The 72,089-nt window shown below is 39.7% G+C and overlaps 1 protein-coding gene across 1 annotated transcript; it reads right to left on the bottom strand.

Moving 5' to 3' along the window:
- Positions 1 to 28,534: 28,534 nt before the first annotated feature.
- On the bottom strand, positions 28,535 to 60,157 carry LOC140516910 (annexin A8). The gene is made up of 13 exons (XM_072627758.1): positions 60,026 to 60,157; positions 59,836 to 59,881; positions 54,024 to 54,114; positions 50,694 to 50,788; positions 48,056 to 48,169; positions 47,500 to 47,590; positions 45,484 to 45,563; positions 45,141 to 45,200; positions 42,626 to 42,719; positions 39,541 to 39,636; positions 37,530 to 37,588; positions 35,668 to 35,790; positions 28,535 to 29,521 (listed from the first exon to the last, which is right to left on the bottom strand). Exons 2-13 carry the CDS (start codon positions 59,854 to 59,856, stop codon positions 29,462 to 29,464), a joined length of 984 nt encoding a protein of 327 aa, XP_072483859.1. The 5' UTR covers positions 59,857 to 59,881; positions 60,026 to 60,157; the 3' UTR covers positions 28,535 to 29,461.
- Positions 60,158 to 72,089: the final 11,932 nt, after the last annotated feature.

The raw sequence follows: 72,089 nt of genomic DNA, 5'->3' as shown, positions 1-72,089 counted from the left end.
AACCCTATTATTCAGTTTCCTCTTTGGTAAAATGAGCTGGAGAAGGAAATGGCAAACCCCAGTATCTTTGCCAAGAGAACCCCAAATGGGGTCACAAAGAGATGACTGAACAACAACAAATTGCAAACCTTAAAGCTCTATATTAATGCTATCATCATTATTATTTGCACCATCTGGGTGATCCCAAACCTGTGGGACCTTTAAAAACTATCCCAGATGTGAGGTACTTTGTGGGTCAGATTACGCTCAAAATCATAACTCAATGATGTGTTTCCTTTTCTAAACTGGCCAGAGAATACATTAGTTCGAAGCAAAACACATTTAATCTAATAGCATAGCAAATAAATGACCAGCAAGATACTTCTCCCAGTCATGTTCAGTGGTGTGCACAGGGATACACTCATAGGTTATCTCAACATTAGTCAAATAACAAAAAGATGGTGATTAGATGGGGGAAAGGGTTGCGGATGTCAGGAACGAGATGGAAATAATTCCTTGTCTTTCAGGAACTAAGTAAACAGGATCTTTATTTTTCCCATACTTCCTTAGTCAGATGCAATACAAACTTGTATAAATACTACTTATCTCTTGACAAAAGAGCAAAAGCCAGATCAATCAAGCATGATTCTGAAAATAGCTACAAGAAGCTGGCAGATCCAAGGTCAAGGTTCGCTAGCCACTCAGAGAGATTCTAAAAGGAAATAGCAATCATGGTGACTGACTTTTGATAAGACTGACATTTAGTAAATTAAAAACTCCCATACCCTTCTCATTTATAATGAAGGTGGTTTGCCCCACAGATAAGTATGACAAACTCCTACATCAAAAGGTGGGTCCCATACGTTCATCATTGAAAGGATAAGGAGACTATCATAAGTAAATATACAATTTAGACTATTTAAGTTGTTACCCAGACTCGAGTTACCGAGGCTCCCACCCTCCCTGAAATACAATTTCAATTTTCTTTAGGCCTGGTTAAGTGTTAAGAAGTACGTTTATTCTCACAAAAGGCTATGGTGTTCCTGCTATCTCTTGAAATAGATGAACTCTTTTGGTTGTTTGGCTATGATTCTTCCTATCTCCTGAGTCAGGAATATTTGAACTGGGTTGAACAGTCCATTATTTTTGGTGTGAAGTCAAGTGTGCCATGGGCTTATTCTGTTCCAGTGCCATCATCAGTCATAGTGGAGAAGAAGGTCTCTAGGCACACATCTTGCCACAAGCCTGGGGAGAGCTTTGAGAGACTCCATTTCAGGGGAAACCCTTAGTTCATTTGCTCAGCATTGGTAGAGAATGCCTAACTGTCTTTCAACCCCAGGCTCAAATGGCTGTCAAGACTCTTGGGGCCGATGGGGGATTTGTTAAAACCATTAAGATTATGACTTCTACATTTAACTTTGTGGATTTGCCTCTTGCAGGAGTATTGCTGTGTACTCATGGAGCGAGCCTCACCTCACCAGTGAGTGCATATGCTTTTCCAACATCACCTTAGGGAAAGGCAAACCGAAAAGTCCCAGTTATCAGAGGACAAGAAATTAGAACCTGGTGGCTAATTCAGGGCTCTGACTACTGGATCAGTTGGTTTCATTCTTCATCTTTGCTAGTTTTCTCTTTTGGATGCTTGTTAAGGCCAAAGACAGTGCGTTTTGGGAGCCTAAACTCATAGGCTCTACGTTTTTGGAGTTGGGGGTGATTGGATGGGGAGAGAAAGGAGGGGGTAGAGAGGGAGAGGGAGAGGGAGGGAGAGAGGGAAGGAGAAAGAGAGCAGTGATGGAAACCCGAATAGAGAAAACATCACTGGAGTCTTTAGAAAATCTTATAGTTCCTTTATGATCAGAGGCAGAGGTGATGGTATGTTTAAAAATTTGTAATAAAAGAAAAAATGGAATAGATAATAATGGAGAATTTTCACTGAGATTGGGACTTTGTCCCAGGTATGAATTAAGGGAACTTCTCTATGGTGGTCCAAAGGTTGTTGTCCTAACACCAAGGAAATGAGGTTGAGAGCTGGTAGAGGGCAGTAGTGGGGTAGTCTTTCTGTACTCCTGGTTTGATTGGATTGAGTCTTAGTGTGTGGCTTCTGACTGTCCTATTTTGTCCCAACAGTTTCCCACCATTCTATTTTGTCCCTGTAAAAGGATTTCTAGTTATATGAATTAATAAAGTAACAGTTATTAAGTTCCTACAATGTGCCAGACACTGTCTGGACAAACATGAGAGGGAAAGTTAGTGAGGCATTGTGGCTTAATGAGAAAAAGTATTGAATTTGGACTCAAATGATAGGGCCCCATATCCCAGAGGTTAAAATATGCAATGTATTCTCTGTTTGACCTTGGACAAGACACAACCCCCATGAGCCTCAGTTTTCTCATCTATGCAATGAGGGGCTTGGACTAGATGACTTTTGAGCTCCCTTCAAGCTTTAAATCTATGATCTGTTATGATCTACGTTGAGTAAATTGGGAAAATATCATTACATGCCTTCATGATCCTGTAGCTCTATGACCTAAGCTCCATATGTTTCAATTTTCTTCTGCCCTCTTTGGTAAGAAAAGGTTTTCTGATCTCTAGCTTGGCTCAAGTAATTAGATCAGGGTTGGGGGAAGATTCAGATGTTGCCCAAGATACTGGGGAAATTCTGAATGACTCATTGGGGGCTAGCACTTTACTGGTGGTAGTGACCATGAGCTCTAGAGTCTAGGGTTCAGAACTTCATAGGATTATGATTATTCCATAGAGAGACCAGTCTTTGGAACTCAGATGCTGGTGCTGTTGACTCTTTGCTGCACTTGGGGGATTAATTCTCCCACCCCATTCTACTAGTAAGACAATTAGGTTCACAAAGACTCTCTTGAAATTAAATTATATCTTGGAGGAAACTCCAGGCAGATCTCCATCACAGCCATTTGTTTTCAGAAGCAATGTCATCTTAGGTCTTTCCTTCCAGTTTTAGGAATGGATCTCATGCTATACTTTGCTCTGCTAAGCCCTCTGAGCCTAGGATTTTCTTTTAAAGTCCATATTTCTTTCTTCTGATATCTGATTTATTCAGCTCTATTTCTTCACTTGCTATAGGCAAATTTTTAGACTATCTCTCATGCACTAAATCCTTTTGTGCATGACAAGGTGGTCATCCAGTTGTGTGGGACCTCCTGTCCACTGTTGTCCTGTTTTAGCCCTCATCTTGAGAACAGAAATGGCAACCCTTCCTTTTAATGGTGCTAATCACTAGATCAACTATTTTTGCAAGAATTGCTTTGTAGGACCCTAGATTTAGAGCAGACCTCAGAGACCATTCAGTCCAACCCCCTCCTTTTACAGATTAAGAAGGTGAGGCTCAGGCTAGGTGACTTGCTGAAGGTCATACAGGTAGCAAGTATCGGAGATGGGATTTGAACCTTTGTCTCCAGAGCCGACGTCTTTCCACTGTCCTTTACTTTCTCTTTGTACTGCTCTGCTCAGTGCCGGCATCACGGATAACAAGATAGATTTTTTTTTTTTATAAGAAGTTTTTGCGTTATTACAAAAATCCAAGTCTACTAGAAAAAACTCTCGCACACTGTGGTCGTTGCTGTGCACAAAGTTCTCCTGGTTCTGCTCCTTTCACTCAGCATCAGGTCATATAAGTCCTTCCAGGCCTCTCTGAAGTCTTCTTGTTCATCATTTCTTATGGCACAATAGTACTCCATTACATTCATATACCATAATTTATTCAGCCATTCCCCAATTGATGGACATCCCCTTGACTTCCAGTTTTTGGCAACTACATAGAGTGCTGCTATAAATATTTTTGTACATGTGGGACCCTTTCCCATTTTTATGATCTCTTGGGGATATAGTCCTAGTAGTGATATTGCTGGGTCAAAGGGTATGCACATTTTTGTAGCCCTTTGGGCATAGTTCCAAATTGCTCTCCAGAATGGTTGGATGCACTTGCAGCTCCACCAACAATGAATTAGTGTTCCAACTCTCTCACATCCTCTCCAGCATTTATCATTTTCTTGTTCTGTCATGTTTGCCAATCTTATAGGTGTGATGTGGTACCTCAGAGTTGTTTTGATTTGCATCTCTCTAATCAATAGTGATTTAGAGCATTTTTTCATATGATTATAGATATCTTTAATTTCTTCCTCTGAAAATTGCCTGTTCATATCCTTTGACCATTTATCAATTGGGGTAACAAGATAGATTTAGAGAGAGAAGAGATCTGAAACTGATGTGATTTTATCAGTGGAAAGGACAGTGAAGGAAAGGACTTGCCGTCTGTTTTGCTGCTGCACTCTATAGACTGTGGGACCATTCCATCTGGCTTGCAGCTGAAACCTTCCCTGTGTGTCATCATGAGCCCATTGAAACTGGGAATGTTGTACTTTGTGCATCCTCATCACTTAGTACAGTTAGGGGCAGCTAGGTAGCACCATGGATAGATTGCTGGATAGAGTTCCTTCTAACTGTAATTAGGAGGAAATGAGTTCAAATCAAGTCTCAGGCACTTACTAGCTGTGTGACTCTAGGTAAGTTACTGAACCCTGTTTGCCTCAGTTTCCCCATCTGTAAAACATGCTGGAGAAGAAAATGTCAAACCACTGTAGTATCTCTGCCAAGAAAATCCCAAATGGGATCACAAAAAATTGGACATGACTGAATAGCCACAAAATCACACAGAATAAACACTTTAATAAATTCTTTTTCATTCATCTAAAATATCATCTGGTTCAATCTCATTTTATGAAGCAAAGGTAATAAATAGTAGAATTAGGATTAGATCCCAAATCTAAGGTTCTTTCAGGTATACCACATTTCTTCTGAGGAACTGCTTATTGAATTTCTATCTTGTAGGGTCATAGCACTGTGTCACAATGGATAAAGAGCTGATTTCAGAACCAGGGAGACCCAGGTTCAAATCCTGCCTTGGAATACTGGCTGGATGACCTTGGACAAAGAACCTCTCAGGGCTCTAGGTAAATCTCTAAGACTTTAAGTTCCAGAGAAGGACCTAAGCTGCTCTGGGAGAGGGGACTTTCCTCATCCAGGAGCTCTCTATAGCAGTGAGATCACAGGCTCAGTTTCGCCCCAGCCCCTTTGCCTATCTCGTGGAGTACAGAAGGCGCTCTTCACACAACTGGTGCCAAAACTGATTTCTAGTCTTTTGTGCATTCGCAGGATTCTCCTTTGAGAGTTTGGGGAATGTTTTCTCTCGCTTCTTTGTCTTTTTGTGTCTGGGAAAAGAGAAGGTGTCAGTTTAAACTAACTGTCAGTTCTTTCCAGCATTTCCAGGAACTGAAACTATGTCAATACTTACTACAGGGAACAGATCTGGCAATGTGTGTGGCCCCATGGGCTTGGGCAATTGAGCTGTTGTTCCCTTGTTTTACAGACAGGACTCCACAAGTTGCTTCTCCCCCTGAGCTCAGCAAGGTGCCCAGAGCTCAGGCTGCTTGAGTTCTTCCCACAAAACTTGTCTCCCTTACTTTTCAAGGAGCTCAATGTCTGGTTCATAGACTTCCTCTCCACTCTCAGTCTTGCTTTTGTTCCACCTTGGGGACTTTGATATACATGTTCATGTCCCCTCAGACATTCTAGCCTCCAAGTTTATCAAGTTCTTCAACTCCCATGACCTGGATACCTTCACTCATCCTCAGTTACACACAGAGATTGTCCATCTTTTTCTTCCTTCCTTCCTTCTTTCCTTTCTTCCTTCCTTTCTTTTTTCTTTTCCTTTCTTCCTTTCTCTATTCCCTTCCCCCTTCCCTCTCTCCCTCCCTTCCTCCTCCTTCCTTCCTTCCTTCTTTCCTTCCTTCCTTCCTTCCTTCCTTCCTTCCTTCCTTCCTTCCTTCCTTCCTTCCTTCCTTCTCTTTCTTTCTTTCTTTCTTTCTTTCTTTCTTTCTTTCTTTCTTTCTTTCTTTCACAGCTGGAGGGTATGAGAAAGGCCTCCTGAAGAAGGTGGTATTTGAACCAGATATTAAAAAAATAATATTTTATTTTTCCCCCAATTACATGTTGAAGCAATTTTTTTTACATTTAATAAAAATGTTTTGAGTTCCAAATTCTGTCCCTCATTCCCTCCCCTCCCTCCTCCCTGGAATGGTAAGCAATCTGAAATAGGTTATACATATTCAATAATGTAAAACATTTCCATATTAGTCATTTTGTACAAGAAGATTTGAACAAAAAAGAAATAAAGTGAAAAATAGCATACTTTAATCGGTATTCAGACTATCAGTTCTTTCTCTGGAGGTGGATAGCATGTTTCGTTATCAGTACTTTGGGACTGTCTTGGATCATTGTATTGCTGAGAATTAACTAAGTTATTCACAATTCTTCATCATGAAATATTGCTGTTACTGTGTACAATATTATCCTGGTTCTGCTCGGTTCACTTCGCATCACTTCATGGAAGTCTTTCTATAATCATCATGCTTGTCATTTCTTATAGCACAACAATATTCTATCACAATCATATATCATAGCTTCTCCAGTCATTCCCCAACTGATAGGCATCCCCTTGATTTCCAATTCTTTTTCCAATTCTTAGCCACCACAAAAAGAGCTGCTATAACTATTTTTGTACAAATAGATCCTTTTTTAAAAAAAATGTCTTTGGGATACAGACCTAGCAGTGGTACTGTTGGATCAATGGGTATGCATATTTTTTTAGCCCTTTGGGCATAGTTTCAAATTGCTTTCCAGAAGGGTTGGATCAGTTTACAACTTCACTGACAGTGCAGTAGAGTCCCAATTTTCCCTCCAACATTTATCATTTTCCTTTTTTGTTATATTAGCCAATCTGATTGTTGTAGTTGTGTTTGTCCTTCATCATCAGAGAAATGATGACATGATTTGCACCTGACTTTGTTTTGAGTGAGGGCAAGGTCACCAGCCTCACTTTCTCCTCCTGAGCCATCTGGGTCCAGTGAGCAGGATTCACCAGGATGATTGGAGATGGCCCAGGATGCAATGGGAGACCCTGACCTTTTTAGGCTAGGCCTTCTATCATACTCACTTGGAGGGAGGTAATGCCCATTGAGTGAATAGGCCTCTTTAAGAAGTACTCAGGGAATGACCCTTTTAATGAGCAAAAGGAAAAAAAGTAACTAAATCCAACTGGGAGGGAAAGAGAAACTTGTTACTATTGATAATCACTCTAAGCCAGTCATCAAGTGGAACCTGGGCAGGGACCCATTGTTGTCCAATCTATGGGCTTCAGAGTGTATTGGGTTTAAGGTTTTGGGAACGAGAAGGAAGGAAGGAAGAAAGGGAGGGAGGGAAGGAAGGAAGGAAAAAAAAGAAGGAAGCAAAGGACATCTAGGCAGTAAAGCCCAAAGGAAGGTGAGAGGGAGACAAAAGGGAGAGGATGAGCTGGGTTACTCAGTTAGCTAGGTCTCCACTTAGGCAGCTCAGTCTGCTCACAGGTTGTGTTCATCCTTCATTTTGAAGAAGACCATGGCATCAGAGAAATGATGACATGACTTGCACTTGACTTTGTTTTGAGTGAATGAGGGCCAATCTAATAAGTATGAGGTGGTACCCCAGAGTTGTTTTAATTTGCATTTGTCTAATCAATACTGATTCAGAACACTTTTTCATGACTATAAATAGCTTTGGTTTCAGTCTAAAAATTGCCACTTCCCTATCCTGTGACCAATTTATCAATTTATCCATTGAGGAATGACTGCTATTCTCATAAATTTGACTCAGTTCTCATAAATTTGACTCAATTCTCAATTCTCAAACTGAATATTTATCAGAGCTACTTCTTGCAATCCCTCTAGTTTTCTGATTTCTTTCTAATTTTTATTGCATTGCTTTTGTTTGTGCAAAACCTTTTTAATTTTATGTAAACAGCATTATCTTTATTACATTTTGTAATGCTCTCTAGATCTTGTGTAGCCCAAATTCTCTCCTTATCCATAGATCTGACAGGTTATCTGTTCCATGCTCTCCTGATTTGCTTATAGTATCACCCTTTATGTGTAAATCATGTACTCATTTTGACCTTATACAGTGAGTGATGTTGGTCTATACATAGTTTCTGCCATACTGTTTCCTAGTATTCCCAGCAGTTTTTAACAAATAATGAGTTTTTGTCTCAAAAGCTTGGATCTTTGGGTTTTTCATATACTAACTAGATTACTATGGTCATTTACTATTGTAATGTGTACCTAATCTATTCCACTGATTCAACACTCTTTTTCTTAGCCAATACCAGATCACTTTGGTAAGTATTGTTTTATAATACAGTTTGAGATTTGGTATGACTAGACCACCTTCCTTCACATTTTTTTCATTACTTCCCTTGATGTTCTTGACCTTTTGTTTTTCCAGATGAACTTTATTATTTTTTATAGTTCAATAAAATAGTTTTCTGGTGGTTTGATTGGTATGAGACTGAATAAATAGATTAATTTAGGTAGAATGATCATTTTTATTATATTGACTCAGTCTACCTATGAGCAGATCTGCATTTATTTGCATGAAATGTATTTTGTAATTGTGTTGAACTGAATTTTGAAGGAAGTCAGAGATTCTAAGTGGATGAAGTGAGGGGAGATGGCCCTCCAGGACTGGAAGACAGTCAGTGTAAAGGCTTGGAGGTGGGAGATGTGGTGTGCTGTGTGAGGAACAGCAAGTGGTATAGCTGGATCATAGAGTGAGAGGTTGTTGTTCAGTCATTTCAATTTATCCAGCTCTTAGTGACCCCATATGTGTTTTGTTTTTGGCAAAGATCTTGGAGTGATATACCATTTCTTTCTCCAGCTCCTTTTACAGCTGAGGAAACTGAGGCAAACAGGGTTAAGTGACTTGCCCAATGTCCCTCAGCTAGTAAGTATCTGAGGCTGGATTTGAACTCAGATCTTCCTGACTCTAAGTCTGGCACTTTATCCACTGCTCTACCTAGCTGCCCCATCAACGAAGAGAATGTTGTGCAATAGAGTCATGGAGTTACACATATACCATGATTCTTTAACGATCTCCTTGTAAACCTGCTTTTCATCCTTAGTGTCTGTTCTGTTGTCTTTGTCCCTTTCTGATCTTCCCATTCATCTTTGTGTTTCCATGTTCCTGTATACTACCCTTCACTTCCAGCTAGGCATTCTAAACTCGCACCCTAAGACTGTCATACCATAATATAAATTTTGAAGGAACTAAACACATTTAACTTGAAAAAGAAAAGGCTTGAGGCTGAGCTATTTTCAAATATCTGAAGGGATGTCTTCTAGAAAGTGATTAGATTTGTTCATTTCATTATTTTGATTATTTATTTTAGTCTTCAACATTCATTTCCACAAGATTTTGAGTTCCAAATTTTCTCCCCATCTCTCCCCTTCCCCCCCATCCTAAGATGGCATGCATTTTGATTATCCCTTCCCCCAGTCTTCCTTCCCCTCCCTCTCCCCTTCATTTTCTTGTAGGTCAACACAGATTTCTATACCTCATTGCCTGTACATCTTATTTCCTATTTCCATGTAAAAACAATTTTTAATATTTGTTTTTAAAACTTTGAGTTCCAAATTCTCTGCATATTTGTTCATTTTAACTTCCAAGAACAGAACTACAAACATTTATTGGGGAAGTTACAGGGATTTAAATTTTGGCTCAATATATGAGAGAATTTAGCATACAGAGCTGTCCAACAACGCTTCGGGCTGCACGGGTATTAGTGGATTCCTTGTCTTTGGAGTTAAGTAGAGGTTGAATAATTACTTGGGAATATTTTCAAGAGGATTTCTGTTTCAGAGAGAAGATTAGATTTGATGACTTCTAGGGGTCCTTCCCACTCTAAGACTGTGTGGTTGGATGGTTTTATGCCTCTGGGTATTAGTGTGAAGAAATGAGAAATGTGAAATAAAAACTTCCAATGTCATCTTAGACTGCCACATTGAGGTTACTGCTTTTGACCCCATCTAGGAAAAGATATGTAGTTCATGAAGCAATTAAAAAAATTTGCCAAAAAAAGCCTCCAAGAACATTAAATTTCTCTGAGGTCCTTCCTTTCTTCCTTCTTTTATTTATTCATTCATCAAACATTGATTAAGCATCCACTATCTTTATAGCACTGTGCTGGGCATTGAAACACTGTGTTCAATTTCTACCATGGTTTTGTTCTATAGGAAGCAACCATTCACCATTCATGAACTTAATTTTCTAATGAAAATGATCATCCTTTGACATTGGGTTTCCCAGTCTGAGGAGGCTTTATAATATCGTTATTATAGGTTGTGGAGTCTAGGCTGATACATAGTGATGAACAAGTGATCATACTTTGGTTCTTTCTGGTCTTCTTCACTTTAACTTCACCTTAACTAGTTGGACCTGTGCTCAGCCACAAAGTACCAAATGACCCCGAGGCATCAAAATACTTAACTCCTCAAGGTTAATTCCATTCACTGAAGGGGATGATGGACAGATTGAAGAGAAATCCTTGATATTGTTGCCATGGATGAAGAAATCTCACAAATTCCTCTGTGACTGGGCTGTTAGAATTTGTGGTAATCAACAGTCTCTTATAGGACCATTTTCTAAGCATGTACCTAAATCCTTAATTGGGCAACCCATCTAAAGTGTCCTTGTTAGGTGTAGACAATGAATCGATCAACTAACAAACATTTATTAAGCACCTGTTATTAGCCTAGTACTGTGCAGAAGGAAGGACAGATCCCATGTGGCCCCAAATATCCAGAGTTGTACCTTTGTGATAGATAGCAAAGATCTGAAAACAATGTGTAGATGCCTATTGATTGCAGGTTTGCCAAATAAATTGTGGTATATAAATGTATTGGAAAATTACCATGACATGATAAACAGTGAATGTGAAGAACTTAGAGAAGCTTGTCAATATTTATATGACCTGATGCAGAATGAAACGAACAGAATTAGGAAAACCACACACAATGACTACAATCACACACACACACACACACACACACACACACACACACACATTCCGGGGTCTCTTAAAAGGAGAGTCAGTATCAAATGATGTTTCTTTCCTAAAATATGGGTATAAATGGTACCCAAGCAGCAACTGAACCTACTCTTTTCAGGCATGTGGGAGGAGGGGCTTTCTGAAAAAGAAAAAAATGAAACCGATTACTGTGTAATTATAATGTGCAAGATTGTAAAGGAACAAGGAAATTGCTATATTTTCAGAGGTGAAGAATTTGGCTGTGGAACATTGGGTATGCTGTCCAACTCAATTGATGTGTTATCTAGTTTTATTGAATCACTTTTTTCTTCTCTCCCCCTTTATTTAAAAAAAATGTTTCAAGAGATGGATAAGGGGGGGGAAGAGCTATATTTAGAAATAAAAGTGATCTAAATAAAAAGATATCAATAAAATTTAAAAAATTTTAAAAGCTTTTTGGATTGAATAGTGAGGCAAGATGTATTAATGAGCAGTGTCCTTGATGAGTCATAGGTTCATGATCATAGCAGAAAACAAGAGGTCATGGTGAAGTCAATTTCATGTCAAATTAATTATCACTCAGTAGCCTCTTAATGCGAAGGGGCAGCCAGTCCTGTTGTCCGAGGATGTATTATGAGAGGTCTAACTGAATAACCCAATTGACTTGAAAAAGCTGAAAGTATAAATTTTACATATATCTTTCTGATAAGCACTATGTATTTCAATAGCTGGAAATGCAATTATGATGATGCATTTGTATAGATTATTTCACCTCAATATATCCCAGAGTGTTTTTTAAAGTAAATTAGTAATTGCAAACAGTTGATGTGTGAACATTGCCCTTTACAACCAGCCCTGAAATGCAGTCTCTTTAGGGATAGAATGTAGCCAGAATTTTCTAATACAAATAACAGAACATGACTGGGTTAGAGTAAGAAGGAAGAACTTTTGGTTCATTTTACCCAGTAAAATAAAGTTCATTTGAAAGAATTGAAGTAATGTGGCATACTGTATTTAAAAGAGCTTGGGCCCAGGAGTCACAAACCCTTGGATTTACTATTGTCACAAACTAACTATTTGACCTTTCTAAGATAAACTTGCTTCTATGAATCCATCGCAAACGGTTTGACCTTCTTAAGAGAATTTTGTTTCTAGGAATATCAGTTTCTCCATTTGTAAAATGAAATGGTTAGACTAGACAATTTTTATGATTTTTTTCAGCTCTAACATTGTATGAATTATTAACTAACCATGTTTAAGGCACAGTAACTGACAACCCTTTTCAAATGAAAAAGACCTTCCTGGAGACTGATTTGGTTTCACATAAACAATGAGATTTTCCGTGATACGGGACAAAAGACAACCTCCACAAAGCTGTCAGTTTGAGCTGCCGTGGTACCTGACCACAAGGCAGGGTTTCCAAGGCAGCTAATCCTTGATATTTCCTCTCCTCATCTCTATAGGCACAAGTGCCCACTAGTCCTCCAGACCAGTAGGATGGCCTCCTGACAGATGGCCAGTTACCCTCTAATACTAGAAAACCCTGCCTTCCTACTGACACATCAGTACAAGAGGAAGGTGCGGTTATGTAGGTCAATGAGGAGAATCTAGAATGAAGAGGGGAGGGAAAAGGAATAGGCATTTATACAGCACCTACTATATGCCAGGTGCTGTGCTAAGCACTTCACAATTATTTGATTCTTGTTTGATCTCATTTGACCCTCGAAACCACCCTGGAGGTAGGTGCTATTATTACCCTAATTCTACAGAACAGGAAACTGAGGCAGACAGAAGTTAAATGACTTGCCCAGGGTCATCCAACTAGTAAGTATCTGAGGTCAAATTTGAACTCAGACCCTCCTAACTACACATTCAGTGTTCTATCCACTGTGGCATCCAGCTACCTCTTTTCCAAGAGATGCCCTACTTCTACTAAATATGTGGTTTCTCCACCCACTTTGGGCCATTTCCTAGTAGGGCCTCTGTTGAGTAGATAGGATATATGTTAATGTGAAGTAAGTCAGCATGTCATATAAGAAGTCATGTTGCCTTTGTAGTTAGAGGACCTATGTTCAAATCTCCCCTCTGCAGCTTATTACAAGTATGACTTTAGACAAGCTGCTTCAACATTCATGACCTCAGTTTCCTCGTCTGTAAAAAAAAGGCATTAGATCAGGTGGCCTCTAAGCCACCTTCTCTGATGCTGTTACAAGAAACAGAAGCTAAGAAGGAATTCCTTGTGTTCATGCTGTCCCCTGTAGAACTGAATGAACTCCTAGTCCCATTTGGGTTATGTCCAGGAACATGGCTGGGTCCAGAATGAGAGAAGGGATGGCTCCACTGTACTTTGTGATCAACGGGAATCTAAGGGGCACAGTGGAGTCAGGAAGATCTGAATTCAAATCTAGTCTGACACTTACTAACTGTGTGACCCTGGACAAGTCACTTAGCCCTGTTTGTCTCAGCTTCCTCATCTGTAAAATGACCTGGAGAAGGAAATGGCAAACCACTCCAAGAGTCTCTCAGTCTCTTGCCAAGAGAACCTACAAAGGAGTCACAAAATGACTGGACAATAGCAACAAAATGGACTTGCTGACCTAAGGAAGTATCACTAGAAGTATTCCAGTCCCATGTGGATTGTAGAAAGGATTCATACATCAGGTAAGATTGTGGAACAGAGTACCTCTAGGGGTCTTTCCTCTCAAAGGTTCTATGACTCTAAGATGCTTGTTTATATTCCTAGAGTGCATCAATCTCCTTTTCATACTTCAGTATTGACCAGCATACCCTTTAGATACTTCCCCCCCCAGCTTCCTGTTGGCTAATTATCTCTGCTAGTGGAGATTTAATTAATGCCCTTAACATGGAGTGTGGTTCCATGCATCACCGGGCTTGGCCTCAAATGAATAAAATAATTGGATTGCTCCAGATGAATGTGACACAAAATTAAAAGATGCCAAAAGACATTGCAATAAATTGAATGATTTTGCTCCAATTTATTATATTTCAAATTAAATTCGGTCAAGCCTCCCCAAATATTAATCCAGATGCTGGCTACAGAGACATAAACTTAAAAGTTTATTATTGTTTAATTCCAGGCTTTTCTGTTTAGATTAGACTCTAACATGAGAATCAGCTGGAAAAATAGACAGGGAAGGTCAACCAAGTTCAAAAGCAGCAGGACATTCCTCTAACCAGCCTACATCCTGCCTAAAGGGAGAGTTTTTACAACATAGAATTTGGTTTAAGCTACCTGAAAATTATTTTCAAATACATTTCAAAAACATTTATTTTTCTGAGCATCTATTGTGTGGTGGGCCTTGGAGAAACAAAAGCAAAAATGAAAGAGTCCCTGTCCTCAAGGAGCTTATATTCTTCTCGAGGGCTATAACATATACACCTGTAAGTAGATTAAAAGGAGAATTGAGGAGGGAGGGAACATTAACAACGGGGGCAGGGCATGTCATGGAGGACGCCACAGAGAAGGGGGCACCTGAATTGAGCCTTAAGGGGACACAAGCATTAGAAAAGGTGGAGACAAGGAGAAAGTGTACTCCAGATCCTGAAAACAGAGGCAGTGGAGTTGGAGTGCCCAGTCCAGGGAGTAGCTAGTACGAGTTCAGGTTTTATGGAATGTAGAATCCAAGAAGGGGTAGTACCATGAAAAAAAAGGCAGGAAAAGAAGGAAAAGGCAGGAAACTTTGAAAAGTTTTACATCCCAGGCTAAAGAGTTCATATTTTATCCTACAGGCTATAGTAGGGAGCCACTGAATGTTTTAGAGCAGGGGAGTGATTGGTCAGTTGCATGCCTCAGGAAGATCATTTTGGCAGCTTTGCGGAGGATAGAGTGAAGGGAGAGACTGGAAGTAGGAAGACTGCTTGTTTGTCAGTCTCTCCCTGCTACGGATGGGATCTCTGGCCTGGCTCTGCCAACCTTCCTGCTGGCCAGCTGAATTCTTAGGTCTCTCTTTTTCTCCACTCTCCATCTCCATCTGCTCACCTGACCTGTTTGCCCCATTGCTATCTAAGGCCTGGCAGTGCCAAACATGGTTCTGGGTCTAGCTGGCTTACACTTTGGTCCCTTCTCTCCAGTGAAAATAAGTAGCTGAAGCCCTGCTTGTTTCTAGACAATTGGCCCCTTTGGGTTTTGATACTAAAAGAAAGTGTGTCACCATGCAATAATCCTATATGTCTACGCAGTGCGTGCACCTTTTCATTTAATCCCAATGCCATCCCTGGGAGGAACAAAGGGCAAGCCCTATCATCCCCATTTTGAAGATTAGGAAAGTTTTGAGTTAAATAATAATGATGATAAATATTTATATTGTGTTTTTAAAATGTTTTATATACATGATCTAATTTAATCCTTCACACAACTGTAAGAAGGTACAGGTACTGTAGGTGTTATGACGCCTGTTTTACAGATGAGAAAACTAATTGACTTACCCGGTCACATAACCAATCACTGTTAAAACCATCAGCTGAATGTGGGGTTCTTCTGAGCTCCAGTTCGGCATTGCATTCCTTCTAACATGGCTAACGTTGATTCTAAAGATCTCTACCTCTTGGTAACAATAGTTGGCACATTTTCCCCAAGCTGAGTCTGCTAGGTGAATATATAGAGAATGCTGGATTTGGAGTCAGAAGACCCAAATGGGAATCCTGCCTCAGACACTTTCTAGCTGTGTGACTCTGAGCAAGTAATTTAGCTTTACTCAGCCTCAGTTTTCTCAGCTGCAAAATGGGCAAAGCAGATACTATGTCAGGTGCCTTGTAAGTCTTAAAGTTTTATGCAGATGCTAGATATCGTTATTATTAATGTGACTTGCCCAGTTGGCAAGGGGCAGATCTGAGACTCAAATCTAGGATTCTTAATTAGAGTGCAGTTAATGTCCCATTATGTCATCCTTTCCTACTTGGGAAATAAGAGAGCAGAGATGCATCCCAGGGAATCAGTCCCCAAGCAGTTGTTGAGTTCCTCCTCTGTGCCAAGTACTGTGCTAGATACTGCAAAGGATATAGAAAGCCTTTAGGTTATAGGCCCTTTTATAATCTTAAATTCCTGAAATGAGAGGGAAGCAATTTAGGCTACAGGACTGACTTTGACCACTAGAGGAGAGTGGGGAAGGTGGAGTCAGCAAAACCTGAGTTTCATTTCTGCCTCAGATGCTTACCAGCTGTGAGATGTTGGGCAAGTCACTTCATTATTCTCAGGTGCTTTAAAGAGCCCAATGAGGAGGAACCCGCAAACTTTGGAGTGAGAAACACCCAACTTTGAATTCTGCTTCAAACGTTAGCTGTGTGGTTCCAAGCAAAATCACCGAACCCCTCTCAGTCTCCTCATCTGTAAAATGAGGATAATATTAGCACTTATCTCTCAGGATCAAATGAGGTAGGAAATGCAAAGTGCTTTACAAATCTCAAAGTGCTGTATAAGGGCTAGTTATTATCACATTATTATTGATCATCTCTGAAAGTAATTTATTCCTCTTATGGATAGCTCTGATTTTTAGGAAGTTTTGCTTGACACCAAACCTGAATTAATCTCTTTGCAATTACCACCCACTGCTCCTGATTTTCCTGGGTGGATTTTTCCCCTCATATGTGAACCATTGCCCTCATCCAGAAAATTGAGAAACTTCACTATATGATACCACCCAACGTTGTCACCAATATGCCTTTCAAGCACATATTTCACAAAGCTAAAAAAATTTGCAGAGCTTTTTTCAGAGTTCATGGAAAATATTCTGTCTCCCTTTGCCTCTGTGCTTCTCTCTGTCTCTGTCTCCCTAATTCTAAAGATCTTTTTAAGTACATCTTTTTAATGTAAGGATTTAAATGTATTTAAATATATTTAAATGTAAGGAAGTGATTTGTTGTCTGGGAATGCAAAAAGGATGCAGGGTAACCTGGACACAACTACTAGGGGGAAAATCCCTTTTGTGGCTGAAAGGGAAGGAGGAGTAGTAGAGGTGCAAATATTGGGGAGAATGGAAGGGAACTGCTCAGGGCAGGAAAGAGAAAGAAGAGGGATTTCGTCCAGGGAAATAGACTTGGAGATATCATAGAGGTAGGATATTAATGGTATGATAGCAAAGGTATAATAGAAAACTGAAAATCTCTTTCTCTTTCTCTTCCTTTGTCTTTGTCTCTCCATCTCTCTGTTCCCTTCCCTCTTCACTCTATCTCTCTGTCTCTCTCAATCTCTCTCACTTAATTTCTCTCTCTGTCTGGTTCTCTCTCTCACCACCCACGCACGCGCGCGCGCGCGTGTGCGCGCGCGCGCGCGTACACACACACACACACACACACACACACACACACACACACACACACACACACACACACACACACACACACACACACACACACACACACACACACACACAGACAGAGGATCCCTTGCCCCAAACATCTGGACAATCCCCTTTTAGTCACTCATAGGCAAGTATTAAGTTGGTCTTCCAGGTGGCATTTCCCCTCTCATTCCTCAGCACATGGTACCTACTGCAACTTTACAAAGCTCTCAGAAGTTACTTCCCCCTTCTGGAGGTAAGCCCCAATTTTGTCATAGAGTTATCTCAGTATCACAGAAGTACCTCAGAGTTCACTCTCATGGCAGTGATCCTGGACCAGACTAGAAAGGAATTTCCTCTGTATTCTGGTTGCTATAGACCCCTGACCTCTTGAAAGATTTTGCTTGGCAGTCAGAAGTCCACCATACCCTTTTTCATCCTTCATTCACTCTTCCTTGCTGACTCCAGATTATTTCCAAGTAAAGTCACAGCCTGATGTCCTCTCTCCTCTAGCTTCTAAATAGCATAGGGTTGGCCTATATCAGCATTCTCCGTGAATCAAGAAGCTAAAAAAAATAAAAAAACCCTCCCCTGGTCCCTCAGTAACTAACTGGATGAGAATGTTCAAATTATTCAGGACTGTTTCCTATGCCATCAAGAGCAGGGGGTGCATGGTAGGGAAGCCAAGAACTCCCTGGCACTGCCATACGTTGAGGAGAAAAGAATGGCCATCACTCTTATCAAAGTTTTGCAGCAGCCACCCCACAGAATTGAGAAAAGGACTCTGGAAATCTTTAAACTCTTACAGAGAAAGGAGTTATTACCCAACACCTAAGGAGAAGCACTAAAGATTTTATTCTTTTTTCTAAACAGCCCCCTCCCTTCTTGTCCTTGCCCCAGGCATGTTCCCTTCCATTTACCGTGTTCATTGCACCTCCGCTACTCTCTTCTCATCTGTGAAAGTGACTTCCCCCCCAACAGGCTGCGTCCAGGTTACCCTGAGCCCTTTCTACATTCCCAGACAACAGATCACTTCCTTACATTTAAATAGCAACTATGTATTTAAAGAGACCTTTAGGTTTACAGAACCATTTGATACACATGACCACAATGGATACACATGAGAAAAGTAAGAGGGAGGCAGGGGGAGGGATTATTATCTTCCTTGAATAAATAGGGAGTGGGAGGAGAGGTTACCTAGATCGGAGATAGATCATTAAAACTTCCTCACTTGAGGTAGATCAGCCCTTGTCTGTGATTTAGGCCTGGAGGACTGAAAGGGTGAGTGATCAGCCCATAGCCACAAAGCCAGTATAGGTCAGAGGCAGGTCTTGTCTTGCCTTCTATCATAATATCATGATAATAACTAGTACTGATTGAGTGCTTTAAGTCGGCAAAGCACTTTGTATAGGCTATCTCTCTAGTTTGATCCTCACAACAACCCTGAGAGATAGGTGCTATTATTATCCTCATTTTACAGATGAGGAAACTGAGATGGAGAGAGGGTCAGTGACCTGCTTGGGGCCACACAGGGTTTTAGGCAGAATTCAAGTACGGCATTTCTCACTTCGACACTAACCCCTGTGAGTTCCTCCTCATTGGGGGGTGGTGGTCTTTAAATAAGGTCTGGATAGCCAATTTTCAGGGATATTATAGTGGGTTTTTTTCCTTTCAGTTATGGGATTGACTATATAGCCACTGAGGTCCCTTCTTCTCGAAAATTCTATGATTCTGTGCTACCATCAGCCTCAGAGAACTAGCAAAGCAGGCATAAAATAGGATTTTAGTCCAGGGGAATGGGGACTTGGAAATGTCATAGAAGTATGACATTTATGGTATAATAGCAAAGATATGATTAAAAAAATACCTTAGAAACCAGGAAAATTGGATTTGAGTCCAGTCACTGTCACCAAATAGCTGTGTGACCTTGAACACGTCACTTAATTTTTCTGGATCTCGGTTTCTTCATTTATAGATGAGAAGGCAGAAGGATATGGTCTCTAAAGTGCTTTCCACAGTTCTAACATTCTCCAACTCTATGACTTTCTCAGAGTGGCCCCGAGGGGCAGTGAGTGAACCATCCCAAGGATGAATCAGTCATTCATTGCCAAAGGCAGAACCTTAAACTGAAACACCAGCATTCAGGATATTGCAAGTCTCTAGTCTCACAGGAAGATTTGCATCATGAATTTCTGAGGGAGCATTTTATCTTTTCTTCTGTCTTGTGGAAGCAATAATCTCTGCAATGTCAGTTCTTCAGGAAAACAATTTCCAGATTCTTCTCTAGGCAATCATTCTTTCCCCTTATCCTACTTGGAGTTGTCCTCCAAGTTTTCTGGGCACGGATAGGAGGGGGAGTAGGCTGCTACAGATGCAGTGCAATCTGGGAAACTGGCCACCATCTTTTCTTAACAGCTCTCTACAGCCACTTGTAGGATTCAATTCATTCCAATGAAATTGTCTCCAGAAGTTTCCTATGAAGGTATATATGTGTTATATGAGAGAGGAACCACAATAATGCTCAAACCTGGTTTAGTTGATTAGATAGCAGCTATATCCAATATTGTGGGGTGTTAGGGCTGGAAGAGGACATAGAATGCACTGGGTTTGGAGTTGGAAAGCCTGAATTCAAATTCTCACTCTTTTACACTTTAACTATATGACCTTGGGCAAGTCACTTAATCTCTGTGGAAATCACTTTTCTCATTTATTTAACTAAGAATTTGAGTTAGAAGATTTCTCTCAGCTCTAAATCCTGTGATTTTATATACACATGTTTACATATAATACATATATATATGTATATATACACCCAGACACATATATACCCATATACATATATATACATATATAATATATATATACATACACATTTATATGTTTGTATATGTATATATATATAAAAGGAAAGATAAAGTGACGATCCCATTCTCACCCAGCTAGTGAAGATCTGACCTTTGTTCTGGTATCTTTTCCCTGCATCACATGGAAGAAGTGAGTTGTAGAATCACATAACTTCAGGGTTGGAAGGAACTCAGAGGTAGACCAGTCCAACCCATGCCTCACCAAGTATCTCTTCTACATAATCCTCAACAGTTGATTATCCAGCCTTTGCTTGAAGATCCCTTAGTGAGGGGTTACCTATTACCTCCTCTGTGAGGGTTGATCCAGGCAGTTTCCGGATGAATTTGATGAGTTTGAAGGATGGTGGGGCTTCATTTGGGTCTTTGATTTAACTTCTTATGGAGATATGCAGCTTATAGGATCATGGATTTAGGTTCGAAGAGACCTTAAAGGCCATGTAGCCCAACATCTTCATTTTACAGATGGGTAAACCGAGGCATGGAGAGGTGAAAAGACTAGTCCAAAGTCACACAAGTGATAGAGGTAGGCTTTGAACTCACATTGTCTGACTCCAAATCCAGGGATCTGTACCATGTTACCCTTTAGTGTTGCTTGGAGGATAGTTTTCAGTGATTGTGGATGAGTTGGTTGACTCAGATTCTTGCAGGATGGACACTTTAATATTAGGCCTAAAAATATTCTAGCCTTTTTGATTTTTTCTCCCTTTCTTTTTTTTTCTTGTGCATCTTTTTCTTTTCTTAATTTATTTTTAACACAGTTTATAACAGATAAAGCAATTCAAACTTTTGGTCAGGTGATACATTTTTTTAAAGCATTTACAATATGGACCACAAAAGAATTTTTTTTTCAAACATTAACCAGCTGAGACACAGATAATATTTATGTTGCTTACTTCACAAGCTCTTGACCTAATCGTCTCCACAGTATTACTAAGAATTAAAGGACCCTAACTTAATGTTGTTGGTCTAAGGTCCTATGCCTAATAGCTTAATTTTAGACAATCTTAGATGTTCCCCTACCCATAATCTATAATTGAATAGATCTGGTATTAAGTTTACAAACCTTTTGACTATAGGAAATTGCCACCAAGAGTAAGGACATTGCAGGGATACAATATCTCCCCAACTGCATGTCAACCCCAGGTAGGATTAGATTATCTGCTTGCATTAAGTCAGGTTTGAAGTCTGCCAGGTATCAGTGGGGAAATTGAGTCAGGAGAATACCACCTCAGCCCATGCTGAACAGCCACTCTCCCCACCCTTCCCTTAAGATCACCTGTGCAGTTCATACCAGCATCTCATCAGCTTACTGGCATCATGTATTGGAGGCTCAGACTGCCTTTCTTGCTTCCCATACCTGGAGTTAGACTCAGAAGAACAGTCACTTAATAGTCCCATAGCATCTAAAAATGGCAAGTTCCAATAACCAGGTTTCAAATCTGATTATAGTTTCACTTTGTCTAAGGAATATCTTTTGAGGCAAGTCTTAAGTGGCTTACATGTCTTTCTATACATGTTCTAGTTCCTGATTAAATGGCAATCATAAAACCTAATTTACCATTAAAACCTTGACTTTTCCATCAATGCCAAATTTTACCCGAGGTTACCTTCCTCTTGGAAAGTTAGACTGAAATTCTTTTCTCCAAACTAAAGATGTCATTGATTTATTCTCAGTAATTAATTCAGTCTATTGTTTTAATACCAATTGCTTTTACCTCACTTTGTAACATGTCCAATTTTTCTCCCCATCACTCCCTTCCCCCCACTTCCTAATACCTTGCATTCTGATTACTCCTTCCCTCAATGTACCCTCCCCTCCATCACACTCCACCCCTCTCCTATCCCATCTTCTCTCTTTTCTTGCAGGGCAAGATGAGTTTCCATACCCCTATCCTTGTAGTTCTTATTTCCCGATTATATGCAATAAAAATTCTCAACATTCATTTCTAATGCTTTGAATTCCAACTTCTCTCCCTCCCCCCTCCCTCCCCAGCCCCACTGAGAAGGGAAGCAATTCAATACAGACTAAATATGTGTTGTTTTGCAAAAGACTTCCACAATAATCATGTTGTATAATACTAATTATATTGCCCTCTGACCCACCCTATCCCCCTTTATTTCCCCCCCCTACAATTGACCTTGTCCCTTCTCGAAAGTGTTTATTTCTAGTGACTCTCTTCTCTCATTTTCCCTCCCTTCTAACATTTCCCTTGCTCCATTTGTCACCTCCTCTCCTGCTTTCCTGTGGTGTATATAAATTTTCATATCAAATTTAGTGAGCATGTTATTCCCTCCTTCAGCCACATGTGGGGAGAGTAGCTTTATTTTCCCCCCTCTTCTCCCTTATCTCCTCCATTGAATAAGATTTTCTTATCTCTTTTAGGAGTTATAGCCTGCCCCATTCCATTATTCCCTTTCTCTTCCTGGAATTTTCCTCCTTAACTCCTTGACTTTTATTTTATTTTATTTTATTTGTGTGTATATGGATATCATCTCTTCTGATATAACACACCCTGTACTCTCTATCTATGTGCATGTGTGTGTGTATGTGTGTGTGTGTGTGTGTGCATGTGTATGTACAATCTCTCCTACTACCCAAATACTGAGAAAAGATTCAAGAGTTAAAAAGATTTTCTTTCCATGCAATAATGTAAACAGTTCAGCTTTAGAGAGTCTTTTATGATTTTTCTTTTCTGTTTACCTTTTCATGCTTCTCTTGATTCTTGTCTTGGGAAGTCAAATTTTTCAATACAGATCTAGTCTTTTCCTCAACATGAAATCTTGAAAGTTATCTATATCACTGAATGACCATTTTTTCACTTGAAGTATTATATTCAGATTTGCTGGGTAGGTGATTCTTGGTTTCAGTCCCAGTTCCTTTAACTTCTGAAATATCCCACTCCAAGCCCTTTGACTGCTTAATGTTGAAGCTGCCATATCCTGCGTTATCCTGATTGTATTTCCACAGTACTCAAATTGTTTCTTTCTAGCTGCTTGCAGTATTTTCTCCTTGATCTGGGAACTCTGAAATTTGACCACAATATTCCTAGGAGTTTCTCTGTTTGGGTTTCTTTCAGGAGGTGAATGATGAATTCTTTCCATATCCATTTTGCCCTCTGATTCTATAACATCAGGGCAGTTTTCCTTGATAATTTCATGGAAGATAATGTCTTGGGTCTTTTTTTGATCATGGCTTTCAGGTAGTCCAATAATTTTTAAATTTTTAAATTATTTCTCCTGGATCTATTTTCCATGTCAGTTGTTTTTCCAATGAGTTGTTTCACCTTATCTTCTATTTTTTCAAATTTTTGGTTTTGTTTACTAACTTCTTGGTTTAACTCATAGTCATTTGTTTCCCTGGACTCAAATCTCTCTTTCAACTAATTATTTTGTTCAGTGAGCTTTTGAACCTTCTCCTCCATTTGGGTAACTCTGCTTTTTAAAACCTCCTTCTCCTTGGCTTTTTGGACCTCTTTTTTTCAATTGAGTTAGCCTCTTTTTAAAGCTGTTATTTTCCTCAGCATTTTTTTGGTTTTCCTTTAGTAAGCTGCTAGCTTGTTTTTTAAAGTCTTCTATTGCCTGAGCCAAGTTTAAGTCCCCTTTGGAAGCAGAGGCCTTGACTTCCTCTGCCAGTATGCCTTGTTGTTCCTCATCTGAAAGGATTGGGGGAGACACCTGTTCCCCAAGAAAGTAACCTTCTATGGTCTTATTTTTTTTCCTTTTCTGGGCATTTTCCCAGCCAGTTACTGGACTTTTGAGTTTCCTCTCCACCCCCCTTTTCTCTCCCTTTCTGAGAAGAGGTCAGAGACCAGATATTTAAGAATGAAATTTGACCCCTGGAGGGTACCTAGGTACTGGCACATTCCCATAGACTGACTGATTTACCCAATGTTCTTCCCCTTGGCACTAGAGAAGCAGTCTCTCAGTTTAACAGATGGCCATGAAGTTGGAAAAGACAACTAAATTACACTATGGGCAGAGGGAAAAACCTAGATTTTGCCCCTCACTATTGTCATGAATTATTTTGAGATTGTAGTTCCAAAGCAAAAGGAACCTGCCTGTCTAGAAACCCTAAAAATTTTGTTTGCATTCTGGGGAAGTTCAAGCCGTCGAAGTGGTATCATAAGACTGTAGGCCTGTATTGTTTTGGGGGTAAATGGAGGAACTTACTGGAATGTGAGGAAGGGTTTGCCTGTTTAAGCAACACCAAGTTCCCTTCCGTTCTAGTGGAGGCTAAGTATCATAAAACTGAATGGATGCCATTATGGATCTCTGGGGTAAAACTGGTACTTACTGGAATGTTAGGTGGGGGTTGCTAGTCTAGAGGCCTCTAAAATGCTTCCCTTTCAGAGGTAGTCCAAACTACACAGTAATAAGCCTGGGTCCCTATATGAGTCTCTTCAGTGAAAGAGGGACTGACTATTCACTGAAGTATTAAGGAATTGCCTACCTAGAAATCCTGTTTGTTTTTCTCTCAAGGGATGATGATACAAAAATGAGAGACTTTAGGACCCTGAAAGAAAGTGGGACTCCTCAGAGAGGGAGGTGAATTGTATCCATTGTCTATGGGCTAATTTTATTTTTTCCTATTACATTTGATCTCATTAGATTTATCCAATGTTCAAGCCTCTTAAGATAATTTTGGATGCTGATTGTCATACAATATGCTAGTCATCCCTCTTAGTTTCGTATCATTTGAAAATTTGATAAGCAGGCCATCTATGACTTCATTCAGTCACTGATGAAAATGTGAAATGACATAGGGCTAAAAAAATCCCTGGGGAATTCCATTACAAATTTACCTTCAAGGCCATGGGATCTGATAGAATCTTCCTCTGAACTCTTTGAGATATGTGCTCCCCAGATCTAGTGGCATGTTAAGACTAAACCTGACTTTCTTTTCAATCACACATTTTGAGATAGAGCAGTTACTTCTCTCTTATTTTCTCTTAATTCTCATATCAAGCACCAATTCCTCCTCGTTGGTCATGATTCCATTCTGCATAACATTTCCCCCTTGTCTCTTCCCTTTGTCACCTTTTGAAGGAAAAAATGGTCATTAAGGTCATCAAGACTTTATGAGTGGTTCTATTTTTGTCAACCAATCAATAAATCAACCAACCAACCAACCAGATTTTATTGAATATCTACTCCATGACAGATATTGTACTAGGTGTGGAGGATACAAGATAGACATGAGACAGTCTCTGCCTTAGGCAAGTGAGTTTTGATGAAGGATTTGGGGAGGAAAATAGATGCCTGAGCAGAGGAGGGGTAGGAATTGCAGTGGAGAATCCTGGGCAACTAGAACATTTTATGAGATCTCTAGGTTCTTGGATGGGGTGAAAGTTAGTAGAAAAATGGATGGGAGAGGGGCTCCTGAAGATAAATACTTTATTTCACAATTTTGTCTAAAGTGGGTTCTTTTCTTAGGATAATACAATCCACAATCATAGGCCAAGAATAACTCATCTCTGTATGTCCTTGTCATCACAGGGTAAATCAACATTTCCCCTACTGAGACCCAGTTCTGTTTTTGCCCTTCAGGCAGCTTGCCTTAATGGCAAGGTGGGGTAGTCTCTGGGGGAAATAGAGCCAAGAGTATTAGCTCCCCAGGGAATTTGCTTTAGACAGAATATTTTAGGGACTAAGACTGAGCAAAGACTAGTATCACCCTATTGAGTCAGAGTTGTGCAGAATGATTGAGAAGTGGATGTACATTATTTAGTTTTTGGGAATTTCTGTTTAGTTTGCTCTGTGGAGATTGGTTCCTTCCTACCACACTCCTTCAGTCAGTGGAGAGGGTCCAATCTGGGAGATGGGTCTTCAGAGACACCTTCACACCAACATTCTAAATTAGAACCATGGGGCCAACTCAGTCTATAAGCCTTACCTTCCTTGTCCTCCCACTGGGTAGTGGTTCCCTTCTCCCTACCCCACTAATCCCTATAAATCAGAACTGATATCTGCCTAGATTAGGTTTTCCGCTTGTGACCTCTCTCTATCCTCTGATTTCTTATTTAGTTCATCCTTACCCTTCCCCAAGGGCAGCTAAATGACACCATAGTGCATAGAGTGCTAGGGATGGAGTCAGAAAGACTCATCTTTCTGAGTTCAAATCCAGCTTTAGACACTTAGTAGCTGTGTGACTCTGGACAAGTCACTTAACCCTGTTTGCCTTAGTTTTCTCATCTGTAAAATGAATTGGAGAAGGAAATGGGAAACCACTCCAGTATCTTTGCCAAGAAAACCCCAAATGGGGTCACGAAGAGTCAGACATGACTGAAATGACTCAACAACCATATCTCTCCCAGTTTCCCAATATCCCTCTCAGTCTCTTTTGCCCTATCCTTCAACTATACCATATGACTTAAAAAAATTATCGATATCTTTTATTTTTATATCAGCAAAGCACTAGCTCTGGAGTTAGAGAATTTGGGTTCAAATTCCACCTCTGACAAGATGGATTTAGTTCTAAGGAGACAAATATTCTTTCTGGTTGTTCCCCCAACTTTATATTCCTGTATACTTAGGTAGGAACCATCAGAAGGCCTAAGCTATTATTTATTGCCATGTAATTTTTGTTTTTGATAAAGAAAACCAAATATTTCTCTAATGTTTGAAACCCCCAAAGACTCTGTGAGCAGTGATCAGTCTTTAATCATTGTGCAGAACAGAATAATCCATGACTCAGGAACCTCTTTAGTCTGTAATTCAATTCTGCAGCTCATCAACATTTGTAAGCCTGTATAGCTATCTCAACAGAAACATGGAATCCAATTAGGGGCTGAGATTTCATCAGTTGTCATAGATCATTGTTCATCCGGCACCATCTGGCCTTCCTTTGAGCCATCAGGACCCAGCATCAGTCAGCCAGGCAGGCAAGTAGACAGACCCTCAGGGTGACCTTGAGCTCTGATTCTCCCCCTTTCTCTAAAACCATCTGATCTGTAGATTTGGGGCCTTAGTGATAAGCTCTGTGTTCTGCTATGACTCTAGTTCTAGAGTAATTTAAAATATTTTAAGAGTCAAGTTTTAGTCCTGGAAGGAACTGCAAGGAAGGTTACTATATTGGGTCAAATAGAAGCCTCACTCTCTCACCCAAGATGCTTAAGGCATTAGAGACTGGACTTGGGATTTCGGTGGTAGAGGGATATTTCAGGTGAGGAAACTCTCTCCTACTAACTTAGGTTGGCACCTTTTCTGCAACTTATAGTCTTAGAGAGTTGCCTAGATCATTAAGAAGTTAAGTAACTTGCTTAGCTTTTGTCTCAGAGGTGGGACTTGAACCCAGGCTTTCCTGGCTCCAAGGTCAGGTTTCTATACATTATCTGTGTTGTGTCATTTCAGTTATGTCTGACTCCTCAAGAACCGATTTGGAGTTTTCTTGACAAAGATACTGAAGTCGTTTGTCATTTCTTCCTCCAACTTGTTTTAAGATGAGGAAATGAGGCAAACAGGGTTAAATGACTTACCCAGGGTCACACAGCTAGGAAGTATCAGAAACCACATTTGAACTCAGGAAGATGAGTTTTTCTGACTCCAGGCCCCAGTGCTTTATACAGGTGCCGGACACTATGCTAGGTTCCATGAATACAAAGACAAAAACGAAATTGTCCCTACTCTCAAGAAATTTATGATCCATTGAGGAGGTAACATCCATCTAAGTATCTTTCTCTCTTTCCCTTTCTTTCTTTCCCTCTCTGAGTATATACACAAAATATGTACAAAATAAATATGATACATTGGAATGGGTGCATGTAAATAAAATGTATATACAAAAGAAATGATAATAGCAGCTGCCATTATGTAGTGAGTTAAGGTTTGCAAAGTTCTTGACAAATATTACCTCAGTTTATCTTTGCAACAACCATGGGAGGTAGGTGCTATTATTATTCCCATTTTACAAATGAAGAAACTGAGGCAGACAGAGGTTAAGTAACTTGCCCAGGTTCATGCATTTAAGTATTTAAGGCCAGATTTGAAATCAGGTCTTTATGACTCCATGTTTAGTGCTCTACTTATTGCACCACCTAAGGGATATTGGACTGCCTTGACTTTATACCAGGTGGTTGCTTCAACCCTGACTATTTTATAATTATGACATTCCATAGCACCACAAATCTATGAAATTCTACTCTAGGAGAAGCAAAATGGTGTGGTGGAAAGGACTCTCTGAATAGACATCCTTGAATTCTAGTCAGTGCTCCACCACTGACTTGTGGCTTGCCTTTTGCAAGATATCCAACCTCTGAGTCTGTTTTCTCATCAACTAAAATGGGGAGATGATGATTGCCCCCTTTCTCTCCCAGAATGGTTGTGAGGATAAGTACACTAAGGGATGATTGGGTGTAAATTGTTATAAATGGTGAGGTAAATGGAAATCAGTCCTAATTACCCTTAAAAGCTCCCAGAGCCAGAGAGACCGTACAGAATCATGTGTTCAGAGATTTCAGAATACCAGTGAGTATCTCATCAGGCCCCTTTTATTTCTACTGACCAGTCCAAAGAAAACTTTCAGCCAAGCCATTGCTCCAAACTTGACGACCCTTAGGTTTTAATATACAAATCTTTATCAATTTGCAAAGTACAACAAAGAATTCAGAAATTCTCAGGCAGAGAGTGCCACCTATTGTAAAGTCACAAATATAGTCAATCTCCCTAAGAATTTAATTGCTGTCAGCAATTGCTAATGAGCTCTGGCAACCCCTTATTCTGCTCCACCCCTACCCCGATTTCAGGGCACCCTGCCCTCCCCTTCCAGGAGCAACTGATTTGGTAAATAAAATAGATCAGCTTAAACTTCTCAGGTCATGAAATTAGGTTCCACTGATCTCCCAGGAATTCTAGATGAGGATGGTTAAAAAAAATAGTGGCGATAATCAATTCATTATGTTTCAAGTAGGTATAATTACGTTGTTTTCAGTAATTCTAATTAAATCCTTGTGATAACTTGCCTTGAAGTAAATGGATGTAATTCTGTCGTTCAGATTCAAGACTTCCGACTAGTTTCATCTGTATCTTTGCTCAGCTGAGGGCTATCAAAGACACTCTGGTATTGTGATTGTATTTAATACCAAGTTCTTACTGACTGAGACCCTGAGATTTCCTAATGCAGCCTGACATACAGCCTGGGCTATGTTCTCTGGTGGAGGTTGTGCTGGGATGAAGGCAGATAGATTGATAATCTATATGTAGGTAATATTTGATTCCTCCTGCCTGAAATACTAGTTTGAAAGAGTTGAAGATTTTGTAAAAAACAAAGAAAATAGAAACTTTGTAAATAAAAGCTTATTGGATGTGATTCCTCAGTATTAGCAACAATGGTGTCCTGTAATGCATTGGTTTCCTTCCTACTTCCCATCTCTGATATTTCTCTTCTGTCTCTGGAAATTTCAGGAATCGCTCCCAACCAGATTCAGCAGAGCTGTCCTGTAGTCTCCACTGGTGTCTCCCTGAAAGAGTGTTGAGAAAATGAGAGTTAACAGAGTGATCAATCAATCAATCCACATGCATGTTAAGGGCTAGCCATATGCAGAGCAACTAGAGGCCGCTAGGTGGCACAGTGGATAGAGCACTGGGCTTGGATAAGTTCAAATCTAGACACAGACACTAGCCTTGTGATCAGTTCCTCATCTGTAAAATGAGCTGGGGAAGGAAATGGCAAACCACTCCAATATCTTTGTCAAGGAAACCCCAAATACGGTCACGAAGAGTTGGACATGATTGAAAAACAAAAATATACGGACCAATGTGTTAGACGCTAGAGGAGATACAAAAGTTAGATAAAAGGTGTGAAATTTAGAGTTGAGTATATTAGCATTCATTCTTTCAGTGAAATTTTTAAACTGAACAATTTCAAGGCAAAGAAATCCATTGTGATACATAAAAAGTTTGAGAGATAGAGTTTCTGGGTAACTAATTACTTTATTAACAGTGCTAACATATTATTAATAAAAGGATGGTCATTTGGCCACTTCTCTTAGACCAATGATCCCTCATGGAAGCCACACAATGCTTACACGCTCTTGGAAGAGTAGGTGTGCCTGAGGGTGGAAATCAACTCCGATTGGTTGACAATTAATGATAAGAATAAATGTTATAATGAGAGATGGGCTTATTCTAAGGAGGAGCTGGGGGACATGACCGGGATCAATCAGTTTTGGTCAAAAAGACTTATCTGTGTCCGTATAGTAATGTCTGACAAAAGGAAGAATTCACATTTTCCCAGACCTGTCTGAGTAAAACACAACGGATCAGAATCCATCAATTTCCCTAACTTTATCTTTTGAACACATCTCAGTTCTTCTTCAAAGTCTGCCTGAATAACCTACAGGGGCTGATATTTGAATGAGGAAGTAGAAAAGAGGGAAAACCTTGGTCCTAATGTAATAATTAGTTACTAAATACAAGAGAGAAGCAATCATTTCTTTCACCACTGATCTGAGATGGATAAATAAACCTTATACTATAGATGGAGGGATGGAGGGAGGAGAATAGTTAATAGGAAGAGAGAATGTGTTCTGGGTTCAAGTAAAAGAAAGTGGGTATATTGAACATGATAGAGGAAAAAAATCTTAAATATCTCTGTGCAGTCTGATCCTCCTTGGACAAAGAAGTCTAAGGGTTTGATCTGACACTTCCTATTAGCCAAACGCTTGCTTTGTTGATAGATAGTTGCTGGATGGTACTCCTTGGCACCATCCTGCCCAGGAACTTTATAATGAGAAGCATCAGATTAACTTCAGAGGCTGCATTTCATTAAGTGAACGTTTAGCTCAAGAGGAAATTTCCTCCTTTCCATTCTATAATTTTTGACTCTGTCAAACTGGAGCCAATAAATTAATAGGGATTAGATGGAATATTCAATTCTAACACCAAATTGACCTAACAACTAGACAATAAAAGTTAATAGAATCAGCCTTCACTTATCTGTTGGTAAATAAAGGCCTGGTGGCCTTATTATCATGATGATCCACAGGAAGTTGAGGGGAGATAGAAAGGAGTGAGGGAAAGGGACAGACAGGCAGAGAAGACAGAGGCACATAGACAAATGGAGACAGAGGCCACGTGCAAAGACAAAGACAGAGAGACCCAGAGAAAGAGACACCTAGAGAGACAGGGAGAAAGAGACAGACAGATACTGAGGCACAGAGAGAGACAGAAACACACCTAGAAGCAGAGAGAAATAGAGACAGGGACACAGAAAGAGACAGAAATAGAAAAGACTGAGAGACTCACCAAGACAGAGTGAGAGAGGCAGAAACACAAAGGCAGAGAGATACAGTGAGAGACGGAGACACATAGAAAAAGAGAAACAGAGACACACACAGAAGAAGACAGATACATAAATAAAGAGAGAACTGGAGAGAGAGAATTGGAGAGAGAGAGAGAGAGAGAGAGAGAGAGAGAGAGAGAGAGAGAGAGAGAGAGAGAGAGAGAGAATTAGGGAAGGGAATCCCATGAGAGAACCTAAGGGGAGAGATTTCTGCTGAGGAAACTCATATATTGGGGCTAGAAGTGATTCTGAAGACTATGTAGATGTTTGAGACAAGTAGTTTCTAATTGAGGAATTTTTGTTTTATATTCCTCTTTCTTTTCATGTAAAAAATCTATAATTTTTTAAACTGCATGCTTACAAGTAAGAAGCCAATTTCAGCCTATTGTCTGAAGTTTCCTGGGTGAGGGTTATGAGTCAAGGGAGTGAGGAAATCCCCCAAAGTATACCTGGATTTTTTCAGGTGGTGAATTAGTTTCTGGTTACTAAGGCTTAGATTTAAAAACGAGGCAGGTGACCTCGTAATCAAAAAGCATGCTTTATTTACAAGCCAAATAGAAAGATGTCCCCAAACTAAAGGACTCCAACTCTAATAGAGACAACCTTTAATGTAAAGCACCACAAATGAACAGAAAGATGACTCACAAAATGGGGTAATGTTTTTTGTGTCCTAATTTGTTGAATGAAGGAGGGTTAAGAAAACTGACATTCTCTTGTTAGAATGTGTTTTATGTTATTATAGTGATACTCCCTATCCCCTCCCCCAAGCACATTCTCAGGGTGTTCAATAACAACAATAACTCAGGGTGTTGATTACTGGTGAATCCCAGGTCTAGAAGGGACTTTCAGTGCTCAGTCATTACCATGATCAATTATCAGGGGCAATCTGAACAGACGGAGCTAGTCTGGCCTTATAGATACCCAACTGATGGTTGGTAAATTCATAAAAGCAGCATAATATTAGTGGAAATCATACCGTACTCAAAGTCAGAAGACCTTCCTTCAAATACCAGGGCATCTGCTTGTTAATGGTGTGACTTTAGTTAAATTGCTTTTCCACTCTGGGCCTCGGTGTCTGTATCTCTAAAATGGGGGAACTGGTATTTTCACTGCCCACCTCACAGAGTCGTTGTGAAAAAAAGTGCTTTATAAATGTGAGCTGTATAAATGTAATCTATCATTAGTTAAAGGCCATCCCCAGTATTGCCCAATGCAATTTAGTTGTACTTTGGAGGAGACAGAAAGAGACAACAACTTTGTTTAAAGACCTAGGTATTATTTTTAACTACCAATGAACTTGGAGTGCCCAGGCAAGTCAATCGGGGAAAAAGCCTGATATTTAGGTGATAGATATAAGATTATTTCAGCTGTGTGAAGAAATGTCTGAAGTGATCCTTTTCCTTCTATCTTCCCTCTGGAAATCTTGTATATTTTCTTCAGATCAGGAGAGAAGAAAAAGGGGAAAGGGGAGATATTCATCACAAGTTTCACCAAAGAATTAATATTCATTCCAGATCCCAAAAGGAGGCTCATTAATCAAGAGAGTAGAAGCTGACAGTGTATATTAGAAGAAAGAGCCTTTATCTACAGAGATTTTCTTTGGGGAGTGTTCACGTGATGAGCCTTTAGATCCATTTCCAAGTGAGAGGGTTCATCTGTATGCTGGGAAAAAGGATGCTACTTTTTTTTTCCCATTCATTAATTCAACAAATACTTACTAAGTTTACTATTAAAAACTCAAGTTTATAGTATCTATAGGTTTAATGTGTGCAAGTATGCCTGAGGAGGTTACAAAGGAGTGTGTGTGTGTGGGTGTTTCAAATCCATGTGGTTCAGTAATAATAATAATAATAATAATAATGAAAGTTAACATTTACTTACTATGTGCCAAGTGCCTTAGGATCATCTGGGCCTTACAATAATCTTGGGAGACAGATGCTATTATCATCACCGTTTGACAGATGAGGAAACGAGAGGTTGCATAGGGTCACAAAGCTAATAAATATCTGAGGTCAGATTTGAACTCGTCTTCCTGACTCCAGGCCCAGCACTCTGTACTGTGTCACCAAGCTGCCCCTGACTCAGGTGAATCCTCACTTAAATCTTAATGGACTAGCAGTGTTTGCTTGTTTTTGTTTTGCTTTTTACATTTCTGCTTAGTCAGAAGATTCTGAGCTCTGAGCTCCTCTCTCTCTCCAGGCGATGTAGAGGGGTTGTGGGCTCAAAGACCGTTTGTATCAAAGTATGAAGCCCTTGTGAACTCAGCCTCACTTTAGAAGGGAATAATCTGGTGAGTCGTGTCCAAGTATCAAAGTAAGAATGATAAATTACAGGTCTTGTCAGGTCCTGGACCCGTAGGATGGAGAGTTTTGGGCAAAGGGTGCTTAACTTTCCTGAGGAGAAGGAGGAAGGAGATCTAGATTGGGAGGACATTTTGGTCACCTTATCCGTAAGTAAGATCAGCATGGCATACTCTCATGAAGGCTGTGGAGTCTGTACAGGTTGTATCTGCACAGCACAGGGAAAAGCTTTTTGATAACCATAGCTATCTAAAAATGAAATGGGCTGTGTTGGGAGCTAGGGGATCTCCCCTCACTTTAAGCCTTCAAGTGAATGTCAAATACCTACTTACCCTGTAGGCTGTAGAACTTTGCATTGCATTAGATTAAGGTTAAACCAGATGGTTTCTGAGGTCCTTTCCAACTCTTAGATTCAGTGATTCTGTGTATGACACAGAGTCTCTACTGCTGAGTGAGTTTAAGTATGGACAGTAAAGAGAGAGAAGAGAGTTTCAATAAGGGGTCATCCTTTGTTGGTCTCCTCATTGCTAGAGGTCACACTGATGGAAAGAAAAACTTCTTAAAATTAGGGCATATGAGTGAAGTAGGCTACCCTGGAAGGTAGGGGTTTCCCCTCATTAGAAGCCTTCAGATAAAAACTGGGTTATCATCTATAAAGAGATAGATGTTAATTCCAGTTTGGCTTTGGGAAAGATGGCTTCTGAGATCCTTTCTGACTCTGGGATTTTATGAGAACTAGACTGGGAAGGTAAGGGAATGTCCTTTGCTCTGGTAATACCATTGCTCTGGTAAATCCTTTTTCATTATTGAAATCTTCCTTTAATACACTTTTGCCAGTATTCTTCCAAGAGGGTCATGGGGTCAGCCTCTTGGTTTTCCCAGTAGAGAATTCATAACTTGAGAGGCAAGTTCTATGATCAAAAATGGTAACAGTGTTGGCAGGGTAATGATAAAACACATGGCTCAAGGACTTCTTTGCTGGATTCTCATGACCACTGTTTGGGGCTTTTTTGGAAGTGACTCTTAGAATTAAATCTCTTAGGACTCTGATCCCTTAGTCCCAAGGAAGACTTTCTATTTTATCTGAAAAAGATAGTCCTTGTTCTCATATTTCAAAGGGTAATGTAAGTTCATTTCTGGGACAAAATACTTTAGAAGATATTAATCTACATTCTAGTTTATGACAGTTCCATCTCAGAAACTAATTGTGTATATCTAAATTTTAAAGTTCTTAAAGAGGAAGAGAATTGAATAATTTAAAACTCTTTTTGGACACAATTCACATGTTAAGAATACATCAGTGGTTTTGAGGCAACCCAATCTAAATTCAGGTCAGTTAGGTAGAGTAGTGGATAGAGTGCTGCGTCTGGAGTCAGAAATATTCATCTTCCTGAGTTGAAATCTGGCCTCTGACACTTCCTTTACTAGCTGTGTGACCTTGGTAAAGTCACTTAACTCTCTTTGATTCAGTTTCCTTATCTGTCAAATGAGCTGGAGAAGGAAATGGTAAATCTTTCTGCCAAGAAAAGCCCAAATGGGGTCATGAAGGGTCAGGCATGACGGAAAAGCAATTGAACAACAATATAAATGGACATTTCATTCACTTTTCCTTCAGATAGTCCAAGCTAAATAAGTTCTGCTTTAGGCACCAAAGCAAATAAAAAATGTGGTTTTCACTTGTCTATTGATGAGAATTCCAAAGTTACTCCATGAGTTCATTGAAAAGAATCTGAACCCTGAAATGCTGCTGGTGCTTCAAGCCCTAAGGCTTAGTCCAATGCCCGTTTGAGGAATTTTTTCACAGATGCCTGAAGTAAGTATTAAAAATGAGGAGACATTTTGAAGGGCTCTTCCATGGAAGAGAGATTGATTTTGTTTTTTGTGGTACCAGAAGGCAGAAGAATTTGATCTTTCATTAGGAGGCAATAGGATCTAGAAGATTTTTGATCAGAGGTGTGACATGACCACATCTTTGTGTGTAAGAACGGTAAATTATGTGGGTAGAGGATAAAGATTTACTCACCGTGATCATGCTAGAGAGAGACTTCCCATACAACTTCTTAAATTCGACCTTGATGAGGTTTAAGTCGATTTCACTCCTTGAAACAATATTTCGGATCAGGGTACCATCCCAAGTTCCTAATCCCTGCATTAAATAGTTATAAAATAGATATCACTTCTGGCCTTTTCAAAAGAGAGAGAAAACTAATTAGGATTCCGTTTAGTCTCTAGTTAATGAAACATTTCTATATACAGTTTGAAATACAGGAATGAAATTCATTAATGTAATGTAAAGTATCTTTCTCCATGATTGCTTTTTGAAGATTCTAGCAGTTGTGTTATTGGTGGGAGAGGTATAAAGTTTAAATAATATGTGGTTCCTGCCCTCAGAGGGCTATTGACCTAGCAGGGAAATCAGCCAAAAATATATGCAACCATAACACTCAAATGTTATGATAAATATATTAGATAGTCAGAAAATAGTGTTATATAAACTTCATTAATGAAGGTCATTCCTTTTGGGGTTCAGAAAAGGTTTTCTGCAAAAGGTAGCATTTAAAACTGCCATAAAGACTGGATAGAAATTTTAAAAATAACTGGAAGAGGAAACAGTAAAGCACAAAGGCAAGAGGGCATGCATCATATTCAGGGGGCAGAGAGCAGACCAGTTTGGAAGTAGGATGAGTGAGAGCAGCAAAACGAGACAAGGCTGGAAAGGCAGTGTCAAACTATTGAGAATCCTGAATGCCAGATAGAAGAATTTGAGCTTTACTTGGTAAGCCATATGATTTCTCGAGCAGATAAGGGACATGTCAAGATCGATGTGCAAGAAATTCCATGAGAAGGATGGTTAGGAGGGATACAGAACAGATCGGGGAGGAGCACACTTACTAGAATCTTACAACAGCAGTATAGGTAGGTGATCATAAAAGCTTGCATGAGAATGGAGGTAATGGGAATAGGGAAGAGAGGAAAAATGTGAGAGATGTCACAGAAGTAAAATCAATAAGACTTAGTAATTAATTGATTAGGAGAGGTAAGAGAGAGAGAAGAGTCAAAGATAATCCCAAGGTTGAAAACATGGGAGACCAGATGAATGGTGGTGCTCTACAAATGAACTGTTGGGAAAAAGCATTGAGGAACAATGTGCATCCCTGCCCCTTTTCCTGGTCCTGTAAGTTATAGGCAGTGGGGAAAAGGGAATCAATTGGAGAAGTTTATAGGGGTATGATAAATAGAAGAGTTTGTGTTGAAATGAGGAGGTGGAAGGTGTATTGGTTAAAAAGATTAAAGATATTGAGGAGCTCCTTGAGAATTGAGCAGGAGTTTAAAAGGTCACAATATAAACGTACAGGAGATGGATATCCAACTTTGGTTGGAATTTAAGTTGAAATTCACTCAAGGAGAAACAGAGGCATGTGGTAGACATGAGGAGGCTTTAACAAAATTACCTGGTATATATTTTGTTGATACTATATAAAAATATGCTCAACCCTCCCTCTCCATTTACCTTTCCTTGCCATGTCACTTTCTTTAAAGGCAAGGACTGTTTTATTTTCAGCTTTATCATTTCAGCCCTGTCATAAGGTCTAACAAATGCTTATAAAATGCTTTGGTCAATTAGCATTGGTTATCAGTCAATCAAGAGTCCAACCATATTTACTCAAAATGTTTCCTTGGGAAATAAAAGGATTTTCGATAAAAAGAATTTAGTTAAAAGGAGGATTATTTTGTTCATCGAAGAGGCTCAAAGATAAGGAAAAAAAAACACATCATAAAAACCAAACCCCAAACCGGAATGATTATGTTTGGTTTTCCCCATAAGACCAGGAATAAGGAGCTTTGAAGAGATTGACAGGCTAAATTATTAGCACAGTTTCTCACCTTCATGGAATAGTACAGTCTCTCTGCAAAGTAACTGTGAATGTTCCGGGTGCACTTCACTGGACAAAGGGAAAGGTTCTGTTAATCCTTCAGAAGTGATAGGTGAGAGTGAAGTGTGAAATTTGAATCTCCTATGAATTTATGACAACTGGGGCCCTCTCAGCTTGACTTGCTTGCGATTCTAGGATTAATGGTTCCTCACAGTATTTTATCATTACGAAAGATATCACTGGTTGATTTCATGGATATAACTTCCAACAGTCAGTGTCTAGGTTATGTTAAGGATGGCCTTGATAACCTAAGCTGAGCTATCTTTAAAATACATCTTCAAAAAGTTTTCTCTTAGAAGATGGCTGCAACTGAAAATGGGAGAGACTCAGTACATTGCTGGAGGGTCCAGTGGGATTGTATAGACATGACCTACTGGATTTTAATTCAAAGTTTGACATGGTCCAGAGACCATGCCAGAGAATTTTAAGGCCTTCAGCCCAAACTGTGCAATTTTTGGCAAACACAGATCTGTGTTTTTTTTTTTTCAGCTCAGTGCCTTATTTATTTATTAATATAATTATGCTTGAAAAATTCTTAATTTATATTGGCATCTTTTGTTTTTATACCACCTTCATTTCCAAATATATCCTTCTTCCTCCCACAAGCCATCCCTTGTATCCAAGAATAAAAAAAGTGAGAAAAAAGCTCAGTTCTTTGCATTTATTCTGCATGTAACTTGTATTTTCCTATTTATATAAACATTATCTCCTCCATTAAAATGTGAACTCCATGAGGGTAAGGATAGATCTTACTTTTCCTTTGTGTCACCAGCTTTTAGCTTTTAGAATAGTACATGTTTCATAAATTCTTGTGGTTCATTGAAATTGGATGGTCCTTATAATACTCCATATCTATAGTCCCTTATAACATCAGTTCTAAAACAATGAGATTTTTAATATCAATGCATTTTAGGATATATCATATAAATTAGACAGTCACAGATATTTATAATGGGAAGAGAGCTTGGAGTCCATCCAGTCTAAATAGTTTGTGGCAGATTTAGGACTTGGACCCAATCATCTGGCTACAACTCTAGGGCAGAGTAATCCCAATTTCTCCCCTCTGATCTGATGATATCATAGTATAGTGAAAGGGGCATTGGACTGAGCCAGGAAATCAAATGGCTCAGTGGAATGGAATTGAGAAGACCTGAGTGCAAAATATCCTGCAAACACATTTTATGACCCTGGGCAAGAATTGGCTTCTCGGCCTGTTTCTTCATCTGTAAAATGAACATAATAATTGCACCTACCTCCCAGGGTTGCCGTGAGGATCAAATAAGATAATATTTGTAGAGTGTTTAGCCAAAGCCTATATAGTAGGTGCTTAATAAATGTTTCTTTCCTTCCTTCAACCAGCCATATGACCAAGGGCAAATAAAAAAGTTCATCTCATGTATAAAATTAGAAGACATTTTGAAGGGTAGTTATGTGGAACCGAGATTAGATTTGTTCTACAGTCTTGTCTCAAAGGGCAGAGATTTGTATTTATTTACTTATCTCTGGATGAGTCGAATATAAGCCACTTGAGGGCAGGGACTGCTTTGTGTTTGTCAGTGTGCCCAGCGTCTAGCCCAGTGCTTGACAAATATAGATAGGGATTAGACCTGTGATTTCATTGACATAGAGAATTCTCAGATGAGGAAATGTTCTCTGCCGATACAATTTGGCACCTTCGCTGCCACTTACAGACACAGGGAGTTGCCCAGAGGCTGAGAGATTAAATAACTTGTCCAGAATCACTCAGGTAATATTTATCAGAGGTGGGACTTGAACCCAGATGTGCCTGGCCTCAAAGCCAACTCTGTGCCATGCTTAATAAACATTTGTTGAATTGACCGGAATTCTGTGATCTTTGCTCTTGTCTATTAGATATAAGTAGACACAGTTGTCAAGAGGTGGCCTCCATCTGGAAGCCATAGGAGATGTGGACAATTATCGAGACTCTTTTAATGCCTTACCCACAGTGAGCATCGCCTCCTCCAGGGAACCATGGGTCTCACTCTTAATACTGTCCTCGATGCTCTTGTTGGCAAGTTTCTGGTACTCATCAAACACTGTGTGGAAAGAGTAGATAGTGTCTGGTCATAAGAATGTCTAACGGAAAGAAGACTGCTACAGAGAGGTTTTCTGAACCCTCAACCACAATCCATGGTCTAATAAAGGATTCCTACTCTCCATTTTGCGAAATTAATTATACAAAAGGGTTTACAAAAGCATAGAAATGAAATCATGTAGTTATAAACTTATTGAAAGGAGTAATAAATTAATAGAAACAAAATTCAACAAAAATGTCTGTCAGTTGGTATCATGTTTACAGGACACTTTAAGCATGCTACAGTCTAGCCCCACTTAACTACTGGCTTCATATATTGTACATTCTATTTTGAATCTAGTGGTCTTTGTACAGTCTGCCTACATCTGTCCTTGGAATACATTCCATTTTCATTTCTGCCTCCTAGAAACCTTCCTTTGCTTCTAGCACCATCTCCCACACGAGGCCTTTCCTGGTCCTGGACCTCTTCCTTCATAGTTATTAATGTCCCGCAACTCTTCCCAAAATTATTGTGAATTTACTTGTCTATCTGTACATAGTTTTCCTTTGCTTCTATGTGTACCAGTTTTTTTTTCTCCTCTCTTAACAGACTAGGCATCTGGAACATAATAAGTGCTTTAGTTAATATTTATTGACTGATGGAATTGGCTCAGCTGATTCTTGTCTGAAGAACGTAACTCGATCAGTAATTGTTTAATTCATTTTAGTATTTTAAGGTGAATGTATTAAAACTATTAGCAATTCACATTTATCTGTTATTTTAAGTTTTATGAGACATTTTCCTCACAATCACCTTGCAAAGACAATATTCCCAAGTATAATTAGTCCCAAATTGCTAAAGGGATCAGATAAGGAAAGTCACTTCCTAGTGAAAATAAGGGCCAGGAGTCAAACTCAGATCTCCTGATTCCAAGTGTGAAACTCTTTCCTTGGCAGCTTGGTATAGTGAAAAATGCATTGGCTCTGTAGACAAGGAAGCTGGGATATATGTCCCAACTCCAGCACTTCCTGCTGTGTGACCTTAGCCTCGTCCCCTAACTTTTCTGGGCTTTTGTTTACTTACAAGTAAAATAAGTTTAAGACCTGTTCCAGCTCTAAGTCTCTGTTTCTATTTCTTAAATACCTTCTGTGTCACTGGCAATTTGATCCCTCCCACAAAGATGGTAGAGGTTGAAAATATAAACAAAATAAAATAACGAAATCAGGTACTTTCACAGATGATAGATTCCCTGATAGATGCTGAAGGAAACTGAGATGATTTGTGGATGTCCTTAATCTTTTCAGATTGATGTCATGAAGGGCAATTGTAGCATTATAGATTTAAAGCTGGAAAGGATCTTAGAGGCCATGAGCCCAACCCCCTCATTTTATAGATGAGGAAACTGAGACTGAGAGGGAGAAGTTAAGTGACTTGTCTAGGGACACAGTCTGAGACTGGATTTGAACTCAGGTCTTCCTTGCCCCAAGGCCAGAGCCCTAACTTTTCCCCCTTATATCTCATGATGCTGGGAAAGAATATAGCTTTGAGTGAGACTCTTAAGGTCCTGATTTGGGTCATGCGACTTTAACTAAGTCTCTTTTCCCCTTTGAGGTTCAGTTGTCTCAACCGTAAAAAATAATAGCACATTTGCAATGCTTTCCCCACAGGATGGTTGTAAGGAAAGTGCTTTGTAGATGTTAAAGCAATACGTAAATGAGCACTATTATTAATTCAACTGTTCAAGAACCCATAATTTCGATTGTGTGACTGCTCCATCCACTGATGCAGATAGCCACCCATCTTCACTTTAGGATATGGCCTTTCTTCCGGAGTTGTTGTGACTGAAATAATTATCACTTAATAGGCAACCTCCTAGTGACATGCCTCTTCAAACTTAGCTAGACATAAAGTCTATGGTTGTCTCTGTATTAAGAGCCCTCTAGCTAGTTGGGATTTGCCCTTTATCAAAACCTTTGGGAACACAAGATCATCTTCAGGCCACAGTGAAGAATTAGAAGAGATTCAGCAGAGGGAGAAGTAATTACTTTTGATATCACTGCCAGAGACACAATCCTGAGTTTGAGGGACCATGGTTGCGCTCCTGCAAGGCGTTGCTTCTATTCTAATGGCTGATTCGGTTTGTTAGTCATGCATGAAACAGGTTGGGTGGCTCACATTGGTGTTGTAGTTAGAAAGACCTGAGTTCAAATCTAGCCTCAGACATTTAGTATCTGTGTGACCCTGGGCAAGTCACTTGAAAATCACTCTCTTATCCTCACTTTTCTCTTAATGGGGATAATAAAACTCCTAACTGCATCTTTTTCCTGGGGTTGTTGTCAGGATAAAATGAAATAATATTTGTGAATCCCTTTGCAAACTTTAAAGTGTATGCAAATGCTAGCTATTATGGTTACTGTTACTACCATTAACAGACCACTTAGATAGGCTGATCCTCTTCTAGATACACTAGCCTCCATGACGTTGGCCAACACCCTATCTGTGCTCACTGGACTGTGACCCCAGGCCGGGCCCTATATCTCCTTCCAGACAGACCTGCTCCGAATCTCTAGCATCAACATACAATGTCTCGGTAGCTTCACTGGATCTAGAAGAAATCCTGTATTTTAGGGGTGCCAATCTTGACTAACATCAGTTGAGTAGACTTAATGAATGGGGAGAAGAGCTGGGCATTCTAGCTCCATTGTTCTAGGACTTCCAAGTGGGTTAAATAGTTCTAAACCCTTCCCATGTAGAAAATGGCCACATATGAGACACTGAACACACCAGTTTCTATTTGCTTTAGGTTGAGCCTTCCTGATGTGGTTTGAGTGGGAAGTCTGATGTGATGGAGATTGAAGGTTTGGAAGCCATTTGTCCAGAGCCAAAGCAGGGCTCACAGATAACTCTATGAAGGCTTGGTTAGCACAGTGCTGGGCACATAGAAGGCACTGAAGAAATGCTTGTTGACTGACTATTAGAGTGTGAAAACACAACAAAGAATGCTCTGTACCTCTCATCAAGTGTGTGGCACTCCGAGTACAAAGGATGGTGATAAATTTCATCTCATCAGTACCCTGTATCTTTTCTCCAGCTGCATAGAGATCCTAAAAGCACAAATAACATTTATTTACAATGTGTTTAAGTTAGCCCTAACAATATATACTTGTGAGAAAATCCAGAAACTGAAAGAGAAAAATATTATGGTGGAGACTGAGTCAGGGTCAATGGAGGGAGAAGCAGAAGTGATTTTGTTATAGGAGTAAATATTCTAGAGACGTTTGCTCTGTTCCGGAATTTGAAAATACCAAAAAAAAAAAAAAAAAAAGAATAAGTGCTCTTCATGTGACTCCAATGGGGTAGCTTTTTAAAAGAGATCAGTGTGGATGCAGAGGTCACTCACTGACCAACTTGTGTTTTTTAAAAGCCATATCCAAAAGAGAAAATCAAGAAAGCTGATAAATAATGTGTAATAAAGAATAATTCTGTAAAGATGGTACCAGGTATGCTAAAACTCTGAGTTAGCTGAGATTGGTGATGAATGTTAGGGACAACAAAAGAGGCTCTTTTGAAGTAGGTCGGTGTTGTTTCATCATTTCAGTTGCATCTGACTCTTCATGACCCAGTCTGGGGTTTTCTTGGCAAAGATACTGGAATGCTTTGGTATTTCCTTCTCCAGCTTATTGAGTAGATAAGGAACTGAGACAAACAAGGGTAAATGACTTGGCCAGGGTCGCACAGCTATTAAATATCTGAGGTTGGATTTGAACTCATGAAGATGAATGATGTTGGTTCCAAGCCCAGCACTCTATCCACTACACCACCTAGTTGCCCCTTAATTTAAAATATGTTGGGAAAGGTCAAAAAAGAACCAGGACTGTTTTTTGACTTGGATAGGACAATGATAATGGATGACAGAAAGAAGATGGAATAATTCATCCTTTAGTTTTTTCTTCTGCTTTTTTTCTCCCATAAAAAATCTCACTTTAGTGCTTCATTGTGGTGTGGAGGTGACCCTGTGTTCTTAAAGGTCCTGCCATCAGCATGCAAAGGAGGCAGTTTGTTGAACTGAGAAAAGTCTTGGACAGGCCATCGGAAGACTCGGGTTCTACTCCCAGTCCTTTGATTGGCAAGTTATTTCCCCTCAATAGGTCTCATCTATAAAATAAGAAAGTTGGCCTCTGTGACCTCTAAAATTCCTTCCTTCTTTAACATTCTCTGGTTCTAAGGATAACAATAAAAGACCTCCATGTTTATTCCTTCAGACTGAGTCCCATGGAAATTTAAAATTATAATAGTAAGGGACTAGAGGCAGCCTGGTATAATTGCAGGCCAAACTTCAGAGTCACAAGACTTGGGTTCAAGTCCCACCTCTGACACATATGAGTTATGTGCCCCTGGCAAGTTCTATGTCTCACTGCTCCAAGAGACTAAGATTTAAGATGCAGACCAGGTTTGGACGTCCATCGGTAGAGGGAGTTTTCCTATAACAGTGAAATCAAAGACTGGTCCAAACAAACAAAAGTTGGAACAAATGTGCAATTTATCTTCAGATAACTCAGGCATTCACTTGTTCAACTGATAAAAAAGAGACAGCTTTCTTCCATTTCTTTCCCAAAGAGTATCCCCAGTTCCCTTGATTTAGATATTAGAATGGAATGGCAGAAAATTCCTTTCTCTGTGTCCCCTACTTTACTTTGTGATAATAGAATGATAGTTCAAATCCTCCAGGGGACAGTGATATGTAGGGGAACAAATTTCAAACTTTATTTATTGGGGACTTTATTTCTTTTACTTTTCCCATGAATTCCAAGTAGACAACGTCATTCTAACCCCTGCTCACAGAGACACTGATCAGAAGGAAAAGTTGCTGAATGAATCAGGTTCCATTTGCGCTGGGGTCTGGTTCTAATATAGCCCCAATTCTCCAGGAACTGGGTGAGAGGGAGTAGGTAAATGGAACATGGTGTGTGTGTGTGTGTGTGTGTGTGTGTGTGTGTGTGTGTATGTGTGTATATGTGTGTACATGTGTGTATGTGTATATGTGTGTATGTGTATGTATATATGTGTGTGCATATGTGTGTATGTCTCTATGTGTATGTGTATGTGTGTATATGTGTGTGTATATGTGTGTGTGTGTGTGTGTGTGTGTGTGAAGGATATGGGGACATTTTTAACGTGCAAGGAAGCAAGGGTAGGTCTCATGAATATGTTGCACTGGATATCCTCTGACGTCTCTTCAAGCTTACTTGGGCAAAAAACAAAAGAATGATAAAAGCATCTGGGAAGCAATAAAATAAAATAACCCAAAGAAAACAGAAGGTAGTTCAGAGAGAAACATAGACGAGTGGTGTAACTTTGGAACTAACACGGTAAAGGTGCTTTATAAAATTCAAGTTGTATGTAATAGAGGCTTGAATTTTTGTATAGAATCCTCTTTTTTTTTATATATCAAAGTGCTCATATTTTCTGGTGTTTGACAAGTTCAGAATAATAAAGAAAATATATTTAATAATTAAAAAGTTTACCTGTGCATCCTGGAGTGCAACTCCTGGATCCACAAAACCACTCATGTCATCTCTGCTGCCCTGAGGGAGGAAAAAAAAGTAGCTATATAAGGCAATGGAATCTCTACCCACATCAGATATGAGACTGAGGCTGAATCTTACATTCCTACCCTTGACTGCCCTTGTCTCAGTAAAATAGGTCTGCTCTGTTGTTCCATCCCCTCGACATGGGAATCATCAAAGGTTTTCCCTCCGTAGACCCATGTGACCCTGTTCTCCAATTTGGGGCTTTCTCAGGGAACCAGGCTTGTGGAGCCTTGCATGGTTGCCTTAGGGACCATCAGAAAAGCAAACCTGCTCTTACCTGCAGAAGGCAGACTAGGATTCTCTCCAGGTATCCACTCGTGTCTGATTTAATATCGTCTTCCAGGTTGGAACCATATTCTGTAAGGCAGAAACTCAGGAGGGTTAATAATATTGATTCAAATTTACATAGCACTTTAGAGCATAAAAGTACTTTCCCTGTGGTGAAATGAACCTGTGAGATAGGCATGCTTAGAGAAAATACCAGATTTAGAATGACTGGGGCCTGAGGTATCATATATTCTGAGCAAGAAGGGATTGTAGAAGCCACTGAGACTAATCCTTTAAATTTACAGATGGGGAAAGTGAGGCTGAGAAGTTAAGTGATTTGTTCAAAGTCATACAGCTAGTAAATGTCTGAGACAACATTTGAGCAAGTTATTTTAAAAATAAGGAAGTTGAATCCTGGAGAGATTAAGCAACTTGCTTAATGTCACAGAACTAATAAGAAAAGGAATCAGGATTTGAATTCAGGGCTTTTGACTCCAAATCCAAGTAGGATGTAGTGTTATATGTGCTGTACTACTCATTGCAGTATTTGTGGGCAGCAAAATCTTTCTGGTGATATCATAGTGTGAAAGAGAGCCTTTAATATGGATTCATACACACATTTGTTCATATCCAGATGCAAAATCCATTGGATTCTCTATAAGTGTGATTCTGGGCAAGTCATGCCCTCTGTAACCTTCAGTTTCTTAATCTGAAAATGAGTGACTTAGATTAGATGATGTTTGAGGTCCTGTCCAACCCTAGTTCTATGATCCTATACCTATCAGGTTTTTAGAGCCAGATATCTCTACCATGTTGAGTTCAAGAGTACCTCTTGAGGAGCTCGTTACCTCATCACCCTTTCTACTCTTACATGGCCTGAAGACCATCACATCTGAGGATCTTGTTCACAACCTCCCCTTCTCATCGAAATTTGTCCATATAACTCTACAGAGGCTACTTGTATTGCATTTCTGAATCCTATCAGGCAAGCTTTCCCTAAGATTTGTCTATGGCTTTCATCTTAGTCCCCTTTCCTTTATAGGACAGTGGGGCATGGAACACAGGCTTTATCATTTGCACATGCCACAAGCTGTTAGTCTGTTTCTTAGTAAAGAAACAACAGGAGATAGCTAGGTGGCTCAATGGATAGAGTGCTGGGCTTGGAGTCAAGAAGACCCGAATTCAAATCGGCCTCAAAACACTTACAAGCTGTGTGACCCTGGGCAAGTCACTTAACCTCTGCTTGCCTTAATATACTGGAGAAGCAAATGGCAAACCATTCAATTTCCTTGCAAAGAAAACCCCATGAACAGTATGGTCACTGGGTCTTGAAGAGTCAGACACAACTGAACAACACCAAATTAACTTAGGAATCAATTTCTTCATAATTCAAGGCAGTCCTTATATTCCCGCTGTCTTGGTAGAGCATACCATTTTAACTCTCAACTTTTTTTTCCTTCTAGACAAGCCTATTAATGAGAAAAATCAAATAAGCACTGTAGGAAGACCATTAAAAATACATAGTCTCCACCAGATATGAAATACAATAATGAATGTAAAGGACACTTGAGAACAATTTGCAATTTACTTGGAACACTGCAATTTCTGTGAAAAAGAAAGAAAAAATAGTTGGTGTAATACATGGTAAGCAAGGATATTGAACTAGATGATCTCAAAAGTCTCTTCTAAGAGCCAACATTCTATGCTTTCCACTTATGTAAAACATGGGTCTGGAAGTTCTGATGCCAAGATCTTTCACAAAGTTCCCAGAATTGGGAGGGCACTTCTGCTGCCTCCTTTTTTGGAGATATTTTGAGATGACTTCTAGAACACTAGGCAGTGTCTACTTGAGGTCATATAGGTCCTCATGTCCCCAAAATGTCTTACACTCTGACAGTAGATAACCCCTCCATATCCCCATATCTTTGTCTTCATTGTCTCTCGGCTAGTTGGTGAATTGCCTTCAGTAATTGCCATGTGAATCCTTTACATGAGATGCCAACAGCACAGCCATACTGATTCTTACCTTCCTCATAAGCTTTCATGATTTCCCTGAGTTGGCTTTTGGTCCGAGACGCCAAGATCTCAATGATGACCCCCTCTTTGGTTCCTATACCCTGGGAAGAGAAAGAAATTCCACATAAGAGTAACTTCTAGCAAATGAAACCTGCTTCTCTGCTTCTCTGCTTCTCTGCTTTTAGTCAGACTGCAAGGATAATGGAAGAGACAGGTTTTTAGAGGGACCATAGTAGAGTGTTGTGCATGCGTAGATTTCAATGAGTCAGAATTGTGTGTGTGTGTGTGTTTTCAAATTTAATGTGTTGCTTGGGACTGGCAAATTAAAGTGTGCTTTTTCACATTTATGTCTGACACAGTGTGGATAACTTTATAAAGTATATTGCTTGAAAACAAGGGACAGACACAATTCTGTCTCATGGCAACCATTTACTGGATGGTAGCCATGGAGGATGCAGAAGGTTAAACATTTCTTTTCCTCCTCAAGAGCTGAAGCCCAAGGCAACGTCTGGATGGGCAGCATTTTGGCTGTCTCTTGACAGACTTTTGCCAATGGTTTTAGTTACCTTCATGGCATCGTGTAACTCCTTAGCTTCGTATTTGTACGGTGGGTACATGAGGGCTATGATGAGTCTCTCAAAATTGCCGCTCAGTTCAGATTTCAAGGTCTCAGTCAGATCCTAGTGTAAAGAGAGTAAGAAGATGCTTCATCAGAGACAATCTGGCTCATAGACATTTTCTTGTCATTGCCAGTTTTTAGGAAAAGAATTATAAGTACTATAAGTATGAGGTACTACAAGTACCTTGTTAGTTCAATAAGTAGCTATAAGTATAAGGTACTATAAGTACCTGCCTAGTTCTATAAGTAGCTGTAAGTCTAAGGTACTATAAGTAGCTATAAGTATAAGAGGTACTATAAGTAGTTCCATAAGTACTATAAGTGTAAGGTACTATAAGTACCTGACTGGTTCTATAAGTAACTATAAGTTTAAGGTACTATAAGTACCTTGCTAGTTCTAAAAGTACTATAAGCATAAGGTACTATAAGTACCTGGCTAGTTCTATAGGTAACAATAAGTATAAGGTGTTATAAGTGCCTGGCTAGTTCCATAAGTAACTATAAGGTACTTAAGTACCTGGCTAGTTCCATAAGTAGCTATAAGTACAAGGTACCATAAATACCTGACTAGTTCACCCCCTTTCTTCTCTCTTCTCAGATCCATGTTGCTGAGATGCCTCTCTAGTTCTAGGAGCCATGGGAATCGCTAATGTTAGCTAAATAGAAAAGGATGGAGCACCATTGAACATCGAGATTTGTCAGCTAGAGTGGTGGCACCCATATTTTGTCATCTCATGGCTCTTCTCCAATCCTCCTAAGTGCTTCTTTGACCTTTGCTCTGTGTTATTTCTCCACCCACCCTTTTTCTCTTAGGGATGTCCACTGGTGGACAGTCCTAGATCGCTCCACAAAAGGAACTTGAGACTGTAGCAAATCAGAAAGGAAGGCAGGCAGGGAGGGAATGAGTGAATGCAGAGGAAAGCAGAATCAGGCCACTAAGCCTTTGTGTACAGATGATGGTTTCTCACTTCACCACCTCCAGAGCAGATCTTTAGACTGAGGCAGCTAGATCAAGTGTTAGACTTGGAGTTTGGAAGACCTGTGCTGGAATTCTATCTCCAGCACTTACTCTCTGAATGGCCCTGGTCAAGTCCCTTAATCTCTTCTTCATCTGTAAATTGGGAATAATAAATGCATCTGTTCCTCAGGGTTGCATATAATGTACTTAAAGCTCTCTGTCAATGTTAGTTATTATTAATTGCCCCAGGACCTTTGGAATTCCACTCAGTAGAATAGAAGAGAGTCTTGTTGCTAGTTTAGGGGATCATTGAGTCACGTAGATTGCTAATGTTGCACACTATCTGCTCTGAGATGTACCAGTAGTGCCACCTTCCCTTTCTCTGCTTCAGCTGAGATAGAAAATGAGAAACATTTATTTTCTTCAAATCTGAGGTAGGCCAACATGATAAACATTATTTTTTTTTAGTCCAGGAAATGTATCTGTAGTTATAGATTTAGTGAGAAGTTAAGTGATTTTCCACATAGAGGTGGGACTTGAATCCAGGTCCTTTTATCTCCAAGGCTAGACCTCTAAGGGGCCCCTAGGTTGTGCAGGGGATAGGTCACTGGCCTTGGGGTTGGGAGGACCTGGGTTCACATCTGCCCTTTAGATATTTGCTAGATGGGTGACCCTGGGCAAGTCACTTAACCCTGTTTGCCTCAACTTCTTTATCTGTAAAATGAACTGGAGATAGAATTGGCAAACCACTCCAATGACCTTGCCAAGAGAATTCCAAATGGGGTCATGGAGAGTTAGACATGACTGAAAGGACTCTGCAATAAAAGGTACCAAAGATACCATGCTACCTCATACCATGCTACATCATCCAAGATGATGAACTCTCCTAGTACATTCCTTGAGATAAAGGATTTGAATATAGCAACAACCTTTCTGAGATTTCTGACCTATTTCCTCCACTCATGATAAATAAGAGTTTACATTACATAGCTCTTTGTGTATAATAGTAATAGTTTAAGTAGCTAGCATTTATAAAACACTTTCAGATTTGTAAAGAGTTTTGCAATTATCTCATTTTATTCTTACAACAACCCTGAGAGTTTAATCCACATTTTACAGATGAGGAAACTGAGGCAGAGTCACACAGCTGGTAAGTATCTGAGATCAGATTTGAACTCAGGTCTTCCTGAATTCAGGGCCAGAGCTAGTAAAGCAGTTACTATTTCCATTTTACAGACTTAGAGCTGGAGTCTGTAGGCATAATCACATCTGACGACTTCTCTTGTTCTAACACAGAGCTGTGCTACCTAAGTGCGCAACCAGGAAATTGAATACAATAATGATACTATTTCCATAGCACTTTAAGGTTTGCAAATATTATCCTATTTGTTCCTCACAATAACCCTGGGAAGCGGGTGCTATTATTATTTTGAGATTAGGAAATTGAGTCAGATGGAAATTAAATGACTTGCCCAGGGTCACACAACAAGTGAGTATCTGAGGCCATGTTTGAACTCAGGTCTCTCTGGACATCCAGTGCAGCACCAGCACTGCCTTCCTGGGCTAGAAAAGAAGGTGAGATTTACAGGTTGGTGACCGGTCAGGTCACGTGGTGCCCTTTCTTTACCTTTCCATACCGACACTTGTAGGCTTTGGCGATCTGTTGTCGCTGTGCATTACTCCTTTTGGTGAGGACATCGATGATGGCCTGCTCATTGGTTCCTGTTGAGGACAAGTAAAATTTGATTAGGACAAGGTAACTGATGTTTGGAAGTGGAACCTCCTGTGCTGATGCTGCACCAAGTGGCTGAATAACCTTCAAGGCTTTGCCCAGGTGCAAACACCCTCATCTCTGCAGTATTCTCAATAAATCACTTACAACTGACCAGTCATTTGGGAGGTTCATAAGCACGGCCTTCAACTCCCAGCTGCAGAGCTCCAAGGACTGGACAATCCTATGAGCAATCCTTTCGAACTTACCTCAGATACTACCTTCTGCATAAGGTCTTTCTGGACAACTCCCCTACTAATATATACTGTACATATATTTTCCTATACTTAAAGACATATATGTTGTCTCCTCTGATATAATGTAAGGTCCTTGAGGTCTGAGGCTACTTCATTTTTGCCTTCATATTACTCTCGGCACTGAACACAGCACCTGGCTCAAAATAGGCACTTAGTAAATGCTAATTGATTCATGGATTGATTGAATTATCCCCATATCTCTAATCATGGCTACTATAAAGTCAGCTTGGAGCAGCTAGTACTGATTTTTAAAGACCTCCTTCAGATCTACATGACTTTAATCACATCAGGCAATGAGAAAATGTCCCTAGAACCATTAGAAATTGGTGCTCTATAGAAAGTTGGTATCAGAATGAGACCTGTTTAGCTCTCCTCACTTTCTACTCCTTACTTACTTGAGTTCAAAGGCAAGACATTTAACTTCTCTGAGACTCAATTTCATCACTTATAAAATGGGAATAATAAAAGTTATACTACCTATAGGATGCCAAACTGGGAAAGAACTTGGAGGTCATCTAGTTCAATCCCTTTGTTTTTAGATGAGGAAACCAAGAGGAAGTCTCTTGCTCAAGAGTCACATAGCTCTACATATGGTAGAGATGGGATTAGACTCCATATCTCCTAGTTGTAAGTCCCCTTGTCTTTCCCTTGTGCCAGTCTGTGATTCTTCTGCTTCTAAGGGTTATGAGAAGAGTCTTGCTGACATTAAAATGTCAGCTGTTATCATCAGCCCTCGCTCCTGAAATCACTGTCTTCTTTGGTGCTGCCTAGAAAGAGAGTTGAACTTGGAGTTTGAATGAAGTCTCTACCATATACAATTAGTGTGAGTGTGGGTCACTTAGTCTTCTTAGCCTTGGTTTCCTTCTCTGTGCCTTTGAACTGTGGATCTATGATTCTACGATCATCTCAGACAAATGCATTTGCCTCACTCAAAGGAGACGAGAAAAAGAAATTCCAGATGATTTTAGATGTGGCACAAAAGCAAGTTCTAATATGTTATTAAAAGGCAGAAAGCAAGATGTGTTACCTGAAATCCATCAAGCCTACCTTGATCCAAGGACCTCATTGTGGGTGTGACAGACATTCCTACTTGCTTGTATGGAGGCCTTAGGAGATGGTCATAGCTAACCATTTCTAACTGTTTCTACCTCCAAAATGGTGGACTAACACTCATGGTGAATATATATGTATGTGTAGATCTGTATACACACATGCATGCACATATATATATGTATAAGTGTATATGTGTTTACACACGTATATGTATGTATTTATATGTAGATATATAGAGATATGTATGTATGTATACATATTTATGTATATATGCTGTGTTCATCCTTCATTGCCAAGAAGACCATGCCATCAGAGAAATGATGACATGACTTGCACTTGACTTTGTTTTGATGAGGGAGGGCTGATGTATATATGTATGCATATGTGTATATATGTGTTTATTGAGAGAAATGATTATTAGTAACCAATAATTTTGGCTAAAAATTGTAAATCAAAGGGATGCCCATCAACTGGGGAATGGTTAAACAAGCTGCGGTATATGATTGTAATGGAGTATTATTGTGCAATAATGATTTCAGAAAAACCTGAAAAGACTTTCATGAACTGATGCATTGTGAAGTGAAAAGAAGCAGGAGAACATTATACATAGTAATAGCAATATTGTTTGATGAAGAACTGTGAATGACTTGGCTATTCTCCGCAACACAGTGATCCACGACAATCCCAAAGGACTAATGATGAAGCATTCTGTCTGCCTCCAGAGAAAAAACTGATATCAATTGAACACAGACTGCAGCCTGCTATTTTTCACTTTCATTCACTTTTTCCCTTTCTTTGAATCTTCTTGTGCAAAATGACCAACATGGAAATATTTTACATAATTACACATGTATAACCTATATCTGATTGTTTATATCTCAAGAAGAGGGCAGGGGAGAGAAGAAAGAGGGAGGGATAGAATTTGGAACTCAAAAATTTAAACAAAAATGTTTTTAAAAAATTAAAAAAACCCAGTATTTTGGGAAAACCCAGAGTTTTCCTCTTCTTCTAAAGTTCTGATTTTAAAAAAGTAAAAAGTTCAGTCTCTTGAAGAACATTACTGATAACTAGACTGAATAAATTCTCCTCAATTTTAGTCAGACCCTGCCCAATCTTACAAAGAATTTAATCTAAAACTGGGAAGCCTCTTGTACTCAGGCTTGGGTAGGGATAAATACTTTGGTTAGATCGCCCAAAACTGAGGGTGGTCTGGGGATGAGTCTCTGTCCAAGGGTCACATGATGTTACTCTCAGCCTCTCATTTTAATATAGTCCACCTCCCCCTGTGTTAATCAGAGCTGTTTACTATTCCTTTTCCAAAAGAATCCCTAAGCCTGCCCCCAGGGCAGCCAAATGACTATTCTTAAATTGTCCAGAAACTATGTTCTTGGACCTTTTTAATCATTATAGTGTATACATACACACAGATACATATATGCTCAGATGCATAAATCTATGTTTATATGTATGTACATACACAGATATTCCCCTCTCCATAAATTTACATTAATCTTTCATTTGAACCCAACTTGATGCAATAATTATTTGTTGCTAATTTGGTCAAAATCTGTGATTTTATTCTTGTGTTGAGTTCCAGAATGAGAAAATTCTTGATCAATGCAGATCTAAAACTGCAATTTCTAATCTTAGAAACTTGCCTGAAGGCATGGAGAGACCAGGCTCCCCCAGTCGGTATGTAGAAAGACTGGATTTAAATCCACACCTTCCTCAGTTCCTTATCCAAGCTTGGTTCTCCATTTATTATTCCCTAGCTGCCTCTCTATAGTATAATTATTTCTTTGAAAACAAATAAAAACACTTAAAATTACCTTAAAATAAATTTTCAAAAGGAGATCTGATTAGGTTGACAACTTACCAATTCCTTTCATGGCTGTGTACAATGTTTCAGCATCAGGTTCAGGGTTAAAGTGGGGGCTGCCCTTCACAGAGACACCTTCTTGCTCAACCTGAGGGGGAAAAGTAATCACTCCATTATCTCTGATGACAGCCAGATCAGCCCCACCATCAGAAACTATATCTTGGAGGCGTTTGGTTCAGTATCTAGTATACTCAACGGTATTCAACAAATAGGGAATCTGCAAGTCGAAGTCAACCTGGGAGCATTCTCAAGGCTCCTTTCAGAATGGAGGAGAGGAACTGATTTTCCTTTCTTGTTTTTTCACTTAGAGGCTGCCTTTCAGACTCAAATCAACAAGGATTTATTAAATACCTAAGTACCAGACACCATGGTCAGGGGCTGGGGACAGGAAGACAGTAACAGTTTACATTCTACTTACAGAGAGGGTTGTTGTCCTTTGATTCCTTCTTCATTTTCTTCCTCCAGTTCCCCCATTCCTATCTCCCTCATCCTTTTGGTAATGGGATTTCCCTTTGGACCTCATATAGTACTCTGTTCTGCAGCTTTAATGTGCTTAGGAGGCAATACCATGAATTATGATTCTCTTTGTTTGTGTCTTATCCTGCTACTAGACTGAAACTTTCCAGAAGGCAGGGACCATGCTTTAGCTAAACTTTGTAGCTCTTCCAGCACATAACACAGTGTGCAACATATCTTAGGTGCTTAATAAGTGTTTATTGAATGGATGGCCCAAATAACAATTCCTTCCACACTTCATTTATCTTTTGGTCAATGAAATGATGTTCAATGGAAGTGAATTACCTAAGTACTAAGACAATGGAGGCAGCTAGTTGGCAGTGGATAAAGCGCTGGGCTTGGAATCAGGAAGACTCATCTTCATGAGTTCAAAATCGGCCACAGATACTTACTGGTTGTGTGACCCTGGGCAAGTTACTTAATCCTATTTACCTTAGCTTCCTCATCTGTAAAATGAGCTGGCGAAGGAAATATTCCAAATAGGATCATGAAGAGGCAAATGGCTCAACAGCAGCATTAATGGAAAGACCTGCTTGCTTAAAAGTATAACTTGTTGAGCACGGTCTCAGTTCTTTGGAAAGAGAGTGACATACTGACTTTCCTCCCAGTCCTAAAATGGAAAAAAAGTTTCCCAGGTAATCTCCAGTAGCATCCATGGTTCAGGTTTGGGGAGGTATTTCAGAGTTTTTTGCAGATCACATCAAATTCTTTTCTAGATCAATAATAATAATAGCTAGCATTTACATAGCTCTTTAAAGTCTACAAAATGCTTCACAAATATTATCTCATCTTGTCTTCACAACCATCCTGGAAGGTAGGTGCTCTTATTATCACACTCATTTTACAGATGAGGAAACTGAGGTACAGGTTAAATGACTTTCCTAGGGTCACACAAGTATTTGAGATTCTACTGTCCTCCTAAATCCAGGTCCAGATCACCTAACCCTACAAGAAATATCTTATGCTTTAATTTAGGGTTGTTTCTCAAATGTTTGTATTTCACCTTTTTGACATCAGCCCTCATTACATGCTGTTTAGTACCTTTTACCATGTCTGGTCCGAGCCACCTAGCCGGATGGTAGGTGATGCAGATTTTGTCTCCCTGAGCAATGATGCTCTCCAAATGTACCATTAATGGTGAGGCTAGCAGAGGGCCTTCTGGGACCTCCCACCACTCCGCATTTATGTACTATACTTTCCAGCCAGACTGAGCTCACTGTTCTCCGAATCTGTCTCGCACATTCCCACTTCTGCATCTCTTGTCATTCTCTTCTCTATATTTGGAATCCCCTTCTCTTCCATGACACACATTTCCTTCTGTCAAACTTTTATTATGCTTTAAAAGTCTATATCAATTGTCATTCTGTTCATGCAGTATTTTTTTTGACAGGACCAGTAATTTCACTGGCACAAGGAACCCTCTCTTCCAGTATAGATGAATACTGCTCTGTGACAAAAATATCTTTGGGTTGCCTGGGGACCCTGAGAAGTTAAGTGACTTGTCTGGCCAATATGCATCAGAGGCAGAATTTGAACACAAGTTTGTCCTGATTGCCAGGCTCACTCCCCAACCACAATACAACATCATGGCGCCCTCTCTGGTGCTGTCCTGTCTAAACTTTTAGCAGCTCTCATAGACCACAGTAAGTATACAAAAAAGGCATAAACAATGTGATATTTCAATTCTAGCCGTTTGTCTAAGTGTTTTGTCTAACTTCCGAGACTGTAAGTACCTTGAGGACAGTCTCTGTTGCTCAGCACCTAGTCCAGTAGGTTTTGTTGTTATTCATTTGTTTCAGTTGTGTTTGACTTTTTATGACCCTATTTGGGATTTTCTTGGCAAGCATATTGGAGTGGTTTGCCATTTCCTTCATCAGCTCCTTTTACAGATGAAGAAACTGAAGCGAACAGGGTTAAGGGATTTGCCCCTGATCACATAGCTACTAAGTGTTTGAGGCTGGATTTGAACTCAGGTCTTCCTGACTCCAGGCCTGACACCACCTACTATACCACCTAGCTGCTTTACATTTAGTAGGTGCTTAATAAATGTTTGATGGGTTCAATTGCTTTTTGACTCTAAGGTTAAGGATAAATTGTCAAGGAAAAATTGTGAGGTGTAGTCTTTAAAGTGGCAGGACATGAAGTCCTGTTGGAAATTGGGCTAGAGGGGCCATCATTCCACCAAGAGAGATCCTGGATTTGTGCAGCATTCACAGAAGGAGCCTACTTGTATATATTATTTAGTAGTGGGTTTAGGAATGAACCTTGTTTCATCAAAAACCACTGTATTTTATTCTGCTTCTCTTTATGGTTTTTACAGCACTTTCACACTTATCTTATTTCTATCCCACAACCACTTTGTTTAGGCAAGGCAGGTATTTTCAGTTCCATTTTATAGACAAAGAGGAACTCCCACTCAGAAACAATATAGGTGACTTGCTCAAGGTCAAATGCTTAGCACAGACTAGATCTGAAAACTATCATCGAGCCTCCAGAGGGCTAGAGATAATCCATCTGGAGAGTTCCTGCACTCATTGGTCTTGCTTATTTCTCTCTGCTTTAAGAGTAGGAGAGTGAATGTGTGTGTGTGTGTGTGTGTGTGTGTGTGTGTGTGTGTGTGTGTGTGTGTGTGTGTGTGTGTGTGTGTGTGTGTAGTGGTGGTGGGTCAGTGAAGTAGGGGTAGGGTGTGTGCATGTGTGCAAGTGGTTTGTTGATGGCCCATGGGGTGTTGTGTGTGTTTCTGTGTGTATGTCGATAAGGTGGCTGGGTGCCATTTGGGTGGCATGCATGGTGGGTGTGGTTCCATGGAATGTTTGGGGTGTATCAGTGCGCTTGGTGTCTGTTAGAGAGAGAAAGAGATCCGGAACAGAGGTAGTGTGGTGCCATTATGCTCCTACTTCATTGCCCCAGCCACAAAGATTGCTCAAGAGCTCAGTCTCAGAAAGGTGTTTCTGCCACTCCCTGTTTCCTTTCCCCTCAGGAATGTAGGCTGGCCCACAATCCTTTTCTCTACCTAGTCTGGGAAAGGGTTGGTAGGGTGGGGTTTTCCTTTATCTCATTCAGAATGGAATTTTACTTTTGGGGAAGAAATCTAGGCTTCAAAGGCAATTGCAGTCTTTCTTGGGTTTCTGGATAGTGGAGAATCTCTGTGCTGGCATTCACTGGTTTGGATGCTGGAGGCTGGGGGCTAGGACTGATGACCTATTGAGTTCTCTCATAGATCTTTGAGGTTAACATTAAAAAGACTTTAAGGCTGGGGGTGGGGTGAGGCAGGAATCTGGAATTTACGTGATTTAACTGACCCAAACTGAGAGCTGCCAATTTTTCACCCCCTTTGTGCTAAATAAATTTTCCATAAAACCTCTTAGTCTTTTATGTGAAGCAACTACCTAAAGATAGTAATACAGAGAGGCATTAGCAGTTTCCCAAGGTTTTAGAGGCTTATCCAAGCAGAAATATTTTATAGAATAAATATGACTCAGCCAAGCATGTCTACACACATGAACAATGTCTTTAAAAATGATTACAAAGGAGATCATCTGCCTCTTTGTCTTCCCTCATTAAGTGAATGTTAGCTGGTAAAAAAAAAGCCAAAGCACCAAACAGAGTTTCGGTGGGCAAAATAAGAGCAGAGACAGAGAAGAAAGGAGGGACGGAGGGGGAGAAACAGAGGGGGGGGAAGAGAGAGAAATGAGAAAGAGACATACAGAGCCAGAGAGAGAGAGAGAGAGAGAGAGAGAGAGAGAGAGAGAGAGAGAGAGAGAGAGAGAGAGAGAAGCTCAGGTCCTGGCATGAACTTGCAGCATGGGCTGTGCCCAGGGAAAGCATGGTTCAGTAATTTCAGAGTCAGAGAACCTGGTTTTCATATCCTGATTCTGACACTACTGAGGTGACAAGCACTTGTTTAGCCACAATTTCCTCATCTGCAAAATCAATGAGAGGGTTGAGTTGCATAATTTTTAGAATCCCTTCTATCTCTTTTTTCTTCTGATCTACACGGATCCTTTCTGTGTCCAAGAGTATTTAGCAGACCTCTGTGTCCAGGGAAAATTAGGCTTGGGACTGAATAGGTGATTTCACTGGTGAGGTAACTCCTTCTTCTAATGCAGATCAATGCCTCCTTTTCCACTTAGAGTCTTAGAAAGTTGCCTGGGAGACACTGAGAGGTTAAGATTCTTAATAGACTTACTAGGGGTCATCCAGCCAGTATGACTCAAAGGTGGGATTTGAACCTAGCCCTTCCTGCCTGCAAGGCTGACTCTTTATCCCATAGGCTCTTCTGCCTTTCAAGCAGCAAAAAAGCCCAAGTCCCAGTCCCAACTGCTCAGCTTTTTACCTCTGTCTTTCTGAACTCACTTTCTTTATCTGCATCATGGGTTGAGATCTGGAAGGGACCTTAGAGGTCCAATCCCCTCATTTTACAGATGAGGAAACTGCGTCTTGGAGAGGTTTAATAACTTGCCCAGGGTCTACCAAGCTTATACTGCTGCCTACCTCATAGGGCTGGCTGGTCGAGTATCAGTGAGATAACATTAAGGAGAGAGCTTTGTAGCCATAAAATGTAATATGAAACAGCCTATCATTTAAATTACAACCTCTTGGTCTGCATGAACCTTTCTTAAGACAGAGGCATTATCTTTTGCCTAGATAACCTCTGGAGCTCATGTCTGACTCAGCTTACAACAGCCTAACAGATTTTAGCCAAGGCGGTGCTGGCTACTGGAAGAAACCAGAGGAACGGAATAATTTCATTGCAGATCCCTTTTCCAGGTAGTCAAACCGATTCTTTTAATCCAAGAATTCTTTACATTTTTTGCATCTTGGACCCCTCTGGCAATCTAGGGAAACCTGTGGACCCATTCTCAGAATAATGTTTTTAATGCATAAAATGAAAATACATAGAATTACAAAGGAACTCTGTTATAGTGAGAAAAAAATTCCAAAATATTAAAAGAAAAGTTCCTGAACCCGAGGCTAAGAATTCCTACTTTTGATAAACAGAGTCAAGTCTGGGACGTGGGCGCCATATCTGATATTCAGTTTCTCCCTATTTCCTGTTTCACCCCTAACTACAGAAAAAAAATTGAGTATAAGGTGACTGGGCAAGAGGGCAAGCTCAATATAAACTTATCCTCACAACCAACTTCATTCTTACTTATTTCAGTTAATGTAGTAGCTGATATAAAAAACAGGATTATATGGTAAATCCTGTATTTTCTGTTTTCTTGAGAATTCAAGGAATCATTATTAGATTCTACTGAAGCTTTTTCACACCAGCATTTTATTGACTTACCCAAGCTTTCCACCAGGCCATGATCTTCAGTCCAGTGCCCCTTTCCCTAGTGAAGTAGAGGAGAAAGATATAAAACAGTGTTATCTAGACGGCAGCTGTATACTTTTAGGATTATAGCACATGTGTAGGACGCATAGAAGGACCCCCTCCACCCTCACCACACCCCTACCCCTTCCTTCAATCCACCTACCAGTAGGAAAAAATAAATCTGTCTCAAAGGGGTTAGCTTCTTTGGACTTTAGGGACAGAGGACCGTAATCAGCTAACCAGCTCTATTCCTGTCTGGGATAAGCAGCTTCTTTCTATACTTCTCCCAGGGCCACACCCTTCAACCAGGCTGGGTTTGTTTCTCAGAAATGACTTCACTGCCAAATAATTGTACCAGTTTGAAAAACCCACAACTCTAAATCAGGTGATCAAACACAGTGGCTATTGGGAAATGTTCCTATTTAGAATGGAGCCCCAGACAGGAAAGGGAGAACAGAGATTGCCTAAATCAATCTCTTTTGTGATACATTTAAGAAACTGTCACCCAAAGGGAAGTGACCAGAATTCACTTTTTTAATTGGGCTGATTCTAAAACTATATTTTACTATTTTGTCAATGAGAGATGGAAACAAATCCAGTTATTGACAGAACTGAATTGAGTTATGAAGTAATAAATACTTGTTGAGTACCTACCATATGCAGAATATTATAGTGTGGAGGAATTCAAAAGAAATGTAAAGATTTAGACCCTATTCCTCAGGAGCTTTCAGTCTAATGGGGAAAGGTGGTGATGGAACCATGTACAGCTCATCAATTGACATTATTACACACTTGACATGATGTGAAAACAGTAACAGCAATGTTCGGATCCGTGCCAAACAATATATGGGGGGGTGGAGTGGAAAGAATGCTGATTTTGGAATCAGAAGACTTAGGTCTATTTCTGCTAGTTGTGTGATGGTGGTCAAGTCATTCAACATTTTTTGAGGCTCGGATTTGTTGTCTACAGGATGGGAATAGTGCTCTTTGCTCTGCTTACCTCACTGGGTCATTTTGAAGGTCAGGTAATTAAACAATACCTAATGCCCTTTGCTGCTATGACCATGTAGGTTGTTAATAGCTAGTTGGGATATTCTTGTTATTTTAATTTTCTGGTCAACTAAGATTTAATAACATTTTTCTCTTCTCTCAACCCATGTTTTAACCAACTCTTGTTTTTACGAGGCCACACCCTTCACTGGGAATTTAGGGGTCAGGTTTATGGTTTATTCCAGAGTTAAGTTTGTGTTCAGTTTTCAGGCTTTCTCTCTACCCATAGAATATTTGTTTAGTCTTTCTTTGTGTCTTGGGGATATATAAAGAAGGCAGTCTGATACTTCTTTCTCCATGGATAGGGTTAGTTTATTCTTTTGGGACAGGTGACAGGCAGATAATCTGGCAGGTTCCCAGCCTGCTCTGGTCTAGTGGTCTTTGTCCCTAGCAGCATTCCCAGATCAACTTCTGTTTGCGTAGGGAAAAAGACAGATAGATAAAGCACGCAGAAAGCAGACATTGTGCTAAGTGTCAGTAATACAAATACAAGTAAGGAAGATGGTCACTATGCACAAGGTTACATTCTAATAAGGAAAGGCAGTCTATGAGGAGGAGGTGGAAAGGGGAGTAGAGATGAGAGTGTCAGTGGCATGATAGAGCAATGACCACCAAATGGCATGGAGAACTGGCCCCAGGTGAGAAAAGAGTAAAAAGGCTAAAGCTTACCAATCAGAGCCAAATATCCCAGAAAGGGAGTTTACAGTTATTGGAGTAAGGTTACAGAGTTTAAGAGTTTAAGTCTTCATATTTAACGTCCTACTGGAGAAGGGAGGGTTAGAAAGATGGTTTTGTGGATGGGATGGAAATCCTTTCAAAGTATCATGTTAGAGCTAGAAGAAGGCAGCTAAGCGATGCAGGGGATAGAGTGCTGAGCCTGGAGTCAGGAAGACTCATCTTCCTGAGTTCAAATCTGATTACCGATACTTACTAGCTGGGACACCCTGGCCAAGTCACTTACCTCTGTTTGCCTTAATTTCCTCATCTGTAAAATGAGCTGGAGAATAAAATGGCAAACCATTCCAGTATCTTTGCCAAGGAAATCTCAAATGGGGTCACAAGTAATTAGACATGACTGAAAACAACTGAACAAGAATAAATAACTAGAAAGGGCTTCAGCGTTCATCTAGAGCAGAGGTGGGGAACATGTGGCTTCAAAGCCACATGTGGCCCTCTAGGTCCTCAAGTGTAGTGCTTGGATCCAATCAAGGGGCCACATGTGGCTTTGAGACCTCAGGTTCCCCACTCTTGATTCAATTTTATAGAAGAGCAGATGAAATTCACACAGGAAGAATTTTTCCAGCTCATCAACTTGAAGCTTCTTGGAGTCTGTCTTTTACATTCTTTAGGACCTGGGAGAAGTAGCTTTATTGAGAACCTAGATCTGTTGACTTGGCCTTTAGCCAACATTTCCTCAATAATAGCAAACAATCCTTCAAGGACAGTCTCAACCAACTTTGGCTTAATTTCCCATCCCCTTCTCCCCAACATGAATCTTTTTACCAATAAAGACCCTAATCCTAAGACATTCTCTCACCCTGACCCCTGTGAGCTCTCTCTAGGCAACTACTAAGTACCACAACACCTTCTGGGGACAGATTTTTCCCAACTGAATTCAATAAGCATTTATTAAGTGCTCAGCTATAGGCTTGACATCTTCAAGTAGCCTGAGTGGTGACTCAGCAACGCCCAGGTGAATAATCATTAATACTAATGAGGCCCTTCACCCTTCAAGCTTCATCACATGAGAAAATACCTTTTTCCTCCTATGCAAGGAAAGATGGCTTTGCCTAGGGCTACTTCATGTGTCTCTAAACAGAATTCTGAAATATAAACGTCCTTATTTTGCAATTAGCCTATTTGTGGCTTTAGTTTAATTCAGTTGATTCCCTATTAGTGGGTTCAGGACTAGATAGGAAGTCCCGGTCTAATGAGATTTTTGACAAAACTTCCCTCTTTTGCTATGTTAGCCTTGAAAAAAAACAACATTTCTTTTTTCTGTATATAAAAGCAAATGTTTGCAAGCCAAGCCTAACATTCATTGCTTGGCGATTTATTTCTTTTATATCACAGAGGCTAGAAAGACGGTGGATAGGATGTTGGACTTAGAGTCAGGAGAACTTGGATTTAAATCTTGACTCATGCTTACCAGCTGTGTGCTTGGGGAAAGTCATTCACCCTCTCTTAACCTCATACAACCCCTTAGGACTTAGCCATTTATCTACATGAAAGGAGATGTCTTACACTCTATCTTTAGCTATATGTTGCCTCCCCATTAGAATGCATGAGATCCTTGACAAGGGCTATATTCCTTCGCTTTGTGTATGTCCTTCCTTTAACATAGTACTTTGCATCTATTAAGCACATGATAAATGCTTTTTCATTCCTTCATTCATAGATTGATTGCCATCCACCTTCATTGAAGGTGCTTCCACGCTGGCAGCACCTCAGCTTTATGTCTTTTCTTGCCACTCTGAGCAAAAGTAGGAATTTCCAAGTCTCCTGGGAAATTTTTTCAGTGTAAATGAGACATTCTTCATCTTCACATAATATTGTCAACCTTCCCTTCGGTTTGCTTAATTTTAACATTTGCAAGACTATCACATTCCTGGCTAACATTGCTTTGTGGAATTTATCAACATGACTCAGAATCCCATTCAGGGTTACCTGGGAACACAAAAAAATAGAATTTCTGTTTGGCAGAAAAGGCATTAGACTATGGGAATCATTTCTGAATTTGCTGATGTACTCATGACAATGTCTTTGAGACCTCAAAGATAACTGTTATTGGGAATTCAATGTTTTTATAGCACTTGTTTTAGAAGACAAGGATGTTTCTGAGTGATCTTTCAGAGATGCCTGCCATGTGCTCATTAAAGCTTTCCAATGCCTGACAGGGCCTGCCATTTTTTTTCTTTTTACTATTCCAAAAAAATCCCATAGCTCTATTATTCAAAGAAACTTCATTTACCCCTAAAACATTAAGACTGTTTGCTATATAAAGCATAGATCTGGCAAATCCATTTTCCTGAAACATGCTGAATATACTTCCTTGTACTTACTTATGGTCCTAATCATTTGGTTGACATAGTCTTGGCCTCTTTCATGTCTTGTGATGCAGAGTAAAGAGTGCTGGACTTGAAATCAGAGAAACTGGATTCAGATCCTGATTCTTAGACTTACCTGTGTGACCTTGGACAAGTGACTTCTCTTCCTTAGTTCCTCATATATAAAATTGTATAATTTATATAATAATAACAATAATACAGATAAATACACCTTTGAAAGACTTTAGTATTCTGATCAACACAGTAATACATCATGGTTCTAAAGAACAAAGATGAAATATGCCACTCACCTCCTGACAAAGAAATGATAAATTTAAAATGCAGAAAAAAGCATATATTTCCAGACATGCCTAATACAGGAATTAGTTTTGTTGGACATTGTACCTATGTGTTGGGGACTTTATTTTTCAGATTTGTTTTTTTGTTTGCTTAATTGGGCAAGTAATAGGAAGGACAGATTATTTTAAAAAATGCTTGTGAATTTAAAAAATCAAAATACTAAATTTTAAAAAATATGTAAAATGAAGGGAATAGATTGGATGACCTCCACAGTCCCCTTAAGTTCTGAATATATGATCTAATAGTAACTTATGATGGCAATCCACAATCAGATTCATGTTTTGAATTTGAAGAGAAATGTTCCTATTAGTAATTTTAACCTACTGAATTAGTTGACTCACTTGATCTTGGTCAGCAACATCATGGATGTAATTGAATTGCAATGGAAATACTTGCTTTAATTTTAGAAATTATCATGCCTTGAACTTTGTGGCTTGGCAAGTCAATAGACTCATTTTGGAGTCCTTTAGATTCATCTGGAGTCATTTTGGAACTTGTCCTAGACAAGTAGATTTCAGTGTGCTTTGAAATCATTCCTTTTGATGTTTTGTTAGGCTTATGAAGTAGTTTTATAATACCTACAAAGAGCCCAAGATACAGAATTTTAGTTTTATTACAGGGATCTCTATGTACCAGATGATTTTCTGCACAAAAATGAATGACCTCAGAAATACATTTGAGAATTTTGTTTAATTTTTACTTTTCGGAGTTGAGGGATTATTTGAGCAGTACCATCAAGAAAATATCTCTTTTCAATTTTTTTTTTAAATTTTCATTCCTGCTTTGGAAAAAAAAATCATGCACGGAATCCTTATGGTATTCAGGCACAGATGCAAGTTTTTGGAATCTGAATATTCTTTTTTGGGGAGTGTGATCATACATTATTTTGTCTTACAAAGAGAACATGAGGAGAACAAAATAAAGATTTATTCAATTTGCAATATGTCAAACAGTCACAGTTTGTTAAACTTCCATTGGAAAGTTGCCTGGTAAACTAATAGCTTGTGAATAATTTCCGTCATAGCTGGCTTTGAATTGGCTCTATCTACCCTGCCCATGCTACACAGTAATAGTTCATATGGTCCTTTTAGGGTTTGCAGAATACTTTACATATGTCATCTCAGTTGATCCTCACAACCACCTTGGGAGGTAGGTGTATTATTATTCCCATTTTACAGATAAGGAAATTGAGTCTAATAAAGACTAAGTGACTTGCTCATGGTTGAGTAGCTAAAAAGTGACTGAAGTAGGATTCAAAATCAAATCTTCCTCACTCCAGGTCCAGTGCTCTCTCCTCTTCATCATCTAGATGACTCTAACTAGGGATTCCAAAATGCAAAGATGAGTAGAGAGTGTATTTTGCAGGAATGGGGAAAAGTACATGCAAAGATGTGGAGATAGAAGTTGTATATGAGAAACAGAAGAAAGTGGACCAGATTAGCTTTAATGTAGAGTCTATGAAGGAGAGTAATATGTAATAAGTTTGGAAAGACAGATTGGAGTTACATTTTAATGGTTTTAATTACAGAGGGATTATATTCTATCCTAAAAGCAATGGAGCAGCTGGGTCCCATGATCACAATTATTCTTTGGGAATATCACTTTGGTGGCTGTGTAGAGGAATGAATAAAAATTAGTTATTTATTTTTAGTTTTCAACATTCACTTCCATAAATTTTAAATTTTTTCTCCCACCCTCCCCTCTCCCTTCCCAAGATGGCATGCAATCTGATATAAGCTCTACATATACATTTCTATTAAACACATTTTCACATTAGTCATGTTACATAGAAGAATGATAATGAATGGGAGAAACCATGAGAAAGAACACCAAAACAAAACAAAAAAGAGAAAAGGCTGCTTCATTCTGCATTCTGACTCTCTAGTGCTTTCTCTGGTTGCAGACGACATTTTCTATCTTGAGTCCTTTGGAATTTTTTAGGTCCTTGTATTGCTGAGAAGGGCTAAATCTATCAAAATCAGTCATCACACACTGTGGCTTTTACTTTGTACAATGTTCTCTTGGTTCTGCACACTTCATTCAGCTTCAGTTCATATAAGTCTTTCCAGGTTTTTCTGAAAGCATCCTGCTCATCATTTCTTATAGTACAATAGTATTCCATTACATTCATATACCACAACTTGTCCAGCCATTCACCAAATGATGGGCTTCCTCTCAATTTCAAGGTCTTGGCCACCACAAAAAGAGCTGCCATAAATATTTCTGTACATGTGTGTCCTTTTACCATTTTTATGATCTCTTTGGTATACAGTTCTAGAAGCAGTATTGCTGGATCAAAGGGCATGATGCATTGAGATTTGAGGTGGACCTACCAGGTAGGAGGTTATTTCAATAGTCTCTTAATGAGGACCTGAACTAGGGTGATGAAGAGAAGGGAATGGACATGAGAGATATTGTTGAGATACAATCAGCAAGACTTGGAAACAAATGGTCTATGGTGGGAGGGGTCTGGGGTGGGGAATGGTGAGTGAAGAGTACAAGATGTTTCTAAATTTGTGAACCTCAGTAACTGGAAGGATGATGATGTCCTGGACAGAAATGTAGAAATTAAGATGATGGATGTGGTTTGGGAAAAGAAATAATGAGTTAATATTTTGTTTTATTAAATTCTGTGGTGTCAGCTATCAATTAAGGTGTCATCTTTGATTTCTTGACATTTAGATGAACTTAAGATGTATCTGTGTTATAAAGAGTGCATTCACAGTTTTATCAGCTATTAAAATCTGTGCATGGCAATTGATTCCATGGAGGGAACAGGATGATGTTTTTTCATTGTGATTTAACTATTTGTGCCTGTGCCTCAACAGCCTTCCTCTTTCAGTTTCAACTTTTATCTAAGTTTTGCCCCTGAAAATAATTTAAATGTCATTTTAAAACTGTAATAATAGCAATCACAACTAGGTGTCTGTTTAATTATTTGGACTATAAAGACTGATGCTGTTTCTTTCTCTTCCCTTGCTTTGTAAATAATTGAGTGCAATGATTTTGGGGGAATACAGTTCACCCCAACTAAATACCTTTTCTTAGCTCCCATTGAAAAAGAAAGATTTGGTGTCGCTAAGGATTCTGTGCATTCTCAGAACACTGTTACATGGTGCATGGCTTTGCATGGTCCATTTGAGTCCCATTGAATTCTTGTGCTTCTAGATGTTGTCACCGTCAAGGAGAAAGAGCAGTTGAGCTTTTGGAGTAGGAAGACAGAAGCTATTGTCACTTGCCTTAATAAGGGCACCGATGCTTTTGCTTTAACTCTATACCTGTCTGTGAGATGGAGAACCACAGGCTTTACTATCTGCCTTGTCAGTGATGCTTAAGGTCCTCTAGGTCTTAATTTCATGTCCTACAGTCCCCTGGTACTGTCATCTTACCTTCAAATGTAACCTAAAGGCCCCTGAACCTTGCTATCCACCTCGCCTCTGCGCCCTTAGCACTTTCAGGCCTTTTGTTTTGGGGCATCTGCCTTGTAGTGCCTTTCTTTCTCCTCCTCCTCCCTCCTCTGCTTCCTGCACCTTTTGTTTTCTGGTATGTTTGTTTGAAGGAGCAGAGGACCGTCACAGCTAATGGATGCTGGTACCTGGAGCTTCACTTGTCCAACTATTTACGTCCCTTATCTACTTATCTAATTGGTCAGCTTATTTCTCTAGATTTCTTACCTCTGTCTCTTTCCTGGCTTTGTCTCTTCCGTGAAAGCATTTTCCAACCAGTGGCAGATTCAGAACCTTAACATGCCACCTCTCCTCCTTCTCTCACCATATAAGGGTAGAATAGGAGATGAAGGAGCTAGGGAGATGACATACGGTCATCCCATATAAGGAGTGGGCAGAGTTAAGGGAAACTTGTTTCTGATGGATTGGGAAATCTGGGGAGGAGGTGGTATTTTAAAATGTCTATCTGTAAGGGAAAAGATTGGGAAATTGAACAGAAGGGGTGGGAAAAGAGTACTCATGACCTCAATTCTTGCCCTAAGGGACTGTCTTAGCCCTAGAACCCTATTGTTTTGGAACTGTATGACTTAATTCAGTCTTTGATACAGTCATGGATCCCACCAACCTTAACCTCTTGAAATTTACTACCATCTGATCTCTTATGTTCACCTAGTCCTGGCTCCCAGGACTTCCATTTATCAAAATCTAGTATTGAAAATCTCCACAGAGGTCATCTAATCTAACCCCATCTTCAGAATCATACATACCTGCTACAGTACAGAAGTCTCAGCAAGTGCCTACTGATCCTCAGCATGAAGGTCTCATGTGGCAAAGTGACAGCGAATCCACTATCTCTGTACATAGCCCATGCCATAAGAGCTCTTATCACCTAGATGCAATATGGTATGTCTGGAAGGTTGCTGGGTTGGGAGTCATACTAAATTTGAGTTAGAATCCCACCTCTGACATTTAACAGCTCTGTGATCATGGGAAAATCCCTTCATCTCTCTGATCCTCAGTTTTCCCATCTGTAAAATAGGGATAATACTTGTAGTACTGACTTCACAGAGTTGTCATGAAGATAATAAGATATAAGATAATATATTCATATTGCCTCTTAAGGTTTATAAAGTGTTTTCTATTTATATCTTGTCTGACTCTCACAATGGCCCTCTGTGTTGGATGCTCTTACATTTGTTTTACAGGTGAGGAAACTGAGACTTGGAAAGTTAAGTGACCCATCCATGGTCACACAATTGGCTAAGTATCAGAGGGTAGATTCAAACCCAAGTCTCTCCTGACTCCAGGTCCTGTGCTCTTCCTACTACTTACCCTGTGTTTTAGCTTTGTGAACCTTAAAGTATTATATTGAGTTCAATTGTTATTATCAGGATTTTTTCCTTAGGTTGAGCCAAAATCTGCATTGCTGGATTGTAACTGACTCTAAGTATATTCTTTGAGAGAAAAAAACAAACAAAATCTTTCTTTCTGTCTCTGTCTCTATCTTTTACTCTCATTCTGATAAAAAATGTGACCTTGATCAAAGTTAAGGGTAAGCATAGTGCTGGTAATTAGGAATAGGGAGAGCCTTAAGATTTCCTTTAGTATAAAATACATAAGCGAGAATGTACCTCCCAAAAGACCAGTGTCATTAGACTAAGAAATCCTTGAAAGCAATCAGAAGCCCCCTTCAGAATTTTCACAAACATTCCCTTCTATTTGCTGGTAGAACTCTGAGGGCTAGGTCATCACAAGTTGTGCTGACCTATGATTTTGGAGAAGAGAGTGAGACTGAAGGTTTCTTACAGGCCTGCCTCACTTAAATCCAATTCACTTGCAAGTCAAGATATGCTCCTGATGTCAGTGGTACTATCCATGACTGAAGAGTGAACCACAACAAGAACTCTGAGGATGTCCCTCCCAGAGAACCTTGTTCTTGGCCAGTACTTGGGTTATAAGCTAAAAACATTTGCAGAGCCCAGCCTGCTTCATTCTTTAGAAAAACAAAAACAAAAAATTGCTCACATCCTGCCAGAAATATTTGAGATTTCTACCAGAAATGAATCACAGAACTCTCCATTCCTTTCACCTAATTCTCCAACCAAGATAACCTTGTGCTTCATATGTTAATAATAGCATGTGTTGGTAGATGACCCAATAAATGGAATATACCAAGATTTCACCTTGAAAACAAGAATGTACATATTCATCAAAACTTAAGAATAAAACACGATCTGACTGTTTCAGGCACATTTTGGCTTAAATGTGGTATAGTAGGAAAAGTCCTGGTTCTGATATCAATCAATCAATAACAAAGAAGGAAATACCCATTATTAAGTGCTGGGCATTATGCCAAGAGTTTTACGAATATTTCATTTGATCCTCACAACAATCCTGGGAAGTAGATGCTTTTGTTATCCCCATTTAATAATGGAGCAAACTGAGGCTGAAGAGGTTAATTGACTTGGCCCAGGTTACACAGAATGTCTGAAGTTGGATTTGAACTCAGGTCTTTCTGACTTGAAGCCCAGCACTCTATTTACTATGCTATTCAACTGCTATATTAAGCTATGTGCTAGATCTGCGAGATACCAATAAAATGAACGAAACATTCTCTACTTATAAATTGTTGTTGTTCAGTCATTCAGTTGTGTTTGACCTTGGGGTCACATGCCGATATTATCCATGGGACTTTCTTGACAAAGACACTGGAATGGTTTGCCGTTTCCTTCTCCAATAGATTAAGGCAAACAGAGTTTAAGTGACTTGCCTAGGATCACACAGGTAGTGTGATCTGAGAGGAGATTTGAACTCAGGTCCTCCTGATTCCAGGCCTGACCCTCTATCTGCTGAGCCACCTAGCTGACAAAGTACTATAGAAATGCTACTCAAAATGATCTACTCCACCCTAATCCATAAGAAAGGTGAAGGATATCTCTGTTGTTGACACACATAGGATTCTGAGATTTTCCTGCCTTGCAGGTGAGCTCCTCCCCAGCATCATTCTACTGTATTTCCTTCCCTGGTGATAGCCTTCCCAGTTGTAATCTTGATATGCCTTGGGGCTCTGTGATGCGTCACTGGGCAAGGTGCTGGGGTCACTTCTCTCATAAAAACTGGTGTCCTATAGGGTTCTCTCCCCAAGCTTTGTCCCTTTTCCAACTCTACACTTGCCCTGATGTCAGATTGGCTGCTTTTCACTCAATTTATTTCCATGTGCAATTTTGAGCTAAAAACACAGGGGAAATGGAGGTAAGAAGGACCAGGCTTTTTGTTTGCTCTGCATGTCTTCTTGGAATGGGAGTTTTTAACCTGGGGTCCATGGATGTAAAAAAAAATTGATGACCATATGTCAGTTAGGTTGGTTTCCTTTGTAATCCTGTGTGTTTTATTTTATGCGTTTAAATACATTATTCTGAGAAGAGGTGCATAGGCCTTACCAGACTACCAAAGGAGTCCCTGACATGAAAAAGGTTAAGAAGTGCTGTCTTAAAAGGAATATTTTGTCCTTTGGTTCATGCCAAGGATGTGGTTCATTAGGTTTGGTGATTTACTCCCCCCTTTTCAGAACAAAGAGACCTGATCTGGCCTACTGGAAACTGTTTTTTGGTCCAAGGCGGTTACTGATGATTCTTACACTGAGACCTTAAAGTCGGCAAGTAGCTGGGATGTAATCACATAGTAGTTTGCTCCTAGCCACACTAAGTATCTTGCCAGCAGGCTGCCAACAATTGCCCTCATGTGGAATGATGTACCAGTACCACTACTCCTTCCCCATCCCTCCTAGCCTGATGCCTCCTCCCCTGTCCTATTGTTTTTATGATCTGTTGTTTACTCTTTGTCTAAGTAAAGTTAGTGTTCCTTAAGCTGAGTCCACCCCATCGTAGAGTGGTTTGTATCTGGCTAACCATCAATCACCTACAAAGTAATCGGAATTTGCCGTAATATCCACTTATATCAGACTTGCCTCTCTGTCTCTCTCTGGCTCTCTCTCTCTCTGTCTGTCTCTCTGTCTCTCTCTGGCTCTCTCTCTCTCTGTCTCTTTCTCTCTCTCTGTCTCTCTGTCTCTGTCTCTCTGTCTCTCTCATCTCTCTGCCTCTGTTTCTGCTTCTCTCTCCTGCTCTGTCCTTTTCTCCCTTCATCTCACTTCTTCCTTCTCCTTTTCTTCTCGCTCTGTCTCTTCCTTCTCTCTTTACCTCTGTCTCTGCCTCTCTCTCCTGCTCTCTTTTCCTCTCTCCATCTCTGTTTCTCTTCTCTCTCCATCTTCTTTGTCTCTGCCTCTCTCTTTATCCATGCCTTTTACTTTTAAATCACATTCATTTCC

Source organism: Notamacropus eugenii, chromosome 1 (assembly GCF_028372415.1).
Source record: "Notamacropus eugenii isolate mMacEug1 chromosome 1, mMacEug1.pri_v2, whole genome shotgun sequence".
Lineage (NCBI taxonomy): Eukaryota > Metazoa > Chordata > Mammalia > Diprotodontia > Macropodidae > Notamacropus > Notamacropus eugenii.
Note: the sequence above shows the minus strand (reverse complement) of the source record. Positions and strands in the feature narration are given on the sequence as shown.

What these genes read in the sequence shown, in the direction of transcription:
- LOC140516910 (XM_072627758.1), bottom strand. Translation starts at nt 59,856, where the DNA reads ATGGCCTGGTGGAAAGCTTGG. An exon ending in TCCTAGTCTGCCTTCTGCAG is followed by an intron (nt 45,201 to 45,483) that starts GTAAGAGCAGGT and finishes TTCCTCCCTCAG; the next exon opens with GGCAGCAGAGATGACATGAG. An exon ending in CTCTCTCTAGCATGATCACG is followed by an intron (nt 29,522 to 35,667) that starts GTGAGTAAATCT and finishes ACACTCTTTCAG; the next exon opens with GGAGACACCAGTGGAGACTA.